The sequence below is a fragment of the Heterocephalus glaber genome, unplaced genomic scaffold, assembly GCF_053883595.1.
Source record: "Heterocephalus glaber isolate CG9 unplaced genomic scaffold, H.glaber_assembly_v1.0 deba00001606, whole genome shotgun sequence".
Taxonomy (NCBI): Eukaryota; Metazoa; Chordata; class Mammalia; order Rodentia; family Bathyergidae; genus Heterocephalus; species Heterocephalus glaber.
In genome coordinates, this window is record NW_028258377.1 from 14,027,019 (window position 1) to 14,099,107 (window position 72,089).

At 39.0% G+C, this 72,089-nt stretch overlaps 1 protein-coding gene across 5 annotated transcripts; it reads right to left on the reverse strand.

Annotated features, from left to right (window-relative positions):
- Nucleotides 1–8,370: 8,370 nt before the first annotated feature.
- Sfxn1 (sideroflexin 1) lies at nucleotides 8,371–55,876 on the reverse strand. Of its 5 annotated transcripts, none has more exons than XM_004836358.4 (11): nucleotides 55,293–55,383; nucleotides 37,716–37,888; nucleotides 30,788–30,958; nucleotides 29,688–29,786; nucleotides 28,219–28,294; nucleotides 27,598–27,683; nucleotides 26,551–26,678; nucleotides 23,502–23,551; nucleotides 16,330–16,379; nucleotides 15,584–15,631; nucleotides 8,371–8,706 (listed from the first exon to the last, which is right to left on the reverse strand). In XM_004836358.4, exons 2-11 carry the CDS (start codon nucleotides 37,877–37,879, stop codon nucleotides 8,649–8,651), a joined length of 930 nt encoding a protein of 309 aa, XP_004836415.1. In that variant the 5' UTR covers nucleotides 37,880–37,888; nucleotides 55,293–55,383; the 3' UTR covers nucleotides 8,371–8,648. The 5 variants fall into 5 exon arrangements, with proteins under 5 accessions (XP_004836415.1, XP_004836413.1, XP_004836412.1 ...); XM_004836356.4 differs by lacking the exons at nucleotides 8,371–8,706; nucleotides 55,293–55,383 and adding exons at nucleotides 9,685–11,803; nucleotides 55,635–55,876; XM_004836355.4 differs by lacking the exon at nucleotides 8,371–8,706 and adding an exon at nucleotides 9,685–11,803 and having other exon boundaries at nucleotides 55,293–55,401.
- Between the last annotated feature and the right edge of the window lie 16,213 nt (nucleotides 55,877–72,089).

The window sequence follows — 72,089 nt, forward strand, 5'->3', positions numbered from 1 at the left end:
GGCACAAGGAAGTTTCACACACTAGGTGAGCTACAAAACACCCTGCAACTGCAGCAAATTTACTACCAAACAGGATACAGGGGTTTTGGGTGCTTTGTCCAATCACAAGCACTTTGTCCAAGCACAGGCACAAAATGGCGGTGAGGCTCAAGATGGAGTCAGATTGGCTATCATACACTTTGGTTGGCCACAGCCCATCTTTGTTTAGCTTAGCATGTAAACCCCCTCCTCTTGCCCTGGAGTACAGGAACCCACCACTTGTCTTGCTGCCATCCAAGACATGCTTCTGTCCACAAGTTCCCAGTAAACTGCACTCTGTGCTCTTTGGGATCTGTCTGCCCTTTTCTTCTGTCTCATGGCACTTTTTAGCTTTTGCGGCCAGTTCTCAGACATTACAATGGATTTTTTTCTGAAATATCATCCTCATTTCTGTGTGTGTGTGGGTGGGGACAGGCAGGAATTGCTTTTGGATACACAAGGAACTTATACTTTAGCAGTCAGCCAAAGTGTATGTGTGTTTTGTTGTTAACTGATCAATCAATTAATTCTCCATTTATTGAGGAACAGTGATGCACCAGACATGTTAGAAATTTTATCATAGGAAAAGGCTGCTTACCTGGACATGAATATGAACCAAAATGGAAGCCTAGATTTTTACAAAGTCATTTAGAATTATCTAGGTCAGGACTCTGAAGCACTAATTCATGAAGCACAAATTAAGTCATTTCAACTGAAAGATTCTTAAATATTAAAGTTATTTTATTTTTTCCTAATTATAAAGTAATTGTTACTTAGTGTAAAATATTTAGAAAACACAAAAAGGTGTAAAAGAGAAATAAACATTGCTTGGCAATTTCACTGTAGCTATTAACATTTTGATGTTCTCCTTCTTGACTTCACTCTAGTTCCAGAAGGAGCCATTCTTAACAGGGCTTTGAAGGATCAATAGGAGTTTTTCAGGCAAATGAAAGCTAGAAAGGCTTTCCAGATAGAAGGAGATGCCACGAGACAGGCCTAGAGATGTGAAAGTGTATCAACACGGCTGTAAATGTTTATGGGAAAGGGACAAATGGTGCAGGAAAAGGAGGCTGATTTAGACGGAGGGACAGGATGTGGTAAGCAAAGGCCTCAACTGTTAGCCTAGGAAGCCAGGAGTTTTGCTCTGGAGGTGATGAGCAGAAATCAAAGGGTCCCGGTGAGAGTGTGACTGCTCAGGCCCTGTGGAAGAGGGACTGAACAGGGAAAGCCCAGGGAAGGGGCCAGAGGAAGCTTGGTCTAAGTAGGAGATACGTTGGTCTGATGAAGTATGGAGGCAGTTGAGGCTCTGATGCTCAACCTCAGGGGTGGAGATAGCACACAGAGACCCTGAGGTTTTCAGATCTTACAGTGCAAATCACATCCTGTGTGGGATGAGTGAGGAAATGGATCCGTTGCTAGACTGAACATTAGTACTACTTTTTCAGAGTGACTTGGGGCAGGGGATCTGACCTCTCCGGGTCTCAATTTTAACACTCAGAAATGATGATATGAATAGAATGTCTCAGTGTTGAGAAGGTTAAATAAAATAATGAATACTGTATTCTCACAATACCCGGCACATCAAAGTAAGTGCTAAGTACACCTAGCTAGCATCATATCACCATCATCAGTTTGATTTTTTATTTTTTTGGTACCGGGAATTGAACTTGGGTCCTAGCACTTGCGCAGCAGGCGGCGAAACAACTGAGCTAAATTCCTGGCTCGCATCATCAGTTTTATTTGTTTGTCTGTTTTTTGGTACCGGGGATTGAACTTGGGTCCTTGTGCTTGCGAGGCAGGCGGCGGAACCACTGAGCTAAACCCCCAGCACCATCATTAGTTTTAAACGCTCAGATTCTATGACCTGGCAAGTCTCACTTCTAAGAATCTTTTTACAGAAATAGTGTCAAGAATGTAAAGCTATGCACATGATATCATTGTTTTTTGTAGCAGCAAAAATGGGGAAAAAACAAAATGCCTGTCTAATTAGAATGATAAATGGCAGGAATTAATATTTGGGAATTCTATTAAGCTCTTAACAAGAATGAAAAAGATCTATATCTACCTACTACCTATTTATATAAATATGTTACCTTGAAAAAATTCATGATATATTTTGAGTGAAAATAAGACTGTATGATGATATGCATAACAGGATTTCATTTTTATAGGAAAATCAGAACCAAAATCAAGATGAGCATATGTTTGCATAAGTAGGTGCAGGATCTGAATGACACATAGCAAATGCATAGGGTTGGAGGTTGGGATTAGAGAAGGGGAAGAGGGAAGCAGTCATTTTACACACTTCTGTGTCATCCTAATTTATTATTATGAGCATGCATAATTTTTGTAGTAAAAATAAAGAGCTTTTTAGGTCAGAGAGGCTGAAGCATGAAGGAAGGCTGAGAGAAGAGGAGGAGTTGTGAGATGACAAAGAGATGGGAATGAATGAAAGGAACAGGTGCATGCCCAGAATAGAGCATCCCGTCAGACGCCCTGCGATGCTTCATCTTTCAAGTTTCGAACTCCATTCATACTGGAATCTTTTCAGAGCCACATTCTGCAATAGCAGGTGAGTTGGGTCTTGGAGACATTTATTGCTTGCCTTCAGTGACAGTTCAGGTCCATCTCCCAGGCCAGTATGAACAGAGTACTGATTGTGTTAACTTGGAGACCGAGACTGGCTCTGTGAATGCTTCCAAAAGAAGGTCGGTAGAGGAGAGGGCCTGGAAAGGATATGATGGTGACATGAGTGGGTACACTGACCAGCAGGCAAAGGGGCCAGATGCCTGGGCCCAGGTCTGCCTCTGCCATGCACTAGCTGGCTGGTCTTGGGTGAATTACTTAAATGCTCTGGGCCCCAATTTCAATAGTGAAGCAGCACTAATTAGAGTAGTTATTTCACAAGACTGTCATGAGATTGAATGAAGAGCTATCTAGGGCAAAATAACTGCTCAGCGAATATTAGCCATCATATCTGTGAATTGTGGCTCCCTGAAGGCTGAGTAGATATGAGATAATATACATCAATACTTTTAGCTCAGTGAACATTCATATTACTGTGGTGCCAGTGATATAAGGGAAATGATTGAACTACCAATCTGCTAGATGTCGGGTACACCGAATTCATGTTCCTCAACATTGAAGAATGAATTCTAAGGAAGAATGGAGGTTAAGAGTGTCAGGTAAAAGGCTGAAGACCAAGACCAGACCAGGCCACAACAAGCCTTTATTAGGGGAATAGATCTGCCAGGCTGTCTCTGAACAAAGGAGAGACAAAAGCAATATGGCCGAGGCAGGGAGAGTCTTTTATAGAGACTGGGGTGGGGTTTGTAGGGGCTGAGGTGGGGTTGAGTGAGGTAGTGACTAGGGAATGGAGGAGCCGGTGATGTCACTAGGTGGTAGGAGGTGAGCGAGTATTAGGTTACTCTTTAGGCGGGAACAGGGGCATTCTGGGAAGAAGGGTTTGTTCTTTGGTGGGAGCAACCATCTTGGCATGACGTCACACAGGGGAGGGGGCAAGACACAATAGGAAGAGGGCAGCTACTATACATAATAGCTGCTGAGGTAGAGGGAGACCTATCAAACAGTAGGGAAAATTTATTGAGAGAGAGCTCCTGAAAGACAGGGTGAACCGGAAAGTGGTTTGCCATGGACCCCACTTCACAGAGGAAGTTCTATGGAACAAAATCACTAGGTGGGTACAATATAGGTCAAAACTATGATCAACCAATAAGATTACAAGTGTAGCCTTTAGGTAATATTGATCCAGTGGGGAAGCAGGTCATGTAGCAAGTGTACATGGAAAGAACAAAGACCTTCTTAGGAAGGGATGGATCAGGAGGTCTGGTCACCCACCTGGGTGACTGGTGTCTATCTAGACTTTATTGGACCAGGTGACCCAATTATTATGTAATCTTCAATTTATTGCTTATCCCTCGGGGGAGGCATGTAGGCCTAATCATTCTGTCTTTATCTTGAGGCCTGGCCTTCGACAGATGCACCTCTAGCCGCAGTTGTGATGTGTTCTCATCTTCTGCACTAACTCCCTTGAGGACCTAATCCTAACTGACTGCCTAGAATATTTCTACCTCACTTAGCTGTCTGTAATACCAGCACTCCCACAGTGATTACAAAACTTTTCTAGCACTAGAACAGACATTCTCAACCCTGCACCTCCAAACAGGCCTGGGGGGCTCCATACACTGATTCCTGGGCTATCCCCAGGGATTGTGAAGTAATTGGTTTTGGCGGGGCCTGAGCAGGAAGCTGTTTGAATGCTTTTCGGGTGATCCTGGTGTGAAGCTAGAAGTAAAACCCTAGTGGTACACCACAGTGGGGATGTCTTCTTAACGCTGGGCCTCCTTTCCACACCCTCTCCCTCCACAACCATTTCTTTCCCTCTCTCTACTTGCAGTTGATGGTCCAGGCAGGGGTTCCCTTACTCCCCCTCTCCCTCTGCTTTAGATTGTGTGGCTCTGCTTAGCATATTAGCATTCCTTGGTTTGTTCTCCATTGTCTAGATTTTTCGTCCCAAAGGAGCACTGAAGCTGAGGCCCCTGAGGGTTACATTCCTTTTCTCCTAGCCATTGATCATCATTGCTGGGCTCAATGTGACTTGTCCCAGTTGGAGTAGGACCTAGGGTTTAAAGTCTTCATGTTATTGTTCTACCCTGGAAGCAGATTCCTGGAATCCTCTCCTCCCATTCTGAGTAAAAATTAAGAATTCGATTCACAAATTTGGGTCATTTCCTATTTCAATAGAATTGGTGTTTTCTTCTCTATTTTTAGTTCTCTCATATTACTATTTTTTCCCTGGAGATGTTATTTTTGCAATCGGAATAAAATACATTTTTATTATTGGAATAAGACACATACTTATTACCAGAATACAGTTTTTACTGTAAATGGGAATAAGATGGTAGAACTTGTTCTTAACAGTTGGACCCTTGAGATATGACCAGCCAGATATACGAACAACTTGGGTTATGGCACAAAATTTTGTTGTTGTTGTTCTTTTTGTGGAACCAGGGATCAAACTCAGGACCTTGCACTTGCCAGGCAGGTGCGGTGTCACTGAGCTAAATCCCCAGCATGACCAAAATTTTAGTTTTAACTTATGACCAAAGTCTTGAGTTATGACCCAAATGCTGGCCACTTGAGCTTCCAGATGGTCTCAGATACAGATTTAACCCTGAAAGAGTTCTGGAAGGAACATTCCAACATCCTTTCCTATGTGCTGTTAATTGAGAAATCCTGGGCCAATGTCTCTCCAAGGGCACTGAGATCTGCCTGGAAGAAAGGTAGCCTAAAATTATACATGAGAGAGACTTTGAAGCAATTGACCAACATGAGTTAAAACCAGCCCTCTGGAATGAATTGATTTCATAAGTCCACTGTAGGATCAAACACAATGAATTCCTTGTCCCTGAAAACCCAGCCAGGATAATCCTGGAGATTTCTAGTCTTTCTCTTCCATTTGGATTTATCGAAGAGAAATAAAGGAACAAGAGAAGGAAAGGCACAGAATTGAACATTGACTTAGAGTTCTTTGCTTATTGTCAATTAGATGTTTTTGTCTCTGTTTAATAGACGATGAAGCTGAGGCTCAGCGAGGGAAATCGGCTTGCCCCATATCTGAGACACATTAAGTGTCTAGCTAGGACTTGGCTTCTGTTCCTCCCCTGCACAATGGGCCCAGTTTTGAGCATGAGACCCAAGCTGCTCCTGTGGGTACTGAGGACCTCAGGATTTGCCAACCTGGTGGTGTCTTCCTGGATTCCACACCACGGTGCCCTTTCCCTGGTTTCCAGTGGTTTGAATGCACTTCACCCAGAAGCCCTGGTTTTCTTTCTGTTTTCTGCGCCCAGTGAGAAAGACCTACTCACCCCTGTGGTGTCAGCCAAGGAGCCATATCTCAAAGTCCTGCCCAGTCCCCACTCCCTTCCCAGCAGGGTTCAAGGCTCCTTTTCTTTACTCCTGAGCACCTGGTATCATCCCAGCAGGGTCCAAGGCTCCTTTTCTGTACTCCTGAGCACCTGGTGTTATCAACCTGTGCAGATGCCACTGAGGCCAAAGATTAGGTCTGGTTTTCTTTTGTACTCTGTTCTGCCCACCTCCTCCTAATCAAGGTACCCTGTACAATGAACCCCAAAGAAATGCATACGGAAAGGCGGATTCCACTCCCAGCTGTGCATGCCAAGCTAGGGCATCTTTCCCGCTTGTTATAGCTGGAGAGATCACGTCTTTTCTTTTTTTTGGTACAGGGGATCGAACTAGAGTCCTTGCGCTTGCGCAGCAGGCGGCAAAACCACTGAGCTAAATCCCCGGTCCCAATCATGTCTTTTTGCTAGCCTCCTTCCCTGACTTTTCCTGCTGAAATCCGGAGATCCCCATTCGCTGGTGGCAGTCCGCTGCCTGGGGCCACCTGCCGGGAGCTGCGGGAAGGGCCTGGCCCCAGCCGCGCGATCTCGCAGGCAATGCTGCGCCCTGGCGTCACGTCTGTGTGCTGCGAGTCCGGAAACCATAGAGCTTGACAAGCTGTCCTTTCCAGTGTGTTGTGCAGTCAAAAGGAGAGGCCACGATTGGTTCAGTATCTCCAGGGCTTCTGAATGGGGAAGTTGAGGGTAGGGCCCGGGAATGTCCACGTCCTAGCTGGCTCGGAGATCACTGCCCACACCTCTGGGAGGATGGGGACATGGAGCAGCCTCAAGCTATGATGTCAGCCAATGGCTTGAACTTGATAGTTTTCTGACTATAAGATGAATGGAGGTGCATCCCAGAAAATCTGAGAACCAACAAACTGTGAAGAAAATAAAGATTACCTATAAGCACAGAGACACCCGCTGCTAATCATGTTGATGCATATCCTTCTAAAACCTGTCTTTTATGTGTGTCCATGCATTTTACTATAAAATTGGGATTATTATGTACACAGTTTTTTTTTGAAAGTAGCAATTAATATGCTCTGAGTTCAGAAAAAAGAAAATCTGGAAAATTAGAAAAGAATAAAGGAGTTAGTAGGGTTAATCTATGCAGACCACATTTAGGAGATTATAAAATGCTGTACCAAAGTGAGCTGTAATCGTTCTTACTGATGGGGAAGTGCAGGGTGCAGTGGAAACTCTGTGGAGTTGGGCAGATGTGAACTCAGTGTGTGGCTTAGCCGCTGTGTGATGTTAGACATTCAATCCACTTCTCTGAGAATCAACTTCTCTTTAGAAATGGGGCATTATGGGTTCTTTGAGGATCAAACAAGGTCCTGTGAGTGTAACTTCTGTTCTCTTCTGCTCCAGAAGCTTGGAGGCAGTGGTGCCCTCCATGTTGAAAGGGATGGATCTGGAACAATGGCTGCACCTTGGCTGCCCACAGCCTTCTCTTCTAGATTCCCAGGGACACTGTTTGCTTCCCTTTCCATATCCTGGTGACTTCTCTGTGACACAGAATGGATTCTCTGGCACATTTGGAGAGAACTTGAAGAGACTCTGCAGATTCCTGGGAAGAGCCCAGGCTGAGCTCAATGACTTGGCTGGTACATTACTCTTGGTAACAAGATGCTGGATAAATGGCAAGAGACAAAACAGAAATCCTTACCCTTGTAAGCTTGGTCATCTGTCCCCAAGTATGTCAACATTGACTTCTGATGCTTTCTTGGAATCTGGTAAATACTTAGATTCATATAAAATCATAAGTTGATCTAAATTAATCCAAAGAAGCTGTCTGACCTCTAGGAATGCCAGAAATGTGGCTTTTGCCAGAACTTCAATGCTATGATGTGTATAGGGATCACCTAGGGTTCTTATTACCTGATGCTTCTGACTAAAGCAGACAGGGGCCTGGCTTAAGAATTTGCATTCCTACCAATCTTGGATGGTGTTGGTTTATAGATCACGCGTTAGGCCTTAATCATCGCTAGCCATAACCTTTCTTTCTTTGGCTTTCAGTAGAATCCTGAATACACAGAAAAACTAAGTGCATTAACAATGTGCATTTTTAGGCAAGGCCAGTGGTTGGGTGACACATCTGGGTCCCCAGCATAGTTTTCAAGTGACCAGTGTATCCTTGAACATGTATATCCTTAGTAGAAGCTTCAGCTTCCTTATCTGTGTGTGGAGAAGGTTCCTACCTCTATCTAAATTAGACAAAGTCTTCAGTGCTAGAAATTCTTAAGGGATGAAATCAATCATTTGCTTTTGACCATTTTAGCCTTCTATTTTTAAGTTGCGAGTTATTCCTCAGAAAGTTGCCAGAGTTCTGGAATTTTACATTAAAAATGATATACTGGCATTTTGAATGCATATCCAGTGCCCCTACAACATCTGGCAGGAAATCAGTCACCAAATGTTTACTAGGTTGAGAAAATGCTAACTGTTGTTCAGGATTACCATTAATTTTTACAAACACTCTAGGAAGTAGATTCAATTACTTTCTGCAAACAATCAAACTCACATACAAAGAAAAAACCCCTGAAATTCACAGTGCTATAGTTCAATCTGTAGTTTATATCTTGGTCTCCCCAAGATAAAAAGAGTTAAGGTTTAGTCCCTAGGGGCATGTCTTTGAGGGACTGTTTTCTTCTTGGCCTCCAGGTAAATGGTTTTGTTCTGCCATGTGCTCCCTTTCATGGACACTCAGGATTCCACCAGAGGCCTGAAAGCTGTGAGGCTACTTGACCATGGACTGGAACCTCTGAAACCATAAACAAAACACACAACACTCTTTTGATTATCTCAGATATTTGAAATAGTGATGGAAAGCTAACTCACAGAGCATGTCATCATCATCCCCAAAACATGTTGCAACAATGATTGGACCCAGGTCTGTCTGACTCTTAGACCTATGCTCTTGAATATATTTAAATAATTTAACTGAGACAGTTATGACTGCAAAACAGATGCAGAAACATGACCAAGGAGGTTTAAAATGCTCAGCCCTTTATTAAGTCTGTTAATAAAGCAGTCCCCAGTCTTAATTTAGATTTTCTTTGTTAGCTAAAGCAAATGTTAGTTCTATGTTAGAATCTGACAAACAAGCTAATTTATCTCACCAACCAGTGCAAAGGTGTTAGTCATCAGGTTCTGAAGTAGAAACTCATTTCTCACCATCTGCACAATTAATGTGCCTGGCACTATGCCTTCAAGAGGCTGAGGGATGTGTGTTCCCTAGTCCCTTATCTGTGGTTTTATTTTTTCAGTTTCAGTTATCTGTGGTCCACCACAGTCCAAAATATATTACCAGAAATAAACAGATAGTAAGTTTTAAATCACTTTTACTACACTGCAGTGTTAAAATTGTTCTATTTTATTAGTTATTCTTGTTAACATCTTACCAATCCCAATTTATAAACTATATCATAGATGTGTAAGTATAAAAAAAAGTCTATAGAGGGTTTAGTACTGTCTGAGGGTTCAGGTGTCCACTGGGAATCATGGACTGTATCCCTCTGGGTGGGGGTGCAGAGTGGGGAGAGGGTATTGTATATGAGGTTCAAGAAGGTGGAAGACTGGTAGTCCCCAAATAGAAATCTATTTCTTGCTAAAAGGATGATACAAAAATATATTTTCATTAGTAGTTACGGATGGTACAGCAAATTAATTTTGGATGGAAGGTACCATCGAATGTAACATATAAACTGCTTTATCTTTTATATACAAATAAAAGAGAGAATTTATTTTCATTTTAAGTTTATTTAACATTTCATCCAGTTGAACTGAAATAATACATTGACTCCAACACTGGCAAGACATCATGTTAATACTGAAATAAAACTGCCAGTCTGTAAATATTTACATTGTAGTTTTTTATATCATATCAATAGAAATATTAATAACTATTTACCTTTACAAGCTTATTGCACTTAATGTGGATTTTTTTTTTCTCCAGAAAAGATATTCCTAAGAGATCAGCGAAGATTGCTAATCTTGGTTCATTTGTTCTTTTTTTTATAAAATATGATTATACAGTTAATATTTCCATAGAAAAGCATTAAGAGTCTGAAGCTTCAATACACAAGTTTCAAAAGACACAGTTCTATAATCATTATGCCTTTGATAACTATGCTTTGTTTAAATCTTCCCGGTGTGTGTAAAATTTTGGTGAGTTTGCCAATCTTCCTACCAGTCATTAAAGTTTTACTTTATGGTTAACATTCTGCAGGGGAGCTACAAATTAGCTAGGGGTTAGGACTGAGAGTAGCTGGGTGGGTCCAGGAGGCCTCAAAAATGTTAGCTTTTAACTGAGTGCATGTTAAGCACCTTACAGAGATCAGCCTTGGATTTCAGACTTTTAAGCACTTTTTAAAGAGAAGCAAAATACATCCAAGGCCAGAATGTCATGGGGAAGCCATTTCGCTTCCAATGATTTGACAGCAAATCTAAATGAGAAGATTCTAGTGGCATCAGGGGAGGCTCAGAGCTTCAGATCCATTAATCCTTTCAGAGAAAAGAGAAACACAAGACACAAGGCACACCAGTTTTTCTTTATGAGGAAATTCAGTCTGGACACATTGTTAGGGAGGGAAAAATGATTCATCAAAACTAAATAGTTTCTAAATATTTTTCACTTACAAATCTCTGAATTACAATGATCTACACTCAGTGAACCAACTGCCTTGCATATGACATTGAAGATCTATAGGCTTGAAACAATGTTACATTAAATATATCACATGTCAAATTATTACAGTGATGTAAACAGTGGTACATGGTTTCATTATTTTCAAACAGGGTGGAATGTAATAAACGACATTCAAGTAAAATTCACTGTTGCTGATTCATAGATGTATTATTTTTGTAACTTTCTGAAAGCCAAGGAGATATATAAGGGTGGGAAGAAAAAGATATGTAGGGAACTGGAACTGTAGCCACACTTCTAAAATTCTAACTAACCAGGTTTACTCAAGTCACACAGCAGTATTATTGAATATACTTCTAAAATTTGACATTTGTAAATTTAGGTAAGTTGATTATTTGATGGAAATAGCTATATAAATTCAGTAACTGCAAGGATGTAAAACAAAATTTAAAAGCTAACCAGGAAAATCCAACAAGTATGGATAGCAGGGAAGGTGCACTGCATTGGTTTATGACTGTGACTTCCAGGAGGACATGAAGGAGCTTTTACTCTACCAAACCAAATCCTCCAGCATCTACTTTGGGCTTGCTCACAGCACAAACTTGAAGCAAATTCCCTTGGTATTTAAATTTTTACATTTGGTCCCAGAGCTTTTGCATTTTCCTAATTCCCTGCTGAGAGCTCCTTGATCTGAAATAGATGTGGGAATGAGATTTATTACTTTGAGCAGATTACCTTTTCCTGACTGATGATCAATAGGTATTTACTGAGGAGCATATGCTGAGCACCTACTCTATACCTAGAAGTGCTTTTTAAATCCCTGGCATAGGGATAGGATATTGTCTTTGAAAAACAGTTACCATAAAAGCTGCAGGAAGGATATTTCTGAAAATCACAACATGATTCAAATGTAAGGGAACCGACAGGTACCAGGCACCCGGCCCACACCAGATGTTGTGTTATAAGTAGTAGCAGCTTTATTCTAAAAGGCTAATGTGAATCTCCAAAAGGTTTTTTAAACTGGGAGAACCCATATTGAACAGGATCTTCCTAATGGACATGGCTTTGCCAGGTTTGCAGGTGGCAGGATTAGCCATTCAGGTGTCTTCCTCTACTTTACAATCCCTTGTTGAAGTACACGCGTCGTAATTCAGGATGACTCTCTTGGATTTTGGCTTGCAACTCAGCCTCCAAGCTTGTCACAGACATGGAGCTGGGGTAAGGGAGAAACGACAGGGTTATTTCATGGGTAGAAGTGAGAACCAGAACCAGAAACTGCAGAGAGAGGTCACTATGGCTGGTGTGATAAAACAGTCCCGTTGGGGAAATGCTTCCTGCAGCTGCAAAATGGGTATCTAGTTTCTTCTGGAAACCCAATTGTCCGGTATAGAAATGCATCACGAGACCCCCACCACCAATTTATATCTCTCCTGCTAAAAGTTCAGACATCTAAAGGTTCAGATATCCCTCACTGTGGGTTAGAATGTATGGTGAAGACACTCAGACATTGCTGAGGTCAAGAAAGCAACCTGTGGCCTGTCCACTTCCAAGGAAAACAATATAAACATTCACTGTTGATGAAGAAAAGTATATGTACTAAGTAAAATATATAACACTAATAACTGGCATGTTCTGTCCACCACGCAATACATGCTTACTGTAAAACTTTTAGAAAAAGCTAAAATGTACCAAAAGAAAAAAAAAAAAGAAAGAAAGAAAGAAAGAAACCACTCATAGTCCCAACCCCGGGAGATAATCAGTTTGGCTTATAAATTTAAAGAATGTATTTGAATGTTTTACAGGGGCAAATATATTAAAGCTTTTTATTATAAATACATGTTTATTAAATACAAGTATAAAGAAAAATTGTTCAGCATGCTTGCTACCAGGAAAATCACTAATATTTGGTTATATAATTATTGTCTTAGAAATATAGTATTTGCCAGGGATTTAGCTCAGTGGTTCTGGCACCTGCCTCCCAAGCGCAAGGACCTGAGTTCGATACCTGGTACCAAAAAACAAACAAAAAATATGGTATTTTATATTTGGTATTTTACATAGTTAAAATGTTAGACAAAGATCCAGGATATAAATTTATATAAAACATGCAATACAAGTAAAAGAAAAATTATGAATATGAAAAAGTATCTTAGGGAAAAAAAACCCACAGTGGCTTTCTAGATCCTGGGACACTGGGTAACTGTGAACTCATGCTGCTGCTGCTGATAATAATGGCTATCACTTACTGATCATTCGTTGGGCCAGTTATGCATTTTAATCCTTATAAGAACTCAGAAAGTCAGGTATTTGGATTATTTTACAGAAAAGGAAACCTGAGAGGCAACTGAGAGGTGAAGCCAGATCTTTCTTGCTCCAAAAAACCATGCTCCTCACTAGTGGTTTAGTATCTACAATTACTATTAACATATTTTAAAGGACTAGTTGATTTTGGAACTGAAGTTATTTAAACCTTATTGACTGAAGAGGAATATTCTCTTTTTTAATCTTCTGGGAGAGTCTGTTTAAAATTGCACCAGTTTGGTTCTTGACAGCTGGGCAAAATTCACCTGCAAAACTATCTGGTTCTTGCATTAAAAGTAGTTTTTTTTTTTTGTACCAGGGATCGAACTCAGGACCTTGTGCTTGCGAGGCAGGAGGCGGAACCACTGAGCTAAATCCCCTGCCTGCATTAAGATGTAGTTTAAATGATGCTTCAACTTCTTTAATGGCTATAAGCCGACTCAGACTTCCTAATTTTTTTTTTTTTTGGTGCCGAGGGTTGAACTCAGGACCTTCCGCTTGCAAAGCAGGCAGCAGAACCACTGAGCTAAATCCCCGGCCAGACTTCTTAATTTTTCAGTTCTGCTTATATCTTTCTAGGAATTTATCTACTTTGAAATTTATATATATATATATGTTGGTGATGTTCTCAACTTTTTAATCTCCGCTGAATCTATATTTATGTGTCTTTTTCATTTATAATACTACTTGTTTCTTGTCTATTTGTTTTAACTTCATCAGAGATTTATTTCATTACTATTTTCAAAGAACTGATCTTGACTGTCAATCCATTACTCTTTGTTAGTCCTGTTTCTTTGCTGTCTGTTTTATGTATTTCTCATCTTATTTCCTTCTTCTTCATCTGGAGTTTATTCTTTTGTTCCTTTTTGTAAACTTAAATTGCACATTTAGTGTATTGATTTTTTAGCCACTCTTCCCTTTCTACCATTTAGACATCTAAAACTATACATTTCTCTCAAAGCAACACATTTATGGCTTCCCACAGATTTTAATAAGGAATGTATTCATTATCACTCATTCATGCGAGAGAATGGATAGTTCTGTATTTATACAGTGAACTATTACACAGCAGTAACAATGAATGAACTATGGCTTCATGCAATAATGTAAATGAAGGGTTTTTCTGTTTTTGTTTCTTGTTTGTTTGTTTGTTTTTTGGTACCGGATTGAACTCAGGTCCTTGCACTTGCGAGGCAGGTGTGGCACCAATCCCCAACCCTAAATGAAGCTTTTGATGTGAATAAAAAGAACAAGTGCTGGAAAAGTGTATCTAGCATGACATCTTTGTCTAAAAGGTCCCAAAAGAAGAAAACTTGTATATGCATAATATTCAGCATTGTAATCAAATCTGCAGGGAAGGTAGGAAGGCAGGTGGCAAGAAGCCTATAAATATATAACTTACTTGTAATATTTTATTCATTGGGTAGTAGATTCAAGGATATTCATTGCATCATTAAGATAAATAAAATACAAATAGATAAATTAGGGTCATACTGGGATCAGTGTGCATAATATGTTATGAACCAAAAAACATTATCAAGCTTAGTTATGCAACTGAGGAACAAGAGTTAAAAAGAAAAAAAACAAAAAAACCAAACAGACATAAGCCAGACCAATAAGTGTTATTTTTAAATAGAGTAAGACGAAAGAGTATTGGTTTCCCAAAAGTAAAGCCATGTACTCTTAGAGAGCTATGACCCTATAATACTAGCAGTTATAGAAAATTTTCATTTCTATACCTAGAGTTTAAGTAAATCATAAAAATAATTGTTAGAAGGAATATATTGTTTCTTTCTCACAGTGCTCAAAAAAAAAATCAAGGGCCAGGTAAGATGCTTCTTTTTGGGTTTTTGTAATCTAAAAATCCTTTTAATCTCAAAATAATAGGTAAAACATTTCTGAAAAACTACTTGGTCTCACATACCATCTTCAGTATTTACATATCCTGTGTCTAGTCCCTGAGTTTCTGCAACAGAACACTTTACCCAAAACCTCTTTTGAAACGCTGGGGCATGAAAGACCACATTTGGGACATGCTGGCCTATGAAAGAAAGAGTAATCCAAAGGCAGGGGACACAGTACCACTAAAACAAAACCAAAAACAACAAACTGCTTCTTGTTTGTTCCTTCATGTAACATTAGGAGAAGCTGGAGACCTAGATTTAGACAAGGTTGACTTAACCCTAGTCAGTCCAGTTTTACATCAAAGCAGAATTAAAGGCAGCTTGTAATAGAACACACATGTACAATAAAGATTTTAAGGAAAAAAACTAAGTAGGAAGAAGAAAAGCAAATATATCAATTACCTAAGCTAGGTACATATAATTGCCATCTGGGGGGCGTGGGGTGGAACTAAATTCTAAAATATCTGTATTATAGTTATACTTGTCAATGGGTTGGCTGACAACACATCATATTTAAATTTTTAGAAGCAAATTTGCAGCAGAGTTAACCTTACTCTTACAAAAGAATACATTTAACAGTAGGTGGTAGAAAAGAGCTGGATAAAGAGAGTTCGAAATTCGACACATGTGAGTCTGATTTCTCCTTTGTTTCTTCCTTTTAGAGACTTTGGCTTCATCACCTTTGAGTCTTAATTTCCCTACCAGTGAAATGGAATAATTACATCTATGTCTTCAGATGGCTTTTAGAATCAAGTCATGAATCACTGTGAAAAGTAAGGAATGCATACCTTTTCTGAGGAAACAGAGCACAACACAGGGGAGTGGCAAACACCAAACTTAAAAAAAGACAAAAAAGACAAGTCAGCATTTTGCATTCCCAAATTTTCAGGTTCTTAGTCTATTTTCCTTTTATAACAATATTTTTTCTGTGTTTAAAGTATTGTATTTCCTTATAAAAATGTGTTGTTTGTGTAAATTTTATTACCTAGGATTCCCAAAATACTGAAAACCACCCCCAATAAAACAACAACAAAATCCTAAGAAATAAAAGAAGTTTAAAAAAGAACCACAGAAATAGCCTTAAATATTTTAAATTTCTCCAAAGATAGTTCACTTTTCTCTAATTACTGAGACCATAAGTTCCAGATGTTCTGGCTTGGTCTCATTTTCAAAACTTCTGTCCCATATTATCCATCCTTTCTCTTACATTTCATAGGCTATATATTTGTTTTAAAAAATTAATTATTTTAATATAAATCTAAGTATAATTTTTCTGTTAATTACCCTGGATTGATCATTACACATAATAGACATATTCTGAATTATCACACATAAATATAGGTACAATTAAAATGATTATACATATACTTTTTTAAAAAGGTAATTTCTTGCTGGCTATGGTAGCCAATGCATATATCCCCAGCTATTTGGGAGGATTGTGAGTTCAAGCCCAGCCTGGGCCTGGGCAACATAGCAAGACTCTTGCCCCCACCAAAAATCATTGAAAAAAAATTAAAAGGTAATTTCTGCTCACCAGAAGCCGACCAATCCGACTTGTATAGGTGCACTCATCCACGGGAACCTCTGTGTTGAGAAACATAGGATTATGAATACCTTCATGAGGGCTCTTAGGGACCTGAACAGAAGAAACCTCTTCATTTTACAAAACCTGAATGCAATGTGGTTAGCGAAACTTGGGGGTAACTTACAATGCGAGTTAATTCTAATTTCCTGCACCCCTTTTTGATCTATAAATGAACACACATGCAAAGATCAAGTGGCTTCCATTTTCTTTGTCCTTGCACATGAAGTGTGATTAAAAATTACAGTGAATAGTTAAAGTTAACACATTACAGTAAAAGACATATTGATATTAATCTCTCTGAAAATACTCCCCCTTATCTTGAACACACTTATTCCAACATTCTTGTCATTTTCTGAAGCAGTTCTGGGAGTCCTCTTTTATAAGTCTTTAGTTGAATTGTTGAGGCTACCCTGATGTCCTGATGTGATTCAAAAGGTTTACCTTTCATGGTCATTTTGGCTTTAGGGAAGAGTCAGAAGTTTCCTAGTGCCAGATAAGGTGGATGAGGATACACTGTAATATTTTCTTTTGACAGAAATTGCCATAAATGTAAACTGTAAAGTGCTTCAGAAAGTGGCAAGAACAATGGGACAAGTATGTTCAAAGCAAGGGGTGGGTATTTTAGGGGAATTAATGACAATGTGTTTTTTACTGTAATAAATTTTAAAAATATACACATTCTCTGTATTTTTTTGATCACACCTTATAATCTGAGTGCTGCTTATATATACAGAAGGGTAGAGAAGTAGCTATCACCTAATTATAATTTATCTCCTGGCTAGGGAGGCAGAATAGCCTGCTGCCAAAGTTTAAAGGCAAATGAACCTACATCCAAATTCTATTCTAGCAGTTACTTCCTGATTGTGGGGAAAAAGTAGGGAGAGTCTAACACCTCAAAGCCTTAGTTTCTTTGTTATGCTACAAAATGAGTGCCCTAACAACTTCTTCAAAGTGTGTGAGAACATTCACAGAACACTTAGAACAAAGCAGAAACTCAAGAAGCATTTACCATCTCTCACCCCCTTTGCACTCCTCTGCACTTGATCTTTCCTGGTTTTAGTTGCTGTCAGTATGGTTAAAATTATTTCTGGCACAAGTTTTTCATGCTAGTCATTTTTTAAATTTTTTATTGGTACCGGGGATAGAACCTGGGACCTTGTGCTTGCGAGGCAGGCAGTGGAACCACTGAGCTAAATCCCTGGCCCTGTCATTTTTTTTTTTTAATTGAAAGGAATGAGTTTGTTGGTCTTTTGGAAAATAAATATGCTTAGATTTTTAGGTTTTAAAAAGAGGTGGGAGCAAAATAAATAATACAAAGAACAAAGAGATCATAGGGTTATTTAATAAGACCACAAAAATAGTTGCAACCAAATTATGAACTGGTTGTAATGGATTCAGCCAACTTAGTAAACAGTCAGCGCAAGCAGTAACAAGATAACGTGTAGGAGAGGCATACCCTAGTCCCCCAGGAGACTCCTCTGGACAAAACGAACATCAGGAGTGTCAACGTAAAAGGAGAAAGGTAAGGACTGAAGAGGAAAGAAGAAATATCATCAAGAAGACATCAGTCCACATAGGTTATGCAGGGAACCCAACCCCTAAGAGATAAAAAGAGGAAAATACAGCCATGTGTCACTTAACAACAGGAAGCACTGAGAAATGCATCATTAGGTGACTATGTCTTTGTGTAAGCACACATCAGAGTATGCTTATGCACACCAGAATGGCTATGACACTACTGATAATCTTATGGGACTATCATCATCGGCTGAAATGTCATTATGCAACACACGACTGTGCTATATCTTGGACAACTGACTATCTGATGAAAGGTTTTCTAAGAAGCTGGTAAATTCTTGCCTAAGATCTTCCTGGACAGGTGAGAAATGGGCTGGTACGCAGCCTTGGCGATGGGCAGGCAAGCTAAGTACTGAATGAGACCCTGTGGGTAGATGAACGTGAGCCAGTGAGACCAGCCTCCTCATTTCAAGTGGACTCTCATTGCAGGAAACTAGGCTATCCTGTTATCCAAAAGGGAGCATCTGTGTGTCACCCCAGGGATGGACATGTACAAACTAAATACTGACTGTGGCTCATGCAATGGATTTTAGAGGGAGGACTCCTTGTAAAGTCAGGGATCCTGGAGAAATCCAAGTTATCCTGTAAAACCCAAACTGATCCCTTTTCCTGACTCCTCCAGCACCTCATCCTGTCTAATTCACCCTTATTTCTCAAACAGAACTTACTCTTACACCAAATGAGTGAGCTGTAGATGTTTGGTCTTTCTCTAAGAATTCACAGCTAAAGGTAAGGCCATGTCCTACTTAACAGAACTATACAAATACATAGAGGATACTTTAAATAACAAGTTCAAATGAATTAAAGATAGTAATCCTAAGTTAAAATCATATATACATATTATATTCAATAAAGTGTTAAAGTTAATATGACTCTAAATTCTTTTCCCCAATGATCTTGTCCCAATAGCTCACTGACAGTCAACTGCACATATTTCATGAGTACAATGTAAATTCTAACATATGTATACAGCTATGAAACCATTACCACAATCCAAATAATAAACATGACCATCACTTCAGATATTTTCCCTATTTATTGCACCCTTTCACAATTTGCCCCTCTTCTCTAAACCCTACACTCTCTTCCCTGGTTGCCTCTGATCTACTTTATGTCACTATATATGAGCTATGTCATTATATATGAGCTTACATTTCTAGGGTTTTGTAGACAGCATCTACTCTTTTACATAATTACTTTGGAAATTCATTCATATCAGTAATTCATCAGTCTTTATTGTTGGCTTAAGCATTCAATTATATAGATATATTACAATGTGTTTACTGAAGAACATTTGGATTGTTTCCAGTTTTTAAGGCAGCTATGAACCTTTTTTGGGGTCACACTGGGGACTGAACTCAGGACCTTTGAATTGAGCTACATCCCCAGACCTTTTTTATATTTTTAATTTTGAGACAGGCTCTTGCTAAATTACCAAGTTGTCCAGGGTGGGTGCAAACTTATGATCCTCCTGCCCTAACCGTGCCGAGTGTTGGGGTAACAGGTGTGTACTGCCATACATCTTTTATGGATATGTGCTTCCACTTCTCCTAGGTAAACACCTACGTGGAAAATAGCTGGCATATGTAGCATATGTCTAATTTTGTAAGAAACTGCCAAACTTTTTCTTCTTTATTAGTCCATGTTTGGAGTACACAATGAATACATTCATTGTGGAGCTGGTACACGTACATGACACAGCTTTTTCTTAATGCTCCCCCAACATCTCTTGGTCTTCTTCCTATTTGTAAAAGAGCTATCTCCCTGTTTCCTATTGTCTATTTTTATTTTCTTCTTTATTTATACTTTGGGTTTCTCATATAAGAGAAACCATACAATATTTAAGCCGTGTGTCCGATTTATTTGACTTAACATAATGTATTCAAGGTATCTCCATGACCCAAATACTTTATTACATAAGCAAGGATAAAAATCACATGAGTATGAATAGATCCAGAAAAAACTTTTGACAAAATCCAATATCCATTCATGACAAAACTTTTTTTTTTTTTTTTTGGTACCAGGGATCAAACTCGGGACCTTGCACTTGCAAAGTAGGCGCCGGAACCACTGAGCTAAATCCCCGGCCCTATGACAGAACTTTTAAGACAGTAGGTACCTCCCCCAGTGCTTGGGAGGCTAAGGCAGGAGGATTGCCACAAGTTCAAGGCCAGCTTGAACTACACAGCAAGACCCTGCCTCAAAAAGAAAGAAAGAAAGAAAGAAAAGAAAAGAAAAGAAAAGAAAAGAAAAGAAAAGAAAAGAAAAAACTATTCTTCAAGAAAACTGTTCACAGAAACACCAATGACGTTAGGCAGTGAACTTTTTGGTTAGCTGCAAAAATTTCCATGAGTCATCTGCCCAAAGCTGGTGCCTTTCTCCAGTGTTCTACTTGGGAAAAGATAAGGCAGGAGTGGGGGTAAGGATGATTCATACCAAATGCTCCCTGTGCATCACCATTTCAAAGAGCTCAGAATGTTCAATTAGTCTCAAGTTTACAGAGGAGCTGCGTCATCTGCAAGGTGAAAGCCCAGAGAGGCCCATCCTTGTGGAGGAGGCAGCTCTGGCCATGAGGGGTGGTGAGTCCTGTGCAGGCAATGCCCACATGGGCAGCATCTGCTGCTGAGGAAATCATTTCTGGAGCCTTTGTGAAGGATGCATAGCTCAGCCCACTTTTTCTAGCAATATGTGAAAATGCCCTGAACATTGGAAAGTATTTATGGATACCGATATAAACAGTCTTCATGTATGTTTTAATAATGGTTATACTATCTCTATGTGGGAAAAATGTAATATTAAATGGAACAGCAACCCTGAACTTGGGAGTGGCAGGTCTGTGTGGCCACAACACTCAGGCATTAATTTGTCAAAGTCATATCTTGCATTGAAACCTGGAGGACAGTTACAACCAGATCCCCTACAGCTAGGCACCTGGACCAATCCTTGAGCTGCTCTCACCACCTCTTTTGACCTTGCTAAAAGAGATCTAAAACCAGTGCCTTAGAGGTGGGGATGGGGCAGGTAGATGTCCTTTGTGGGAAGAGGAAATGAGGAGCAAGCTTCCAAATTATTATGGAAGGGTGTGATAACAAGCCAAACTAAAAACCACAAATCAAGATAAGGGTGGGGTGGAAGAAGATATTTACTCATCTTTTTAATTATGTAAAAACCTAGGGCAATGTGGACATGCAGGCTAAGATGCTTGTATCTTTTGACAGCTCCTTCCTTATGAGAAAGTACCAGAGTATATGCCAGAAGGGCAATAATTTGATGTCTGTAAAGTCAGATTCATCAGATGGGTCACTTAGCACTCTACTGTTATAATGAATCATGTTGATAATACTCTTTCTAATGTTCACTTCATAGATTTTCTCCCTCAAAGACTGAATCAGTTCTTCTAAGTCAAGGATGGACAAAGGAAGGTGTGTGAGTCCTCCCTCCCCCTGATTATCTGTAGCAGAGATGTCAAAGTTGATAGATTTCAGATGATTCCATCATTTGGTAGTTTTTAGATATAATCACTGTGTCAGTACATAATCTATCCCTCATAGTTTTACTTTTATTTAGTTTTTGGTGTTATTGAGACAGGGTCTCACTATGTCGCTCAGGCTAGGCTTGAACTATGTAGCCCAGGCTGGCCTCAAACTTGCAGTGATTCTCCTGCCTCAGCATCCTGAGTGCTGGGACTACAGGTTGTGTAACCACACCCAGGCCCTTAGTAGTTTTAAATAATTAATCTTTCCAAAACTTTAAACCAGAAAGAGACCTCAGTAAAAACTTTCATGAATCCTGAAAATAGAAATTTCTTAAAGTAAAATGTCAATATGATTATAGCAGGGGATTTCAATACCTCACTCTTACAAATAGGTCACCAGACTAAAATTCAGCAAAGAAATATCAGAGCTGAATCAAACCATCAAACAAAGGGACTTAATTGACATGTAATTTTATCCAACAAGAGCAGAATACGTATTCCTCTTAGCAGCACACAGAATTTTCTCTAAACAGACCATACCTTAGGCCATAAAGCATGCTTAAATAAAAAAAATCGAAACAATCTCTTGCAACCTATTAGATCATAATGGAATGAAACTAGAAATCAACAGCAAAAAAATTCACAGAAATTATATAAACACTTGCAGATTAATTACTATACTCTCGAACAATCAAGAGGTCAAAGAAGAAATCAGGGAAGAAATTCAATGACAATCTCAGCAAATATATTTATGGGACACAATGAAGACAGTTCTAAGAGGGAAAGTTTATAGCTATGAATGCACGCATTAGAAAAATAGAGCAATTCTAAATAAATAACTTAATGATGCATCTCAAGGTCCTAGAAAAAAAAGAGCAATCCATATCCAAAACTTGTAGAAGGAAAGAAATTATAAAGATCAGAGTGAAAATCAATGAAATTGAGACAAACAAAACAAAACAAAAAACCTCCAAGGGATTAATGAAGCAAAGACTTGGTTTTTTGAAAGGACAGATTACAGTCGTTTATGACAAACCCACAGCCAACATCACACTAACCAGGGAAAAACTGAAAACGTTCTAAAATCAGGTACAAGACAAGGTGTCCATTCTTACCACTGCTGTTACATATAGTACTCAACTTTAGCCAGAGCAATCAAGTAAGAGAAATAAAAGGGCTATGAATAGGAAAGGAATCAAATTATCCTTATTTGCAAATGATATGATCCTTTACATAGAAGACCCAAAATACTCCACCAGTATAAACATGGGTGCACATATATCACTGTGGCATGATGCTTTTAATTCTTTTGGAAGATAACCAGAAGGGGAATAGCTGGGTCAAAGGGGACCTCTAGTCCTAGTTTTTTGAGGAATCTCCACACTAATTTCCACAGTGGTTGCATCACTCTACACTCCCACCAACAGTGGAATTGGGTTCCTTTACCCCACAGGCCCTCCAGGATTTGTTATTGGTTGATTTCTTGATAGCAGCCATTCTTTCTGGGGTGAGGTGGAATCTCAGCATTGCTTTAATTTGCATCTCTCAAATGACCACTGATGTTGAACATTTTTCACGTATTTATTTGCTGTTTCTATTTTTTCATCTGACAAGTGTGTATTCATCTCAGATGCCCATTTTTAAATTTTTTTAATCATTAGATGTGATAACCAAAGAAAATATACATCAGAGCCCTAAATTCAGTAGTTCACAAAACTACTATTCCAAATTATTTTTTTTATTCCTGATGTATTGGATGGTGACATATAAACATATTCTAAATTTACACTATCTTTTAATTGTTACCTAACTAGGCATACAATGACTGAGTGTATTACTGAGTTGTAACCTCACAATACCAGCACTCTTCATTTACAAAAGCTTTTACAAATCTCTGGGATGAGAAATAAAATGTTTCCAGAAACTCCTTTTTGCTTACATAAGTACATAAGAGAAACTGACCTTCAAATTCTTTACTTGCTATTTATATAGAACATACTCTGTATCATTTGAAGTCTGAAAAGGGAATTAAAGTGACTGAGAAAATGACAGTAGAAGTGGGGCTTACCTTTAAAAAAGCTTTCTTTTCCAAAGTGTTCATGATAAATGGAGGGATGGCTAGAAGTAAAGATAGATCCACTTAAATCTTTGTTTAATTTCATTTTCAGCTCATTTTTTTTTCAATAGTTTGATAGAAAGCTTACATCACTTTAAGGTGATTTTTACACTGGCAGAGTAAAAACAGTTTGTAGTAATTCTTTAAATTATTAAATTTATTGATCATCACACTGTGTACATGTATCAAAATATCATAGTGTACCTCATACATTTGTCTAATTAAACTGATAATAAATTAAATATATATCAATAAATTTAAATTTATTAAATTAAAAACTAGTTGCATCTTCCAGATTTCTGCCTAAGCAATGTAAAAGCCACAGAGTTTTATAATCTTCAACAGAATTCTACACATAACTTTGAACAGGCAACAGTGCAAGCATCAGAAACTTTCTCCCTCATATTAAACCAAAGGTGACTTTCCCTGGGTGTCTATCATGCATGGAGAACACGTAAAAAGTCTTGCTTTAGTACATGCTAGACCACCTACTAGCTGGATAATGCTGGAAAAGTTAGGAAACTTCTCTAAATCTCAATTTTCTGTTTTTTCCAGCTATAAAATGGGGAACATTATATTAAATTGGCTATGATGTTTGGACAAGACAATGCATGTGAAATGCCTGGTATGTGGTAGGCAGCTTTAGTTCATTAATTTACGGAAAGATTGAGTTTCTTCTCTGGGGACTAAATAGTGCTTAAAATAGCAACATTACTGGAAATGGAGTTGTTGGGCTGGTGGGACTCCAAGAGTGACATTTCAAAAATGGGAAAGACTCAAATCAAAAACAAATGTAGAGAGGAGTTGCAATATTGTTTGCAGTAAATTTGGAAATCAGGGCTCTGTAGTGACACCAGGGTGAGCTCCAGAGCCTCCTTTTAGGTAGACAAGCATCTTGTTCTGAGATCTGGGCACAATTTGCCTACATTGCAGGACTGTGGCTTGCTAGACACCCCCACAGAACACACAGGGACACCGAGGGGTTCCATTGTTAAATCGGATAACACTGATCTCCCCTCAATTATCTGGGATGCAAATACAGCCATCCCTTGTTCCTCAGTGTCCAAGGAGCATTGGTTTCAGGAACCCTCGTGGATATTATAATCTGTGCATGTTCACATCCCTTATATAAATGCTGCAGCATTTGCATCTACAGTAACCTACACACATTCTCCCATATACTTCAAATCATTTCTACATTACACAGTATATAATAAATAATGCCTAATACAGTGTAAATGCTATGTAATAGTTGTGCTAAAAGGCTGTATATGTTTGGCATAGATGTGATTTTTAAAAAAATCTCTGTGGGTAGTTGAAGCCATGGATGCTGAACTGTGGAGACTGTAGGAGGGAGGGCTGTAGGAAATGCAGTTTTCCTTCGTGCATGTTTCTTCAACTTTTGTTGCCTACTCTTACTCGTCTACTAGTGAGCATTCACAATGTCAAAAGGAATTTAAAAACAGCCACAACTTCATTTGAGAACTTCCTTTTAATAGCCAAGTGCTGTTAGCATGTAGCTTAGGTGACCAAGTTAAGCATATTAATTTTTAAATTTATTTTTCCCCTGAAAATAGCATTATAACTCCTAGTTATAATATGTGTCTCAGAACCATCTCTAGGCTACTGGTCTGAAGATAGCTTTAAGCAACCTTGTGGGTCGCTAAGAGATTGTCAGAGAAATTATAAATAAAAGGCAGCTTTTCCATCTCTGGTCATGCTGGCTTCAAGCCCCATGGAGAAAACTGAGAAGTCCCCTGGCACACATTTAGCTCTTCTACGGATTTCTATTTGCTCTGTGTTCCAAGGGTTTCTGATTGCTACAAATAAATCTTCAGTAGAAATTATTTCTCTCTATGGACTTTTGGAAGTTTGTTTCAAGATTTGTAAAGATCAAGATCCTCCTTTGCAAATTCTCATTACCTCTACTGCATCCTCTAGTCTGGTCCCACTAGCCGTGATCTCTTGCCTGGAGTGCTGAGTACTGAGTACTGAGTCAGCCTCTTGAATGGTTTCCATGCAACATCCTGCACCCCTCCAGTCTGTTCTTACATAGCAGTCAGAGGCATGCATGCAGGTAAAACCCAAGTTGGATTATGCCACTCCTGAGCTCAAAACTCTGCATGGTTTCCTACCCCTCAGACTAAAAGCCATAGCTTGAAATGCCTAAGCAACCACCCAACTGCTCTCCAGGCTCTCGGCCTCCTTTCTGTGGCTCCCTATCTCCCCTCTACCCCAGCTACACCTTCCTCCCTGCCAAGTCCCTAACACAAGATATGAGCTCCTGCAGCCCCGTGGCTACTGTCTCTGCCCAGAATATTGCTTCTATTTGTCTCACGCCTTCATCTCCACCCAGTCTTCTTCTAGGCCGCCCTTCCAACTTCTCAACATTTCTTTTCCCCTCAGTCTTTATTGCCATTCCACATATAGGTTAAGCATCCCTAATTAGAAAATCTGAAATCCAAAGTGCTCTGAAATCAGAAACTTTCTGAGCACTAAAGATGCCACAGTGAAAATTTTACACTTGACTCATGTGACAAGTCAGTAAAAATGCAGACATGTAATATACAATTTATTCAACATCATCAAGGGGAACAAAGTCCCCCACATCCTCCTTCAGCTGCAATAAACAAACTTTGTTTCATGTACATGATTATTAAAAAAATGCATAAAATTATCTTCAGGTTATATATACATGGTATATATGAAACAAATAAATTTCATGTTTAAACTTAGGTCTCATTCCCAAGATAGCTCATGATGTATATGCAAATATAAAACCAAAACAAACCTAAATTGAAAACACTTCTGGTCCAAAGCATTCTGGATAAGGGATATTAAACTTCAACTATACTTTTATTTTCTTATTTATCTTCACCTCCCTCACTGTAAGGTAATTTTCATAAAGGGGAATGACTTTTTGTTGTTGTTTACTGATCCACAAAAGCTTGTTCAGCTTAGACTTATGGACTAAATGAATGGATGAGCAAATTGCACTAACCCATGCCTGGGGCTGCCATGAGAATCCTGGAGATGACGACTTGTGTGATGGCTTGTTTCGCAGCATTTGCTGATTCACCCAAACGGTTCCCATTTTCATCGGTGATGGGAATGCCAACTTTGAGTTCCCTGCAGAGCAAAACACATGTGAAAGAGTTCACAGATACCTTCATCCAATGTCTTGAAATAGCACTGTGTTGGGAAAGAGCCAGTCCCTACTTCATCCTGCACCCCCTCAAATGTCATTTTTGGCACTGACAAGTCTATTTTTAAAAACCATGAATAAGTTCAATCCTCCTGTGATAGACACACAAGTAAAATCACACTAGTATGCTTTTTTAAAAAAGGGTGTACCTTTTCAATAACAATAGGATCTGAAGGGTAGATATGCTAATTTAAGGATAAGGCTAACTTCTATGTTCATGTACAAATTTGAGGAACTTTCTAAGTCAGAAATAGATATAACACATGATGCTATCATCATGTCAACTAATTGTACTGACATAGAAATAGTCTTAAACATGGCCCTACTGAGTATTTATTAACTGTAGTTACTAACCCAGTAAGGATAATTCTTACTGTTACCCCAGTTTTTCATGATCAATTCCAAAATGCTTTCTCTTCTTTCTTTTGCTTCAATTTTTTTTTTGCCAGTTTTAACAAAATACTTTCAAAGATACAGATTAATAAAAAAGCCCCAAAAGAAAAGTCCACAGGGGAAAAAGGAACCTATTTTAGAGAATAAACTTTTCAGAGAACTTCCTTGCTGAATTCAAGCACAAATCAGTATAAGCTAGACAGATTTTTGAAACTTTTTATTATACTGAAGTAGATAGATGATTCTAAACCACCACACTCAGTAGCCTGCTTCAGTAATGAGCACTGCATCACCAAGCTTCTTGTATCAATGGGGCCACCCTCACCTTCAACCCTGGGTTACTCTGATGAAAATATGATTCTATAAATTTCCTCTGTACATATTAATACAAGAGTTTCAACGAAGCCAATTATTATAATAGATTCTCTGCTGAGCACAAGTTTCTCTTACCTTTGCCTCATTAATGGAATATTAATGCAATTAGCAGCAGCTACAGCAGCAAAGGGGACAAAACGTCCTATCAGTGGTGAGACATGCTGCAGAAAAGACAATTCCAAAAATATTACGTCACTTTTCCTAGACAAATGAATGGAAATACTTTATCTTTTCTTAAAATGCAGAATCTTAGTTGTATAGAAACTCAGCCCAAGAGGACTTTCAAAACTTGTTTCCTAGTGGTGTTTTTATATTTCCAGCATGGGCAGACTGGGACAAAGCATACTCCTATGATATTTTGACAGCTTAGTGTGGTTGAAGATAGATGGGTTTTCGAGTCCCAAAGTCTTGAGTTCATATGCTGGGTCTTCTGCCTCTTCAAAGACACTGGCTGCCACATGGTCTTGGGGTCGGGGGAGGAGGGCACTTGGTACTAAATACACAGGGCCAGACCACATTCTTGGGTGATGTCATGGATGACAATCCTCCCCATACTCTTTGGAAGATATAATTAAAACATGTAGCTAAAGATAATGAATACAATAAGAAAGCTATGTGACTGAAATTCTTTGGAGAAATAATAGAGGCACTTAGATCCAGACAGGTGAGAAGAAGCTGGAAGTCAGAGTTGAGTACCTTGGTTAATGCATTAAGTCCCAAGGCTGTTGCCACAGCACCAGTTGTTGCAGAGACATAAGCTGTTCCCAACTCTCTGAAAGGAAAAAGTTGAGTGTGTAAATGACAAATGCCATGTCAGGGAACTCTGGTCCATTATTTAAAAAAGTATGAGAGAAATACAAGAGTATGCGTAAAAGTAGAGACTCCACATAACAACATAGAGTATCAGGCTGCAAGCAGAAGAACATAGAGAAAAAGCAAGTAGAACTCCTAAAAACAGGCTTCTTTGCATAAGTATACTACAACCCTCAACAAGTGTACAAATAGGCTGAATACTCATGGTGGGGAGGAAGGAGGGGTGGTGTAGAGGGAGCTACAAATGCAGAGAGCTGCATCTTGGGCTCAATGTTTGGAGCACATTTCTTTAAATCAAAAATACTTCTCAAAATATTAATATATATGGATAGCAAAATGCAATGCTGCCATTATTAAAATGTTGTCTTACTGTACAAAAATACTAAAAGGCTCATCTTCAAAGTACAATTAAGTACAAGCAATTCTTGTGATTCTAATAACAACTATGGGTTGCAGATTTCAATATTTTTGGTTCCATTTGATGATAATAAAATTGCCAGAGGCAATTTTCCTTGGTGAAAAAAGAAAAACACCTTTCTTTCAAGTGTTATACAAGTTACACCACATTTGTGCTTAACTAGTCTCTTTGGCTTGTCTAAAAAAAAATTTTTTTTAATAGGAGGAAAATACATAAACACATTACTTTTTAAGGGGCTCCAGAGATGAACTATTTTAAAAACAAAGCAAGTATGAAGGTCACACCGTCATGATCTCCCTCTGATTTCTGCAGAGAACACTCTGCTGACCCCTCTGCTTTGATTCTGATGGCTTTGACTCAGAATCAAAGAATTGAAGGCCCAATGGGAGTACAGGTTGTCATTTCCCAGAGACCAGGCCTGATTCACTTGTCATGTATTGTACAGGGGCATGGGTTCTGGGGTGTGAGTGATAACATTCTACCAGTGCTATTAACAGCATGAATACTGTGAGAAGTAGGATAGAAGGCAGCTATTTTGAAACAGAGGGAGGAAGAAACACTTTACTTAAAAAAGATGATACATAGTATTCTGTCCAACATAAACAGTTTGCACAAATACAGTTTCTCTTATATGAGAAACCTAAGGTATAAACAGACTAAAGAGCAAAATAAAAGATAGGTAATAGGAAAAGGGAAGAGGATCGAGAGATGGAGGAAGTGAGGTGGGAAGGGAAGGGGTTGAAAAAAGAATTGAGATGTGTCATGTCCATGTACCAATTTCCCATGATGAGTGTAATTATTATGTACTTCAAACATCCATTAATAAAAAATTAAAAAACAAAAATAGATATGTGCTTAAAAAAAAAGAGAGTACCACCACTTAATCAAATGAGCACTGGAGAAGGGCAACAGAGATTAAACCTTAGAGCCTTACTTTACGGTGAGTGGGGCATCTCCACTTCTGTTGGTGTAATTAACCACTGCATTGAAGGACTGGTTAATCCACTGCCAGAACAGCACTGCAGGGGTGGTCCTAAAACAGAGCAATCCATCACACATCCAGCACCACCTGCAACCCCTCCACTGTACACAACAGAAAGTATAAACACCAGCAGAGAGGAGGGTATCAGAGGGGGCGAAATACTGGGCCAGATGCATGTCGCCCACAGGCTTGGGACCTGTGTGGCTTCCTCTCTGAGGATAGTTTCCTCATCCCCAAGCTCAGAGGGTTCCTGTGATGATGACATAAAAAACTGTAGAGTGTCTGGCACAGAGTAGATACTAAATAAATGGCAGCTCCCTTTATTTGGACAAAAAGAAGCCATTTGTGGGCTAAGCAGTCTCAGTCTCTCCTAACTACAACTGTATATGTTAATGTATATTAATGTCTGTCTATCCTATACCCATCCTTATACCTATAGCTTATATAAGTGGATTAGAATTTGCCATTAGACTATTTCCTTTATGTTATTTGCTTTTGGGTATAAGATGCAGGGAAAACCAACTTTCTCTTGAACAAGATGCTATTCAACAGAGGGAAAAGATAAAATGGATCTTTGAATAAAATATCTATTTAAAGGCATCATCAAGACCTGTTGCTTAACAGAGTAGCAACATTTACACAAAGTGGGACTAAAACTGAGATGACATTTATCATATTTCTTTACTTTTCCCAAAGGAACACTACCTATTTATTTATATATTTATTTGTGAGGCAGGGTCTCACTATGCTGCACAGGCTGGTCCTGAACTCCTGACTCAAGTGATCCTCCCACCTCAGTCTCGGGAGTAGCTTTGACTACAGGTATGCACCATTTTATTTTTAATTCTTTAAAATATAATTTTATTGACCATATTTATTGGGTACAATATGATGTCTTCATATTACGGAATGGTTGAATAAAGCTCATTAACTATCATCCATACACTTAGGAAATGACATTAATTTCAATAAAGTTATTTACAAATTTAACATATACTCTGGGCTTCTGCACTGTCAAATGAATGAAGTGTTACTACACATCCATAACTTACCTATAAAATGTCATCATGCAGCCTGTGATGGTCATGTTCATTGGAACCTGAGCTGACATCCTTCCTATCAAAATCATCTTTTCACCAGTGTCAGGATGAAAAGCAGAATCGTAGATGTACTTTGCTTGCCATAATTCATTTTCTGTAAGACCTGGAGGAACAACTCCTTGTCTAGGAAAATGACAACAAATGACATGGCAACTGTTCATTTCAAATATTTCACCAGTGCCCTAGGGATAAGGGGCTATAAGACTTTTAAAATTGTGCCTAGAGGGGAAGGGGAAAGGAAAGAAGGGAAAGGAAAAATTACGAGAAAAGAAAAAAAATGGAAACGAAATCTATGTAAATAGGGAAGGGTGGAGGGGGTGAAGGACGCACAGGTAATGGGGAAAAAATAAGAACCAAGATACATCGTGTACAGGTACAAGCACCCAATGATAAATGTAAACGTATTGTATACCTAAAATGTACCAATAAAAGAATTTAAGCAAAAAAAAAAAAATTGTGCCTAGATGAAATGACAAATCTGCTATATATAGTTAATGTTTTTTTTGTTTTTGTATCGGGGATCGAACTCGGGACCTTGTGCTTGCAAGGCAGGAGCCGGAACCACTGAGCTAAATCCCCAGCCCTGTTAATAAGTATTTTTAATTCTTATTTTGTGTTTATTTATTTAGTTTGGCTGCTGGGGATTGAAACCATGGCTTTGCATGTGCTCTCTGAATGAGCCACATTCCCCAGACCATTGCAGTAAAAAAGAGTTAAAGCATAAAGGACAATAAGCACTTAAAATATTTCAAATCTAGCCTTCTCAAATTATCTGTAACTTGGAAAATAGAAAAATCTTGTATTCTACAGTAGTACTTAGCTTTGAAATATTCTGTTTTATATGACATACTAAAAAATGTAATCTGAACTTTGCAGACCCTAAAATATTCTTATCCAATTTGACAAAAGCTATGCAATAAAAAATACTAATTCAGGGCTGGGGATTTAGCTCAGTGGTTCCGCTGCCTGCCTCCTAAGTGCAAGATCCTGAGTTCAATCCCTGGTACCAAAAAACAAACAAACAAACAGAAATACGAATTCATTTTTAAACTAAGTTTGGAAACCTAGATTAGGAAGACATTAGTGAAAAAAGCATTCAGTATTCATTCTTTTTTTTTCAAAGAAACATGCTCAGTGTGAGAAATTTAGAAAATGCAGAAATTCATTAGAGCAATTAAAATAATCACTCCAGCCTTTGCCTGTTGGCCACCACCTGTAATGTTTTGGTGAATACATGTTCACCCTCACTTCTAGGATCTCTATGCTCTGTGTTTATTTAAAGGCCTCAATACCAGATCTACTGCTTAACCACTTTTAAAAAATTCAATAATATTTTGCAAACATTTTGGTATGTTTTGAGATATTTTTCTAAATCATCTATACTGGATTGAATTGTGTTGCATCCAAATTTACATCCACCTATAGCAACAGAATGTGACCTTATTTAGAAATTGGGTCTTTGTCGACACAGTTAGTTAGGATGAAGCCATACTGGATTAGAGTGGTTGTTAAATCCAGTGAAGAGTATCCTGATGAGATGGCCATGTGCAATACACAAAGACCACAGGTGAGGACAGGGGCAGCGAGATGGGAGTGATGTACCAGTAAAGCCAAGGGACACCCAAGAATTTCTAGAGCTACTAGGACCTAGGAAGAGGTACAAGGGATTCTGCTATAGCGCCTTCAGCAGGGAATGGCCCAGCTGACACCTGGATGTCAGACTTTTTACCTCCAGAACTAGAAGAGAATAAATTTTTGTTGTTTTAAGTCACCCAGTTGGTGATACTTTGTCATAGCAGTTATGGAAAATAAATACATCATCCTTTTAAAAACTGCACAGTATTTTACTGTATTATTTTAAAATAACATAAAATTGTTTAAAATATTATACTAGTCTCCTAGGTTTGGGGCATTCCAATTGCTTTTAATTTTCTAATTGTAAAATATAAGTAAGTAAATAAACCTTCAATATAAATATTTCCCCATATTGAGATTATTTAGAAAGAAATGAACAATTTCCTGAGACAAAAAGCTATGTAAAGTATTAAAACTTTAGATGTCTTTTATTATTTAGATACAACTTTGTTTTAATATATCAACAAAAGCAGAATCACTGTTATTTATGTAACTTATATGTATACTTTATATACTGTGGATAATTAACCCGAATTTTCATTTGGTTAGTTATCTGTTGTCCTAAAAATTTTGTATTTCTTATGTAATCAAGTACAAACCACTTTGAAGTTGTGTAAATATTCACCTAAATGTACCACATTTTAATAATAGTAGTTTTCTTTTTGTCCTACAAAATTCTAATTTATTTGGAATTTACCTTAAGATTGAAAATGTGGAACTTGCCTATTTCCCTGTTGGCTGGTCTCTATCAATTGAGATTTTTGTGGATACAGTAGTGTACAGTATTAGGCTTAATTCCCAAGACCTTCTAAGACCAATTTATTTGCATATCTTCACATCAAAACCCACCATTATAATCTGATGGTCCATTTAAATTCTTGGTGGAGCAACTGTTGCTCATTCTGTTAATATTTTTCAAAAGTGTCTTAGTTACACTCATCAATTTATACTTCCAGAAAAACCTTATAATTACTTTGTAAATTTTGCAGGTGATCAAAATTTATTTTGATTGAAACTGGATTGTCTAGAGAGCAGTGACAATTCCATCCAATCCTATGAAATATCTCTCTAGGGCTGGGGATTCAGCTCAGTGGTTTTGCCACCTGCTGTGCAAGCGCAAGGACCCGAGTTCGATCCTCCCAAAAAAAAGTCTCTCTAGTTATTCAAATTCTTCTTTTAATGATTCTCAGTAGTCTTATAATTGCCACATATTTCTGAGCTTGTTTCTGATGCTTTACATTTTTTTATTGTTCTTTTGAAAACAAATAAAAATATTTTTAACAGATTATTGCTGGGACACAGGAAATCACCAATTTTTTGTGTATATTATAAGCAGTCCCTTCCATAATACAACTTCATTTGTTCCATTGGTTTTCCATTTATTGTTAAGAATATAATCATTTACCAAAAAAGAAAAAAACTAAAAAGACCTCCCATTTTTTCAATATCTGTATGTTTTATTTCTAGAATGAAGTTTTATATAATAGTGAATATACAGGTGTCCAGAACTTGCTCCTTAACTTTTATGAGAATGTCTCAGAGCAATCTTTCCAGTGGCCTGTTCTCTTGGATATTAATAGATGTTATGGGAAAAGAGAAAAGACCCATATTTAAGTTTGGAAAAATAGATTATACAGCTTTCTTTACTCTTAGACTTCTTGGAAACTTTAAAAAGTTAATGAGATGTGACATCCTCAAGAGTAGCATGTGAACTCTCCCAAATTTAACCATAGAAACCACTTTCATTTTTGTTTTCCTCTTCTATTCCATTTTTACAATCTTTCAGGAAGTTCTGCTCTAGTGGTTCATTATTTAGTGTAGTGCTAGCTGTTGATGAGGAATATAAATTCCTTATCATTTTAAAGAAGGACTACACATTATTCTTCGCTAATTAATTATTGTTAAGAATTAGATGCATAATTTTTTCTTTTGGGGGCTCAAGATGTAGCTTTTTGCTTTGATATACTGATGTGAAAAATTACATTAATAAATGTTCTAAAATTAAATCACCTTTTCATTCTTGGGATAAATCCTTCAAGTTGTTAATTGTTTCTAGAGAGAAATAAAATTGATTTTGAACATTGATCTTGCACCTTTTGGCCTTGCTAAACTCACTTACTTGACTTCATTTTTTTTTTTGAGATTCTTCCTAAATAGATGATCGTGTTTTCTGTGATTGAAGATAGTTTTACTTCTTTTTTTTCTTTATATATTTTATTACTTAAGTTTTCCTTTATGGTACTAGCTAGCACCTTTAGCCCACTGAATAAGAGTAGTGAGAGCACAAATCCTTAGCTTGTTGCCAATCTTATGGGAAAGTGATCCTTATTTCACCATTAAATTTGACCTAGGCTTACTTTTTCTTTCTACTCCTAGTTTGCTGAAAGAGTTATCATGAATGTATGCTGGATTCTGTCAGCCTTTTCTGCATCTGTTGAGATGCACTTAACAGTTTAAAGCTAGCCATAGAGAAAAAGGGTAATACCCAAAATAAGCAGAACTCAAGTGGGGCTTGAATGTGAGATCGGCTTAACATTTGCAAATCACCACTGCAAGTTTGCTCTTTATTCTCTATTCCTCATTCCTCTGATGTAATCTTTTCTTTTTTTTTTGTATTAAATTCTTTTATTGGTACATTGTAGGTATACAACACAATTGCATTTCTCATTGGGAATTGTACCTTTACATAATGCATCTTGGTTCTTATTTTTTCCACATGTAATCTTTTCTATACCTTTATTTCTTCTACATTAGGCACTGGAAAACCATAGCCCACAGCCTGATCTAAGGTGAGCCAAGAATTATTTTTTTCACTTTTAGAGGGTTAAGAAAACAAATAAGCAAGGATATTCAATATGTATGTATATGCAAATAAGGAGCAAAATATAAGACAGATAAATAGGAAGTAGGGAGAGATCCAGATGCTTCTCCAAATTACCTATTCCATTGTTTAAAAAATATTTTAATATATATGCTAATTTATTTCATAAATACAACTAGTTTCTTAGTTCATTTAAAAGTTTTGTATATTATATGTTTGTTCCTTCTTTAAGAGAGAATCCTTTTTGTTGATGTCTTGTACTCTGAATAACTACATTGAAGATAATGATACACAGTATACACTTGATCTTAACCCAAAGGCCGAGAAGTGATGATACACAGTATGTTAATTATCATTATTCTCTTATTATTTTGCTGTGAAATTCTGTTTGTTTCATAAAAAATACGTAATAGAGACAACTGCAATGCCTAAAACTATTTGCCTTCTGGCCCTTCACAGAAAAAATTTGTGGACCTCTGATTATGTTCCCTGGAGAGCTTCTCTAGTTTCTCTTCTACATTTCTAGTTCTACTTTTTTCATGTTGCCATTTCTGTTGTTAGTTCTCTACCACTGCCACCAGTGAAGATTTTAATTCGTCTGTTATATTTTTAGTTTTTTGATAAGCTTTCTTATGTCTTTTCAATTTATATAGTGGTCACTGCATCTCAACCTCTCCTATTTTATGGCTTTTGTTTCAGATTTACAAAGAATATGTATTTTCTTGAATTCCCTCAATGTGCTCCTGTGAACTCTTCATTTTCCCTCACTGCTCAGTAGTTTTGCATAAGATGCCATGTTGTCCTGCTGCTTGTATATTCCCTCCTGATGCATGTTTGCACACTGTGAATCTGGCCAGACTCAGATTGGCATAGGTTCCCTTTCTAACTACTTAGCCATAGCCAAATCCATCTCAGATATGTTACTTGTGTGCACATTTAGGTGCCACCCTTCTGACAATTCACTCTTTAACTTCTGGCAAGACTTTTCTCTATAGCAGGGGCCAGCGAACTATTACACATGGTCCAAATGCCCTGCTGGTTAGAGTGATTTTTACCTTTTTAAAGAAGACTATAAAAAAATAATAAAACAATTAAGAATAATATGCCACAATGTGTTAATTTTCTGTCACTATGACAAAATACTTGAAATAATAAACTATAAAGAGGAAAGGTTGGCTCATGATTTCAGAGGTGTCAGTCCATGGTTCCTTGGCCTGTTACTTTGAGCCTATGGTGGCACAGTACATCACTGCAAGAGTGCACGGAGGAGGAAGAGGTCTATTTACCTTATGATGGCTGGGATACAAAGAGAGAGGAGAGGGCCATGGTCCCATTATCTCCTTCATAGGACTTAACTTCCTTCTACTAGGTCCTACCACTCAACTAACAGTTCTAGTAGTACCACGAGTTGACAAACAAGTCTTCAAACACATAGGTCTTTTGGGGGATATTCTAGATTCAAACTATAGCAGACAGATACTTTTTGTGGTGCACAAAGCCTGAAATATTTCTTATTCAGACTTTTATAGGAAAAATCGACAACTGCTGTATAGGAATATATAATCCCTGCGTATCCATGGGGAATTGGTTCCAACGCTTCCCACAGATATAAAAATCTATGAGTGCTCATGTCCCTTGTATAGAAAGGTGTAGCATTTACAAATATCCTACATATATCCTGTATACTTTAAATCATCTCTAGATTACTTATAATACCTAACATAATATAAATGTTATGTAAATAGTTGTTACACTACAGTGCTTAGGAAATAATGAGAAAAAAACCACGTCAGTACAGATGCAGATTTGGGGAATACTTTTAAAAAGTAGTTTTGATTTGCAGTTAGTTGAATCCACGGCTATGGAGTCAGTGGATCTGCAGGGCCACTCTCTCTCTACATAGACCACATCCTCTCTTACCTCAGGCCTGGCTCTCAGCTGGTGCAGTGCACCCTGAATCTGCAATCCCCAAGTTCCCATAAGCATCCTGCCAATCTGAGCCCCTACCCAACAAGTTTTATTTACTGGGGCTATATTTCAGAAGCAGCCACCCTCCCCTTAATTTTTGACAACTTATTTTTTGTATGCTGCTGTTTCTTTCCAGAGACATAAAAATGAATGGGATAGTTGTGGATTCAGGGGAGAGCTGTATTACAGGAAAGAAGCCAGGATGCTGAGGACCTCACAGATTGATTCCTATGAGGAAGGTGGTTGCCTCATTTTAAGGTTACAACAAACCCTGGATAACTGTGTGAAGGGTCAGCAATGGGAGATACAAGTCTCCCTACTTTTTTTCTTGATAAAAAGAAAAATTGCATTGCAAAAAAAAGTTGAAAAATCACCAAGTGAAGGTTTAAAAATAATAGATAAACATGATGATCTGTTCATAGATGAAGTAAAAAAACCCATAATTATTAACGTTACCTGTAATCATGTATTATTTTTCTGGCATTCTCTAGTTGTTCGTTTGATAATAAAATATTTCTGGGGTCAGTCACAGTGAAGAAATGATTGGCTCGTCCCACGAAAGTGCTTTGATCCCATCGAGGCTCCTTGATGTTAATGTTCAGTGGCAATTCCCCAGACATCTTCCTGAACTGCAGGGAGGCACAGACAGCTCCGTAAGACTGCACTGTCACCCCTCTAAGCCAAGAGTTGTATGCTCTTTCTACTTATAAAAATAATTTTGCCCTCAATGGCAGAAAGACCATCAAAATCAAAGCTATCAATCTCAATGCACCTTAACAAAGTTTCAACAGTTTTCCACATATTTCTCCTTATAAGTATATGGTATTTCATCATTCCTTACTTACTGGAATCCTAAAAACACTGTAGGGAAAAACAGAAATATAAAAAGGTTTAAAATAACATCAACAGAAATAGGGTTGAGTCATTCATAGAAAACTGCATGCACCTCGAGACCATAATGCTAAGTGAACAAATCAGACAGAGAAGGCTAAATATTATGTTTTCTCTTAATGAGAAACCCAAAGTATAAATGATTTAGAGAGTTAAATAAAGGATGCATGATAGGAAACAGGGAGACAGACCTTGGAGAGATGGGAAGGGGTCTGGAGATAGGGTTAGACAGGAAGGAGGGGTGGGAGAGGGAAGTAAAAAGAATCAAGGGACAATACTGTATGTATCAACTCCCTATTATGAATGTATTTATTATATATCACAACATATACTAATAAAAGGGAAAACAAACAAAAAATTTTGAAAAACAAAACAAGGGTCTGTAAGTTTGAACACATTTTTCGGAGTGAAACAACCAATGTTAAACTACTGCTGCTTTTTGATCTACTAAATTTTTCACTCCTACTAGAAAAAAATGATGATGCAAAAAAGGCATAAATAATAAAAATTATACAATTCAAGGAAAGATTCAGACGCATATCCATTCAGTCTTTTTCAGCATATAAACCACTAATCAAAATTATAAATAATATCCTTTCATTTACTAGGAACATTGTGGGAAAAACATTCTGACAGCCTGATAAATAGGAACAACACTATAGCATATCATTTTCCTCATAAAATAGCTACTTTCTGGCTCATAACCATTACTTTTTCTCATAGTAATTAATTTCTTTCTCTAAGTAATACATGCTTATTTTAGAACTACTTATTTTAGTGTTGTAATACATGCTTATTGCAGTATTATGAAAAAATACAAGATTAGCAAAATCTCCTATAATCCAGCCACTCTGAAGTAACCATTGTTAATGTTCTCATACATTTTCTATACATACTATCATATAATTTAAAAATAATTGGATGTCATATTCTATTTGAGTATCTTCTCTGCATCTATTTTATGAATATCTCATGTCTTAAATGTTCATTTTCGATATATAATGCTACCTTTAAATGTTATTTCATTTTCTCATCAGTATATATAATGCTGTATCATTGGTTTTCTTTGTTTTTTTTGGTACCAGGGATCGAACTCGGGTCCTTGCGCTTGCGCAGCAGGCAGCAAAACCACTGAGCTAAATCCCCAGCCCTGTATCATTGTTTGTAAACCTTTTTCCCTCATATCTGATGATTTTCTTGGACTAGATCTCTATGCAGGATGTTAGCATGTCATAGGATCTAATCACTATGAAGGCTTCAAACTATTGCTTTCTTGGACCTGTTTCCCTTGGGTCCATTTCTAATACCAGTTCTAGTCATTGCTTTCTTTTCCAGGTAAATTTTCATTAAATTATTCCTTTAGTGGTTTATAAGTTCTTAGTGTGTTAAGATGTCAGATACAAATATGAGACACACTTGTAATGTATAGTTTATCAACATCTCTGATTAATACACATCGTGGACCACTGGATCGAAGTTGAGCATGTTGGTTAGGCCCAGAGATATGAGAACTCCAGTGTATGTGAAATAGCTAGACAGGGAAAGAGACAAAGTAAAAATCAGCTCTGCAACTGATAAAGCAGGCTGGGATGACAAATGAAACCGGCTGCAAAGTTTAGGGGGAAAACACATTTTTCTCAAGGTCAAGATGCAGCTTTCCAGTGTCATGACAGTTCCCTTTTGAGTGCTACTGCTTTCTCATCTCACTGAGAAACCTTGTTCTCTATGATCACAGATGGTCACAAACTTCGCTGTTTGAAATAACAGGAAGAATTCCACTCCTGACATCCCACTCCCAACACTGAAGGGGACATTGGGTTTTCTAGGCCAGGTGGTTTCAGATTAAGGAATTTTGGGCACAACATTCCAAGTCTATCTTAAGTTCAAGTTTCCAAGCAAAGGGGAATGTGAGTCCACTTCACAGTCCAAACTTCTAAGCCCAGCCCAGCTTTGAGCTTGTGAAAACAATGCATCACTAAACTGCCCCTGAGGTCCACCACTGTCTATAGTGCTATCACAGACCTAGCTCCTCCTTCAGTTCCTCTGCTGTGTGAATGCCCTTTGTTGGACAACAGGTTTGTCCCTGATCATCCCTAGCTGACTGGGTTATGATGGGACACACGGAAACTTCAAATTAGAACAAATCAAATTTTGCATGTTAAGTCCAGGGATACAAGAAATATAGTGTAGCAGTCTCCCCTTTTTCTGAAGAGGATGCATTCAAGGCCTCCAGTAGATACCTGAAACTACAGACAGTACTGAACTCTAGCTGCATTATATTTTTTCCTATACATGCACACATATGACAAAACTTAATTCATACATTAGGCCACAGTAAGAGATGAAAAATAATTAATAAAGAGAGCAATTATATACTGTAATAAAATGTGGTCACTTTCAAAACATTTTCTTTTTTGCCTCTGTAATTTTCCACTTAATATTTTGGGCTAAAATTAACTATGGTTAACAGAAACCAAGAAGACCACAGCTAAGGGTGGAGAGCTGTACATCAAAGGGCTGTGCGGAAAAATGCCTAAATTTTGAATTAGAATACATCACTTGTATTATTTATACAACAGACAAAAAGAAAAACAGACTTTAATTTATGCACAGGAGAGCGGTGGTCTTCAGACTTGCCCAGAGGCCATCTCAGCGACCGAGAGGCAGCACCGGGGCGCTGTGCAATGGGCCCTGAGCCCTAAGCTTATCTCAGCTCCAGCAGATCTGCTCTGACTTGCCCTCCATGTCTGTGTTTCAGGATGATGGTTTTTTTGAAAATAGTGCTTGGAAAACAAAGAAAAAAGTTGATAACCTCTATAAGAGAAGACAAGGAATGAATATTTTTCAACATCTTAAATAAACTGTGATGTCCATTTGATTAGTGCTTCTTAGACTGTGTGATGGATGTCTTGCTTGGTTTTTTCTTTCTTTTTTATTTTGAGATAAGGTCTCACTAAATTGTCCAAGCTAACCTTAAGCCTGTGATCCTCCTGTCTCAGCCTCCTTGGGGTGCTGGGATTATAGCATGGATCACCACACTCAGCTTCTGCTTGGTTTTTCTAATTTTTGAAGCCTATCTTAAGCTGGACATGGTGGTACATGTCTGTAAACCCCAGCACTCTGGCAGGCTGAGACAGGAGATTCTTAAATTCAAGGCCGACCTTGGCAACTCAGTGACTTAGCAAGAACCTGTCTCAAAACATCAAAGGGCTGGGGATACAACTCCATGCAAAGGACATGGGTTCAATCCCTAGTGCCACAAAAACCAAAACCCATCATGGGTCAGTATTTTTGTAAAAATATAATAAAAATTTTTTCAAAGAAATGAAATGAAAAAAATTAAGTATAGAATTAAAGTCTCAAGTTTTTATTATTCAATTCAGCAGATATTAAATGATTCTGCCAAACTGTTATAACAATTTTTAGTGCTTATTTTTAATAATTTAAACACAATGTGGACTTATAACAAGCAGTTCATAAACTGGCCCAAGTGGGTCACACATTGAAGTTACAACTATGTATATAGTTCAAATTTTCCTTCCTCCCTTAAGTGTCATGAAACGAACACTAAATAGAATTAGTCTCATACATCTTACTTCCATTTGTGAAGATGTCAAAGATATAATTCCTTTTTGTTAGTAGACCATAGTTTAAATACAAAACATAAATTCTTTGCAGGAAAACTCTTAGCTTTTTTCCCCCCTTCTTAAGGTCTAAAAATACTTCCATGTTTAGTAATTATTCACTGGCACCTACCTGACCAAATCATCAGTGATGTCAGTGAGCACGGAAGATAAAAATTTCTACCCTAGCAAGCTGACATTGGGCTGGTAGGTAAAAGAGGAAACAAGAAATAAACAAATTTTAGTATATGTGCTGCCGAAGTGAGCACAACAAGAAATAAACAAAATCGTAAGAGATAAGTAAATTAGTCATTATGTTGGAAGGCAGTAAATGGCTAGAGGAAAAATAAAAAGCAATGTGATACAAAGGCTCATGAATACTACAGATTGCATTTTAAAATAGGGTAGTTGGAGTAGGCTTCATTGGGAAAATGACATTGGAGCAAGACTAGAAAACATGAGAAGCTGAATCACATGGGTGTGGGGGAAGAGCAATGCAGAAAGAGGAAATGGAGACTGCAAGGACCCTGTGGTAGGAATGTGCCTGGTGTCTTCAAAGTCCAGCAACAAGGCACAAACTGAAAGTGGTATGAGGAAGAGAGAGACAGAAGATGACAGAGTAAGAGAGGAACTGGAGAAACAGAAAGTCTTAGGGGGAAATAGGCAATTTAAACTTTGACATACTAAACTAGAGAAGCCTGAGCGGAGCCCAAGAGGTGACGTCCAGGAGGCAGTGAAATATGCGAATCTGAAGTTCAGGGGGAAAGGTCTAGTCTGGAGACCGTCAGCTCAGAGAGCAGGAGAAGCCAGGAAGATGGGGTGAAATCACCAGGGAAGTACATTGTAAATATTAGAGAGATTCAAGGACTAGAATGTGGAAAGGTCAAAAAAGATGAAAAGGAGGTGGAGAAGAAGTAGCCAGTGGCAGAAAATCTGGGGCTGTGGTGCTTTAGAAAACAGGAGATAAGGATTTGTAGCCTGCTTGTCCAAAAGAAACCTCGGTCACTGATTAATCTTATTTTGGGGTAGTAAAGAGGTGGGGACTTAACTCTCCAGGGGCCAGAGTGGGAGAGGAGGACACAGTAAAGACAGTTGTTTCTGCAAGCTCTAAAAGTGCTAAGCAATGGCGATAACAAGTAAGGAGACTGCGCAGTGCATCGAATGCCCCCTCCTTGGGGAACTATTTATTCCTGCAAAGCCACTGGCATAGACCAGGAGTTCTGAACCAAGAGAACACATCAAAATCCACCCAGGAGCTCTTTAAAGAGAAAAATACTACCTCTTCTTCAAGAGTCTGATCCATTGGGTCTAGCTTAAGCAGGGCACGAAATTGCACAGGTGCTCTGGGCATGGACCAGTGCGTGATGGGCCACTGGCTAGGGCTGCACACAGAGCTGTGAGCCATTTCCTTTCTATGTCTGTCTTGGATCCTGCTCCCTAGACCAGATCTGATACCTATTTTTTTCAGAAAATTGAGCATCAAGCAGTCTTTCTACCCTTTCAATTCTCCTATCACTATTTTTTCTTTGTGTTTAACATAAATAATCAAAATAAAAATTTAAATGTAGCTTTTATTGCTCTCCCGTTCTTAGCAACAAAACAATCTCCCATTTGTTAAGTGAAATCCAACATTTGGGGTATGTTGTCATCACTATGATCTCATTTTAGTAGATGGTTACCTTGTGAAATAAAAGTGGTATAGTTGCATAAGAACTGGATAGGATCTTACAAATGAACCATCCAATGTGCTCATGATACAGATGTGGAAAATGAGGCCGGGGGAGGGAAGTAACTTTTGTAGGTGGCATGTGCAGTGCTGGTGCTGGTGGCAGAACGGAGTTTGGGAGAAGCCAATCGACTCCAGATCATTGGCTGGCAAGGGCACTCTTTTTTTTTTGGTACTGGGGATCGAACTCCGGTCTTTGCGCTTGCGCAGTAGGCGATGAAACCACTGAGCTAAATCCCTGGCCCGAGGTCACTCTTTTTACTCCCTGTCTCTCTTAGCTATTTTTTTCTGGAGGATGCAATCAATTATTGTCTGCAGAGAATGAATAATTTTGAGGGTTTTTTTTCTTCCCTTTAAATAAAGACATCTACAACACTATGAAGTTCTGCCCATAGTAATCTTATGGCGACTCTATGGTACAAGTGAGCTGGAAGAATGCTACAGAGGCCTCACAAGAGTGTCTTAAGAGACAAAAGAAAAGAAGAAAGATGGGCTAGGAATCTCAAACTTTGGGAATTTCTATTACATTCAAGGAACTGGGCTAGATGCTTGCCTAAGAGGGCAAGCTCTTTGTGTGTTCCAGTGCCAAAATACTGTCTTGGTGTTCATGGCAAATGTGTGTTTTACACATACTATTTACATTTTTTAGAAGAGAAAAGAAAGACTGTGAGATTTTATTCATGACCCCCCCCCCTTATCTACACAGCAAGGGAGGAAGCAGAGGAGCTTGACCCCAACTGCTGAGCATTACACCCCAGGTTAAGCCCACTCCAAACAGCAATGAAAAGTCCTATTGATGGTCTTGTACTTGCAGTGGGCAGAATAACAGCTCCCAAACATGTGCTAGAAACTGAGAAAAGGCTGCTTTACATGGTAACAGGATTTTGCTGATTAAGTTAAGGATTTTGAAATGGGAAGCCTATCCTGATTCAGAGGGGCCCAATATAACCACAAGGACCAGATGGACAGACAAGAGGACAAGTGGGGGTTGGAGTGATGCCAGGTCAAGAGCGAGCCATGCAGGAAGCCTGCTGCTGGAGAAGGGAAGGGAGGGGATGTTCCCCTGCAGCACGGAAGGAATCCCGCCTGTCACACTTCTGACCTTCAAAGAGAATAAATTCGTGTTATTTTCAGCTACTCAATTTGTGGTAATTTGTTGTACTAGCATGGGAAATTAATGCAACACCATTTCCCTTACTTAAAAAGGATTCCAACATTGTACTATGCCAGCATGAGAAATACAAACTAGACTTGATAACCTATGTTCCCCAGGTCCCACAATTAAAAAAAAAAGGCCAACAAAGTAGGAATGCCATATTAGCATACAAGAGCTGATCTCAAACTGGATAAAATTTTATTTATTTTTTATTTTTATTTTTGGTACCGGGGATTGAACTCGGGTCCTTGCACTTGTGCAGTAGGCAGCGAAACCACTGAGCTAAATCCCTGGCCCTGGATAAAATTTTAATTAACTATGTTCCTGTGTATCAATTAGACTTCCACCTGCAAGCACATGAACAGCTTTTACTTTTTCCACTCCAAATGAATTGTTGAGCTTTTATAATGAGGGCTCCTGAGTTTTTAAAAAAACTTATTTTCTATTTCACATTAAAATCAACAGGACCTGGCCAGTGCACAAAGGGCCAGGAGCTACTCTTGTGCAATGCACAGCAGGCAGAGGAGAAGCCCCTGAAGCAAGGCTGGGAATTGCTCTAGGCAAGGGCTAGGGGCAGCTCCACTTTGAATCAGGAATCATAAATGACTAAGGCAGAGAGCCAGGACCTCCTTGACTGTACAGGGGAGGAAGGGAGTGTGTGTGTGTCTGTGTGTGTGTGTGTGTATGTGTGTTGTATACCCCATTCCACATGTCTATATGTACAGATCACAGCATCTGAGCATCCCCTCTCTTGTACCAGTGGCTGCTTCTTTGGGAGTTGTCCTTGGCAGAGTTACTGCCCCTCCTTTTAGCATTCTAAATTATATAGAAAAGCCACATCTAAATGAAAATGGTAACTGCTAAATAATCTTTCTTTAGATTTGCAGAACCCAGAACCTCTGGAGACCTTCAGGTAACATCACAATGTGAAATGCCCCTTCATATTCTTTAACTTTGTGTATCAACATAAAGCATGTACACTGCTACAATATTTAACTTGCAGAAAAGTATGTTTATAATTATCTCCAGTAGGTTGAGGTTGATTGTGATATTCCTGCTAGAGAAGAAAAGAAGATATATGCTCAGGATGATGAAAATCCTGCTCAGTAGGAAGTCTTCCTTCTCACTGCCCCCTGTTCCTGCTTCTCATTTCCTTCCCTACAAACACTCTTTTCTCATTTCCTTCCCTTCGAAAGCTCTTGATTGCCCCTAAACAGGGGCTTTCAGGCAGTCACCCTTCACTTGGCCCTTGACTAAAACTTATTTCTCTCCCACCAAGTCTTGAGTCCTGAGCATTGGCTTTCAAGCAGCAAGAAGCCAGACCTGGGTCTGGTAATAGGTGGGTAGGTGGTGAGGTACTTAGGAAGCCTGAGGCTAGGAGAGGCAGAGAAATGTGCTGGGGAGACATCCAACTTGCATGGCTGGTACTGACAGTTGGTCTGGCTGGGAATGCCATGGGCACTTTCCTGGAGAGGAAGTAAGGTTTTGGTGGTAGGGTGTGGGGTAAAGGAAACAGACTTAATTTCCCTGAAGTCTCGTTAAATGCATAAGGAAGAGTCATCTCATGACTTGTGGTCTCTGGACTTGCCCTGAAGACTGAAACTAGGCAATGATCAAGTATCTTACGAGAGAAGTGTTTTTAAGCACTCACTACTGGTCAGGAGGTTCTGACAGTATTTGTGATGATGGATAGTGACCATTCTACAACAGATGTGTCTTAACTATGAATTTCTGCAGCTTACACTGGAGGAAGTCAGTATGTTTCAGAACCTCACACAGATACTGTGGACACAATGAACCCACCAAATAGTTCAAAAGAAGGACTTAGATATATTCTGCCCAACTGCAGATACAGCAAAAATAATGAAAAATGCCATAACTTCAAAGGGACACAAGGCCAAATGCACAGATCAAATAGCATACCATGTCAAAGAATGTTGAAGGATGTGTAACTTCACCAGCTTCCTAATACTTCAAGCAAGTGAAAGATGCCGTGGAGATATAGGAGACACTCAGTGGGGGAGGATATTCTCTTTGCTATGTCTACTTGAGGCTTTGACATTTAAGGAAAAATACTGAAATGATATCACCAGATATTCAGAGAGGCTGTGAGAGATAGGAATGTATCACCATCCATCACAGATGGACTAGGTGAAGAGCGACCAGAGTGGGTATTTACTAAGAACTGTGGATGATCAACACAAGATGATACGGTTTATACATCATGCTGGCAGATTGCTGATGTTCCACAAATTCATTTTTTACCATCTGAAGGACCAGGGAGATGGGGAGTATCGGGAAGTGATAAAAGCTATCCAATTCTGTGACAGAAACCCGTGTATTTAAGCAGCTGAACTGTAACTTCCTGAGGCTTGACCAAATGGGCTGTTAATTTGGACTTACAAGTCTTCACTGAGGCTTGATCATCTGAAGTGTGAATCTGACTTCAGAATCTTTTTCAGGAGTTATTTTAAAAAAAATTTAGACTTTGAAGCTATTAACTTTTGTGGAAGAGAAAAGAAGTGGAATTTTAAAAGTTTCTATGGTTGGCTGATACCACTTTCATTAAGAAGCAGTGTGATATGAAGTTTTTTTGCCTATGAATAACCACAAACCTTTACTGATGGTTTACTCTAAGACATTCTCACAATGAACTGAGAATGTCAGCTATTTGGAACCAGTAAATAGCACAGGATCATCCTGCCTTTAGTGAGCCCACAGATTATCTTACATGTTATATATGTTGAAACAACTCTACAAGGACAAAAACAATCCATTAGAAAAAAAATGTTAAAGTTTAATCTCTTAGCTAAGATTCTGGGAAAACAGTCTCATGGAGCCTCATCAAAATGTAATTCTTGGATCAGGGATTTAGCTCAGTGACACTGCACCTGCCTCGCAAGCTCAAAGTCCTAAGTTTGATCCCTGGTACCAAAAAAAAAAAAAAAAAAAAAGCAATTTTCAGTATCTTTCTACCCACTTATTCAAAAACAAAATTAATTAATTCCATATCTGCTAGAGGTCTATCACTGGCCTGGTCCTGTGTTTGGAAAAATACTAATACACAGTAAATAGCAACATTCTAATGACATATAACCTAAATTAATTTCCCCAAACATATCTGTATATACTCTTCACGTTAAAACTTATCATGTATGGACATCATCCAACTCTGCTGACAAAATCTTAAAATGAGTTAGTAGATTACTACTCTGGGTAAATAATCATATTGAAGACAGGGATGTGAATGACTCTGGTATTCAAATCTGTAGACATCTTTCAAAAAATATGCATTATATCAATGGACTAAACTTGCTTTGAAATTTACAATAACTCTGTATCATGAAAGTTGAAAATGAGTGGCATGACAAATATTCTATAGTTCTAATACATTATATACCATAGGCCTACTGGAAATGTTAGCTATGTTCATCTTATTTCAAAGCATTAGGTAAATTATGTCACTATCTTCTGAACATTTCTATGAGGGCATCATTACCTCCCTTCTGGGATATCACCTTACCTGGTACCATATGAATAGCTTACAGTCATGCAAAGATGTAAACCATCCCTAACACCAAAGCCCCAGGACACCTCTCAACACACATATGTCAGCTTGGCTGATGAAATCTGCTGTAATTAGTCATCAGCCAAGTAGGCTGAACGAAGTGGTGGGTTAGCTTAACCTGAGTTCTGGCTCCAAGCCACACCTCCCCAGCCCTGGTCACCTGTTGTGTAACTTAGAATTCCTGGGAAGATGGAGGAAGGGAGAGAGTTTAGGAGAGCTATTGCTGGGTGGTGACTATTAACTTGTGCTTGTGGAGGCAACAGATCTAAGTTCAAACTCCAGCTCATCCAACTACTCAGAGATCATATAGATATACACATTACATAACTGCTCCACATTTCTTTATCAATATAGTTAGGACATTGCCCACTAACCATTAACATTTATTCATGGTTTATTCTAAGAGTTTTCCTTGTGTTATCTTATCCAGGCCACCCCTATCTGTCACAGAAGGGCCATTCTTAAGTTGTTCAAGTAAGATGTAGTACCAAAAAGTAAACCTAGGTCATGTGGCTCCTACTCCCTTAAGAAGTGCCTGTGACCAGGGAAAGCATCTGCTTTGAGAATCTTATTCAGTAGAGCTAAGAGGAATCAGATTTTTAAGTACACAAGGAATACCCTATGACCAAGTGTTTTAGCTTTTCGGTTGCTGAGATATAATATCCAACCACCCACAACTTAAAGTAGGAAAGGTTTAATTTAGCTCACAGTTTCAGGGGATGCCTTAAATGATCAGCAGGCTCTAAGGCAGAAACGTAACTGTGGAAGGGTGTGATGGAGAATGCTGCTTAGTTCATGGTGGCCAGGAAGTAGAACAAGGAAATAATGCCAGAGAGGAAGGGGTGAGGAAGCATATATAGTACCCAAGGTCTAGCCTCCATGACCCATGAAGACACACTCAGGAGTGTGCTTTACTAATCTGTTAGGCATTTCTTAATCCAATGAAGTTGACATATCATGATTAATAATCAGTAATGTAGCAAGATACAAAAATCAATAGTGTTCCTGTACACTAATAATGAAACCACTGAAAAAGAAATTAGAAAAAAATACCTTTCAGAAGAGCACCAAGAAAAATTAAATACTTAGTAATTAACCTAAGGAAGTGAAAGGCCTTTACAATGAAAACTATAGTACCCTGAAGTAAAAATCAAAGAGGACATTAGCAAATGGAAAGATATCCCTTGTTCCTGATAGGCAGAACCAATATAGTCAAAAGGGCCATACTTCCAAAATGAATATACAGATTTAATGCAATTCCAATCAAAATTCCCACAGAATTCTTCACAGAACTGGAGAAGTAATTCTAAATTCCTACAGAAACAGAAGAGATTCAGAACAGCAAGAGCACTCCTGGGGAAGAGGAGCAAAGCAGACAGTATCACAATCTTCAATACAATGAAGTTATATTACAAAGTTGCTGTGATCAAAACAGCATGGTATCAGCACAAAAACAGACATGAGGATCAGTGTAACAGAATAGAGGATGCAGATACAACTTCAGGCACATTCAGCTACCTTATCTTTGACAAAGGAGCCAAAAACATATACTAGAGGAAAAATAGTTTCTATAATAAATGGTGTTGGGAAAACTGGCTATCTACATGCAAAAGATTGAATCTAGTCCCATATCTCTTCCAGTGCACTAAACTAAAATCAAAATGGATCAAAGAACTAAATGTTAGAACAAAAACAGCCTGCTGGAAGACAAAAGAGGTAAAACTCTTTAAGTCAAGATCAAAGATCTTGAAGGCAAGAAAGAACTTTCTGAAAAGTACCCCAGTTGCACAGGAAATAATACTTTGAATCAACAAATGTATCATATCAAATTAAAAAGCTTGTGCACAGCAAAGGAAACTACCAAAAGAGTGAAAAGAAAACCTACAAAATGGCAAAACTTTTTGACAGCTATTTCTCAGAGAGAACTACTATCTAGAATATATAAAGAACTCAAAAACATTAGACCCCCCCAATAAAAGACTCAATCAAAAAATGGGCAACTGAAATGAATAAACACTTCTCAGAAGTACAGATGGCCAAGAATACATGAAGAAATAGTCAACATCCCTGGTCATTAGAGAAATGCAAATTAGAACTACACTGAGATTCCATCTTACCCCAGAAAGAATGGCTATCATCAAGAAATCAAATAATAACAAATACAGGTAAGCCTGTGGGGTAAAAGGAACCCTACCTTGTTGGTGGGAATGTACACTAGTACAAGCCCCATGGAAATCAGTAGAGATTCATCAAAAACCTAAAACTAAAAATTGAATTTGGCCCAGCCCTTTCACTTCTAGGTATCTTCCTGAAAGAGTTGGAGACATCATACTTCAGGGATACTTGTATAAAAATATTTATGGCACCACAATTCACAATAGCTAAATCATAGAAGAAGCCTATATGTTCATCAACTTATGAATGAAGAAAGAAAATGTGGTATTTACACACAATGGCGTACTACTCTGCCATAAAGAAAGATAAACAAGTCATGTATAAGAAAGTGAATGTAGGGCCGGGGATTTAGCTCAGTGGTTTCATGGCGTGCTGCACAAGCGCAAGGACCCAAGTTCGATCCCCGGTACCAAAAAAAAAAAAAAAAAAAAAAAAAGAAAGAAAGTGAATGTACCTTGACTTCATAATGTTAAGTGACATAAACCAGACATATAAGCTTAAATATCACAAAGTTTCTCCCACATGAGAAACCCAAAGTATAAATGAAGAGTAAAATAAAAGCTAAATAATAGGAAGTAGGGAGATACATCGTTCTCAAAGGGGAATGTTATTAAGAAATGGTGGGAAGGGAAAGAGGACTGAAAAAACGAATTTAAATGTGCTAAGTAAATGTACCAACTCTACACAAGGAATGTAAACATTACTAGTGCAAACATCCCTCCTTCCCCCCAAAAAGGAAGGGGATCAAGAGTTGGCTGCAGGGAGGAGAAAGGGAAGGGAAAGGGTATACAAAAAGGAATTAAGATGTATTATGCACATGTACCAACTCCTGACAGAGACTGTAAACATTATATACTATAAACATGTATTAACAAAGAAAATGATCTGGAAAATGAACAATTAATGGTCATACCAGGTAAGTCTGAGAGATGGTATATTGAAAGAATATAAAAATATAAGTAAAAATCAAATTACCTGCCAGTTAAAGGAAGATTCTTGCAATCTTGCTGAGGCATCATAGATACTTCAGTGACCTCAGGGCAATTCCACATAGGTTACTGGGCCTGTTTGCCCTGGCTGGTTCCTACCCTGTGACCTATTGTGAGAATTTACCCTGACAACCTCTGCAATGGATAATGGACTTAAATGAATATTATCTAGATTTGAGTCTTGAATCAGTCAATCCCTGTGTGGGCATGTCACTGGGGAAGTTATAACCCTCATAAGCCAGTTTTCTCATCAATAAAATGGAGATGAAGATTGGACCACAGAGTTGGTACTGTTTACCAAGCTGAAGTACACAGAAAGTCTTTAAAATCTTTATTAAATGTTCAGTATAGGCCCTGGGTTTCATCCCAAGTTCCAAATAAAGACAGGGATCATTAGGAACCACCCAGTCGCAGTCTTGTCCTCATTAGCTGTGGTCATGCCCATGAATGTAGCCACTGCACTGGTGGTGGCAGAGATGGGAAAGATGGAATGTGGCTGCCCCAGCTTCCCAAAGAACATGATCAGAGATGTCTAAGAAAAACAATTTTTTGTATTTCAAACTTTTAGCTACGTACAAAGAAAACATTTGTCTACTGGGAAAAGAATTTTCTGAAATTTCATAGAAAACAAATTAGCAGGAAATGTGGTTTCTCAGGGAATTAGTAATGAAGGCTTTCAACCCCAGCTTGATTAAAAATGATGACTCATTAAGCTGGAAATTTGTTGTTGGTTAAGGAGTTAAGGTAAGGTGTCCTTCTTCAGCCTGATCAGTTGGGGCCAGGCAGGTGCGGAGCAGCCCACTCCAGGCCCTGCTGTCTGCTGGCTGTGGAATGACTGGGTGCTCACCAAGTTCCAGACTCTGGGCTCCCACAGATCATTAGTTCGCTAAATCCTCATTATAACCGTCCAGGATATTTCCCCCTATTTTATAGAGTTACTCAGAGACATGAAGTTCCAGGCTCAATGACACAGCCTTGAAGCGGCAGTTCTGTCTGACTTTGTTTTAGTTTTAGTTTTTTTTTTTTTTTTTGTACTGGGATCTAACTCGGGACCTTGCACTTTCGAGGCAGGCTCTGGAACCACTGAGCTAAATCCCCGGCAGTTCTGTCTGACTGTGTAGCACACTTTTGATCCTCTAGCAGTTGGGGCAAGGTCAATGTACAGTCACACTAACTCAAAGAGCCCAAGAAGCAGTTTATTAATTTCCTTTGGCTTTTGGCCAGTCACCTGACACCAGCATGCCTTCCTTATGGGTGTGGCCACATAGGACAGTAAATTATAGATAAAAAAAGTGAATCTTGTGTGAAGAATTAGATTGCTTTCAAAGAACATTTCCACTTAGCCACAGGTTTGCATTGCATACTCTTCCCCTGTCTAGAATTAGGATGATAGCAAGAATGACCTCCATGGTGACTGTACTCCCCACTCTCATGTAAACGCCACCCTTTTACTAACTCTGAACACCTTTGTGGCAATACAGGCAATCGTAATTGTTGTTTGTTGTTCGCATTCCAGTCCTCAAGATCAGCTTTGAGTTTGGGTTGCTTAAGTAATATCTTAGAACAGGTGAAGTCCTTGGCCAGTCCACTGCAATCACAATTCTTGAATTGGTGGCATCAGCCTATAAAAATGATAAAATACTACAAACTACAATATTTAGGACACATTCAGTAGAATGTTTTACCACTCACTTAGCAGAATCAACTCACATAGTATATATACCCAAGTCCATAAAATTATTTTATAAATTAACAGTAGTTAACTAAACATTCAACTCTGAACTTAAGCAAACCCATTTGCTTAATTATACATATATATATGATACACAGACTTAATTTAATGTATATGTGTAATATCTTAAAATGATGCTTTACTTCCTAAATAGCCTAAAAAAAAAAACCAACTTACTGCTACTGATTTCTTACCTTGTATCACAAGCCAAAAGTTGATCCCACCTATGATTATACTACAACTAAATGCACCTCATCATTACTGCACAGCAGAATGTGGGGAGATGCCTTATTTTATTCTAAGGAATCAGAGAACAATGAAGCTGGACAGTGGACCTGCCTTAAGGGGGACTGCTGCCTTGTTTGTCCTCTCAGCTTTCTTTGGAGGAAGTAAGAAGAGGGAAAGGGAGCTTGTCTCTCACTTGGTGCCTTTCTATTTTCATCCCCGTGGGATTTCATAAAACCTACAGAAAATTAAGAGCACCATCAACATTTTACAAATCCTGAACCATATCCACCCACTGCTATGCAGGTTTCTCTCTAACAATTGCAACCATAGATCTTGTTTCTTTCCGAACAACCACGTGAGCTAAAAGTCTACAAGATACAGACTATCTATTGCTGTAATGGGCTGAATGGGAATGGAGACATTCTGCTCTCCAAACACCATCAGTTTTGCAAGCAAGGCATCTGCAGTCCAAGAACTGCTGGAGGTTCCAGAACTTCTTGGTAGGGACTTCATTCATTTTTCTGAACAGTTCTCTCTCATGCCTCAAATCCTCATCCTGCACTTTAAGAGCTACAGACCCCTCTCAATTTAGCCCTGCTCCCCTCTAGCACCTACAGTATTACAATGCTTGAAACATGGAAGCAGCTCAGTAAAATAAGGATGGGCAGAAAGAAAAAGAGAAAACCCAGAGGGATTCAGGTCAAAATCTAGAAGGTAAGCAGAAGAGGGATTAGAACTAGAGAACCTTGGAGGATCAGAAGGCAGCTGTCATGGACTGGTTAAATGCCCAAACTCTGAAGTTAAGCAGAGCTGGCTTTTTCAACAGGCACTCAACAAATCTTCCTTGGGGACCTACTTCGTGGAGTGGAAGCAGTTGTTTGCTGGGGGTGGGGAGTAGTTTAAGCAAGATAAGCACAGGCCCTATTCACAAGGAGCGAATAAAACAAGTGAATATAGTTTATTTCAACTAATGACAAATGCTATTAATGAAAAAAAATAAACACAAGTGTAATGTAACAAGGGCGTGTGTGTGTGTGTGTGTGTGTGTGTGTGTGTGTGTGTATTTAGACAGCATACTATGGGAAAGCATCTTTGAGGCTGTAGCATTTAAGCTGTTACTCTGATGGCCTTGGTTTAGGGATGGCCAGCTGTGTGACCTTGGGTAGGTTATTCAACCTCTCTGCGCCTCCCTTGACCTCCCCGTTTTCCCATCTGGATTATGGAGACAACGGCAAGCACTTCACAGAAGAATGTAAAAGTAAAGGGACCTAAACCATCTGGCACACGGTACATACTGTGGTTATTGCCATTCTAGGACGGTTAGAGCCCTATGCCACGTGGGGGATCAGAAGAAAAGCCAGAAATGCAAGGTGTGCGCGGGACAACTAGCACATCTGCTCCCTAGCAGACTGCGAGTTCTCGGGTGGAGGCTAGGTGGTCTCCTCTTTGACCTCCAGGCTTCGCTTTTTGCCGGAGAGACGCCAAAAGCTAGGATGATGAGAGGCGCGGGGGTCTGAGCCACCCGGTCACCTGGCAGTGGCTCGCGACCATCCGCGGGGTGGATTGTCCCCAAGGCAGCCATCTTGGGTGCTCTCGCGGCAAGTTTCGTCACGCAGCGCTGGGGACAGCACTGCAGGGTGCTCGTGGGCGTGGACAGATAAGCCCCCCCCACTGGGGGGCGAGACCCACCCTACCACGAGGACTCGAGGGGCGCCAGGGCCTCGGGATGCTAGAGGTGGGGAGCTGACAGGGAGCGTCATGAAGGGGTCCCCAACGTGTAGGGACCCCAGGCCCGCGGCATCCCAACCCGGAGAATGGGCTTCTGCCCTCCGAGGGTCTCCCTGCAGCGCGCCGCGTGACCTCAGACTGCGCCCCAGCCTGCGCGCCTCCGCCGGGTTCCCGCGCATTTTGCACCCGGAGGCTCGGTTCGCCACCCGCGACTCACCGCTTCCCCCGGCCGCCGCCCGCGCCGCTCGCCGGTCCCACTCAGCGCCGCCTCCGCCTCTACCGGAAGCGCCACGGCGGCCCCGCGCGGTGCCGCCTTGGAGCGCGTCCTCGCGAGCGCGGCACTGGGAGCGCGCGCCCCGGCGCGGAGGCCTGGAGGCTGGCAGGCCCCTCGAGCCTGCGTCTCAGCCTCCCTGGCTCCAGGCGGGACCCCTCGTACCACCTTTTGCTTCTGGCTGCTTGCCTGGCTCTGGCTCCATAATGAACCTCCAGTTTATCCTCCGGAGGGTGGAGGGCTCTGCTTTTCATTTTGGCCTCCCTTATGGGACTACTCCTTACTTACTCATTTCTTCTTCCCAGAGCCTTCCATAGACTTGGCATCCACTCACGCCTTAATTCATTTAGACTCTTTCCCAAAGTGTAGTCTTTGGCACTACCGCCGCTGCAAAGGGATTTTAGGTGGTACCAACGACCTGCTTTACGTCACCGCGGCTGCTGTAAGGAGGCTCGGCCGTAGAGGAGACCAAGCACAGACAGAGGGAGTTACTTATGGAGGTCACGCTGGTTAAGCAGCACAGCGTCACTGTCTTGCACCACGTTGGTTACAGTGCAGCTGGTGAGATATACTGGATCCTGGACGTATTATTCTAGGGAGATGAAATCTAAGAAACGGTGAATTCTATCATGTTAATGGAAAGGGATTCCATTTTTAACGAAAGTTTTTTTCCCCAAATAAACTGTAAGTGTAGTGTTATTTAAAACAGAATTCGGAAATCGCTAATGTGTGTGTGTGTGTGTGTGTGTGTGTGTAACTTCAAAAGCTGACTGTAAGATGTATATGGGAAAATAAAGAGCAGTCATGCAGCTAGACAGTGGCAGGTGATGGGGCCCTATAGGTGCAGAAGAAACCTGATCCGAGTTGGCATCACAGATGGGGGGAGAAAGGTGAGATATTTTTTAAACAATACTGGGACAATTGAGTCCCCAACCTTATCCCATACACGGGACTCAACTCCAGGTGATTTAATGATCTACATGGGAAAAACAAAACTCCCCAAATTCAAACAGTATTTCATGAATATTTTGGGTGATAGTACTCATCCTCAGAATTCCTGGGAATGTTTAGTGTCTGTGCTAGGCTCAAAAAGATTAAAAAAGAAAAAAACCCTAAAGATGTTCTTCCTTTTAAAGCAATAGGCCAAGCGATGGTAATCAGCACTTAAAATAAATGGTAACAATTCAATATAAAGGTTGCAACAGTATAATGTGGGTTGGGCAACTAAGTTCTATGTAGGATAGGGAAGGGTTAGACCCAGTTGGCCATCTTCAGGTGCAGGTGTGATATAGTAGATACAAATGTATCAGTTATCTGTTGTTACATTACAGTCACAAAGCCTCAGAGTATACAACAATAAAGGTTTATTTGTTCCTGTCACAGGTTGTGTGGGCCGTTTGGTCATCTGAGCTGGACTCTGGAACAAGCTCTGCAACACTTACTCCTGTATTCATGGATGGCTGCGGGCTGTAGGCGGTTGTGCTGGTCTTGTCAGGGCCCTCTCATGTGCCTGGGGCCTTAGGTGAAACAGCTGGGCTGGCTTGGCCCTGCTCCACTTGTCTCATTCCTCTAGCAGATTGGCCTGAACATGTTCACATGGCAAAGGCAGGAAAGGGAGAAGATGTGCTTAAGGCCTCTTGAGGCCAAGGCTTGGAACTTCACTTATGCTGTAGCCTGTTGGTTAAGGCAAGTCACAAGACTAGTCCCATATTTAAGGGAGAAATAGACTTTATTTCTTGGTGAGAGAAATGGCCAAGCAATATTGTACAGGTAAAGAATTGGGGGTTATTGCTATTATTTTAAAAATTCTTTTGTGTGTCACTTTTCCCTTTACAGTCTCCCTATTTCTTCTGGGGAACACCTGTCTTCCCTCATTTCATTTGGTCTGGTCCAATTGTCAATCACAGGACTTTACTTTCTCATGCCTGGTGCAGTCATGAGTACATGACCCAAGTTGAGTCAGATAGAAGCCTGTCTTGAATTTATATGTTGACACTGGGAAAGAGCCTCACTCCTTCCTTTCCCCTCTGCCACACAAGAAACAAATATTGGGATTGCTAAACTAAGAGAACATGAATTAGTGGCTGCCAAAATTTCTCCTTTTGCCAGTCCGCAGAAGTGAAATTGAGCTGAAAGGTGTGAGATAGAGCTCAGATGACATCACCCAAACCTGTTGGCTCAGCCAACTCTAAAGCCAGATCTACTTCCCAGACTTCCAGTTATGGGGCCCCTGAAATCTGCCTTATCCATCCTCTCTTCTTTTCTTTTTCTCAGTTTGTTTCTTTGTTTCTTTTAAAATTTGAAGCTCTTTTGAATTGGATTTCTACCCCTGATTGACTGGGGGATTTGCAGAGGTGATGACATTAAAGCTGAGTGCAATTTAATTTGAAAAAATAGGAAAAGGAGTTGGATGAAGGAAGAAGAAATGAGGTGAGCATTAAAAATAGAAAGCAGGTATCTATATGATTGCACCATTATTTTAAATAAAGCTATTACAGAAACTGCTTCTATGAAGTGGAAATGCTATTTTCATTTCATGCTGAGATGGGGTGCATGGGAATTATTGCTAGGCTTGCACTGATGAAGGTCGAAAAAACCTTTGCCTTTTAAGATGGACTTTGAACTACTCAGGACACATCAGAAACAAAACAATGCTCAAGTCAGCAAAGACAAAGGCACATTTCTGAGCATAGTAGAAGTTCAGTGAGCTGAGCAAAGATCTTGCTTAATGTACCACAAGATTAAGGTTTTATCAGGGTGGAAACAATGGGAACAGTCTTTTAAAGTTAAATTTTTAGTGTAAACTTTAAATTCCAAATTATATTCACTGATTTAGTTTTGATGATAAATGAAATGCATAACTTGAAAAATGCAAAAAACCAAACCAAACCAAAACAAAACTCCATGTACTCACTCAATACTACTTCCAGAAACTATCTTGTCAGATGTTTAGTGTATTTTCTTCTATTATTTCCTTTTCTGACCTATCAAACTTCTGTTCATCCTGTGTGCTCTCTACATATGGCCCAGAGATTCCAGACACTATGCCTTAAGCATGTAGGCTCTACAGGCAGCCCTCCTTGGGTTCTGATTCCAACTCTGCCATGATTGGCATTGAGATGCTAGACAAATTAGTGCCTTACCTCTCTGTGTCTTGGCTTCTTCATCTCCAGGATGGGTTAAGGTTAGCACTTGCCTTAAGAGCTTATTGTGAAGATTACCTGAGACTCCCCCCACCAAAAAAAAAAAGATTACCTGAGACTATGTACATACAGAGATTAGCAGAATTCCTGTACCACAGTAAGCATTGATAGTTGAGAGTTGCTATTTATCAGAGTTCCAGGTTCAGGGCTCCAAAGCACTTCATAAACCTCTCATGGACACTTCATTGTATTTAACCAAGGTTTTATAAACCCTGTCTTTTTCTCTAAACCTTGAACCTTTCAAAATAAGAAATTCTGTTTTATTCAACTTTCTATTCCTTTTGTTTAGTAGGACAACTAGTGGAGTCAGCATGTGCTAGCAAAATATATGGTTAGAGTCATGGTGCATAGGTTTTTGTGTTCTGCTTTCTTTGCTTCAAGCTATGCTTCCTCAGCATTTTCTCAGGTTCCATTATGTTCTTCATTTATTCATATTTTCATTCAGTAAAGACTTACTGAACACTATTTGTAAATTTTTCATTCTTTCAGGTACTAAGGGGTCACACTGGATGGAACAAATTTAGCTCCCTGCCTTCATGCAGCTCATCGCCTAGGAGGTGAAGACAGACAATAAACACACAAAATAAATGCAATATATAGTATGTTATAAGGTAGTGCTATGTATAAGGAAATGAGGGGTGACATGGACTGTGATCAGGCAGAACTCCAATGAAGGTGACTTTTCTCACTTGAACAGCTGTAGAGCACTCTGCTGCAGTAGTATTGTCATCCACCCAGTGAGGGAGTGAGGGACTCGCTTCATTCCCCTCATGCACACTCAAGTTTGTGTATTTTTTTTTCAAGTGATGGGAAGACTTGGAGGAACTCAGCCTAGGAACTCAGCAAAGCCTTAATGGAGGAAAGGAAGTAGGGGAGTTGCAGTAGTTAAGGGCCCACTGTGAGCTGAGCAGGCTACTAGATATATTAGTCACTTCGCACAAACATCTTCTGCAGTCTTCAGTGAAACCCTGAGAGATTAACTATGTATCAGTCAGGGTTTTCTTTCTTTTTTTGGTACCGGGGATTGAACTCGGGTCCTTGTGCTTGCGCAGCAGGCAGCGAAACCACTGAGCTAAATCCCCAGCCCCTATCAGTCAGGGTTTTCTAAAGAAACAGAACTAATAGAACATTTCTGTAGCTCTCTATATACTAGATCTTTATTAATTCTATCTGGAAAGAAATTTATTTTAATGAACTGGCTCACATGATTGTAGTTCACAAGTTGAGATCTGCAGGGCAGACTGGCAGGCTCATAACTCAGGCATGAGTATATGCTATAGTTGTTAGGCTAAATTTCAATGGAAAAAATTTTTTTGTTCTTAAAGGTTTTTAACTGATGAGATGAGATCCACCTACATTATCTATTAATTTCTTTTTTTTTCATTCATTAATTTTATTGGTACATTTTCACAATATGCTGACATTCATTATTGGGAATTTGTACCTTTACATAATATATCTTGTTTATTATTTTTCCCCATTTCCCTGCCCCCTTTTCAAACCCTCCACCCTTCCCTATTTACTGCTGCAGACCAGCTGTAGTCGATGTCGATGCAGGGTAGGAAGGGGAGATGTCCTGGGCCGGTGATGAGAAAAGAACCCTCTCAAGCAATGTTCAGGTTCCCTCTGATAAGTCTCAGGGTCTGATTTATTTTTATATCTTTAAGCAACAGCTAAGAGGCATTGGGCGGAACATGTTTACATTTTAGGTTGCCTTAGCAATTTCTATTGAAGTAAAGGTTATTTTTTGCTAAACAGAGTATATTTTTTCTAAGCTGATTCATTTCATTGAACATCATGAATACACTTTAAAAAATCACAATTGTCCCCTTATTTACCCACATCTAAACAGAACAGAAAGTAACTTAATCAAAATCTTTATATCAGCAGGGGTACAAGCAAGATTTAATCAACTAAGTGTCAAACTTGTGGTCACCAGCTGGCCCTTGAGAAACTGCACAATGGTTAATATAGTTTGCTATTAGCTCTCTATTTTTCTATACCTCTATTCATCTTAACTAAATGTCATTTGGGTTCATAGTTCATGAGCAGGAGATATTTACAGCACTTTGAGAAATATTGAGTAACTTGCCTCCTTAATGCATTTACCTGTCTTAACGTTCTTTCTATTTCCCATTTTCCACTATTTCTTACATCTAAAGTCTGTCCTTTCAATCTCTTCATAAGACCCCTTTAGTAAAAAGAATGTCAGCAATTTCATAGTAGTGGGGGAAACAGAGGGGGTTTTAGGAGAGGTTGTTTTAGAAGTGAATGTGGCAATAGAACTAAGAGAAACCGGAATTTGGGACTTGTGAGCCAGATTAGATTTCAATATATCATTGCCAATTTGCCTCATGGAGAGTTTGTTGTTAGTCACAAACACAATGACTCCTGTGATCAGAGTAACAATTATAAACATTATGGCAAGAAAAAATAAAACATGAGGGTACGATGTGTTCCACCCTTTCTTTCCCCCAGCTGGAACTTTGTCAAGCAGCATTGGAGGTTGGTTGGGCTTCGCCAATTTACAAACACTTTGTTTCCATTTTTCCCTTTTCTCATATTTATTCCTTTCCCTTCTTTCCTTTCCCCTACCCCTCCCACTTCCCTTTCCCCTTTGGACCTTTCAACTATTATAGATGTTAATCACATCTACAAAACTCTTCCCAGAAACATCTAGATTAGTATTTGATTAAATAACTTCCTCCTTAGCCCAGACAATTTTGTACATAAAACTAACCATCATATTACTCTTACCCTGCTTTTACAGCTCCATTTCCACCCTGGAATCTAACTGTTCTGGCTTGTGTCTAGATGTCCCCCCAAAGCCTCATGAAGTCATAGGTAGGGCTTTTCAGAGGTGGCTGGATCTAGAGTGTGTGATTACTAAGTTACTCCACTGATTGGTTTGGCTGGGATCAAGGATGTGATGCTTGGATTGATTCATGGTGCAATGCTAGGATTAAGGGATCTAGGATTAAGGATGTGAGTGCTTCCTGCCTTAATCCCAGGTGGGTAGCCTGGATAATATATAAGGAATAGAAAGTGTCCCTTGTCACTGGTTACTTGGTTGCTTTTGTTGCTTTCTGCCTGTCGTGAACTGTTTCTCCTCTGCGATGCCTCTCTGCTATGTTACCCTGCCTTGGAAACGGCTGATGATGGACTGAAACCTCTACAAACTGTGAGCTAAATAAATCTTTATTCCTTTGGGTGTCAGGTATTTTGTCTCAGCAACGAGAAAAGTAATTAAGATATTAACTATCCAGTCCCCAGTCTTTTGGAAATGTGAATCAAAGCATTAACCATCTGCTTTAACATTGCCCATAGCTTCCAGTTATAATTAGAATGAAGTTTGTGCTCTTCTTCATGGCATATAGACCATTATGATCTGTCCATCCTCCTTTTCCAGTTTCACCACCTGCCACTCTCCCTCTTGGTCATGTTAATATCTCCTGAAGGGGCCAACTTACTGTGACTTCTGTGCCTTCGCAGATGCTGTTTCTTCTGTCCGGAATGCTGTCAAGTCAAATGTCACCACCCCAGAGAAGCCTTCCCTGACCGCCTGTCTGGAGCAGCCCTCCCACTCACTCTGGGTCCAGCAGTCTTTTTTAACTGCATCGCCACTATGCACAACTATCTCTTTAGATATCTGTATTTTTAAAAAAAATTTTTAATTAAGTTTACTGGTACATTTCAGGTATACAATATAATGACATTCATTATTGGTAATTTGTACCTTTACATGATGTGTCTTGGTTCTTGTTCTTTCCCCATTTCCCTGCCCTACCTTCAACCCCTCCACACTTCCCTATTTACAAAGACTTTGTTATCATTTTTTCCTTTTCTTATATTTTTTCTTTTCCCTTCTTTCCTTTCCCCTACTCCTCCCTCTTCCTGTTTCACATTATCTATTATACATTTTTACTTTTATTTACACTTTCAGTTTCTCACACCAGAGTAACTATTTGGTATTTACACATGTGTGTCCTATTTATTTCACTTAAGAGTATGGCCTCAATGTGCATCCATTTAGCTATAAATGTCTCTAATTTCTCATTCTTTATGGCTGAGTAGTATTCTATTTTATTAAAAAAACACATTTTCTTTATCCAGTCTCCAGATGATGGGCATTTGCGCTGTTTCCAAGTTTTAGCTAATACAAACTCTACCACTATAAACATGGTTGTACATATATTGCTGTGGTATGATTCTTTTAATTCTTTTGGGAAGATTCCCAGCAGGGGAATAGCTGAGTCAAATGGGACTCCTAATCCAAGTTTTATAAGGTATCTCTATATTGATTGTCACAGTAGTTGTACCAGTCTGCACTCCCACCAACAATGGAGAAGGGTTCCTAATTCTCCACAGCCCCACCAGCATTTGTTATTGGTTGATTTCTTGATAGCAGCTATTCTTTCTGAAGTGAGGTGGAATCTCAGTGTTGTTTTCATCTGCATCTCTTGAATGACTAGTGATGTTGAAGATTTTTTCATGTTTATTTGCTGCTTTTACTTCTTTGTCTGAGAAATGTCTGTTCATTTCAGATGCCCATTTTCAGACTGGGTCTTTAAATTTGGGGGGTCTGAGTTTTTTAAAGTTCTTTATGTATTCTAGATAGTAGTCCTTTGTCTGAGGAATAGCTGGTAAAAAATTTTTCCCACATTGGGGGTTGTCTCTTCACACTGTTGGTGGTTTCTCTTGCTGTGCAGAAGCTTTTTAATAAGAAGAGATCCCACTTGTTGATTCTCTGTGCTAGTTCCCGTGCTACTGAGGTTTTGTTCATAAAATCTTTTCCTATGCCAATGTCTTTGAGTTCTACCTAACCTATCTTCTAGCAAGTTTAGTATTTCTGTTTTAATATTTAGATCTTTGATCCACTTCAATTTTAGTTTACTGCATGGTGAAAGACATGGGTTTGGTTTTAATCTGTGGCAGGTTGAAATCCAGTTTTTCCATCACTGTTTATTAAAGAGGCTATCTTTCCTCCATTGAGGGTTTTTGGCTCCTTTGTCAAAGATGAGGTGGCTTAGTATGTTTGGAGTTGTGTCTGGATCTTCTAATCTATTCCACTGATCCTCTGTTTCTTTGCCAGTACCATGCTGTTTTTATCACAGTAGCTTTGTAGTATAGTTTCAAATTAGGGATTTTGATACCCTCTATCATGTCTTTGTTGCCTAGAATTGCTTTTGCTATCCTAGGTCTCTTCTGGTTACAAATAAATTTTGAATGTTTCCTCTAGGTCCATGAAGTATACTGTTGGGATTTCAAATGGGACTGCATTGAATCTATGTAGAAGTTTTGGAAGTATGACCGGTTTTACTATATTTGTTCTTTCTACCCAGGAGCAAGGGATGTTTTTCCATTTTCTGATGCCCTCTTCAACCTCTTTTTACAGAGTGCTGTAGTTTTCAAGGTAGAGGTCTTTTACTTCCTTCATTAGATTGATTCCTAGATATTTCATTTTTTGGATGCTATTGTGAAATGAATTGTTTCCCCAATTTCTCTCTCAGTGAGTCTGTTATTTTTGTATGAGAAGGCTACTGATTTTTGAGTGTTGACCGTGTATCCAGCTACTCTACTGAATCTGTTGCTTAAGTCTAGAAGATTTTTAGCAGAGTTTTTTGGGTCTTCTACATATAGTATCATGTGATCAGCAAATAATGATAGTTTAACTTCTTCCTTTCCTGTTTTTATTTCTTTTCTTTCTCTTGTCTAATTGCTGCAGCTAATGTTTCCAGAACTATATTGAACAGGAGTGGTGGTAGTAGACATCCTTGTCTTATTCCTGATTTTAGCATGAAAACTTTCAGTTTTTGACCATTTAGTATGATGTTGGTGATTGATTTTTCATAGATAGCCTTTTTCAGATTGAAATAAAGACCATCTATTCCAATTTTCTGTAGGGTTTTTTTTTTTCTTTTAGCATGAATGGGTGTTGGATTTTGTCAGATGCTTTTTCTGTATCTATTGAGATTATCATATTTTTTTGTCCTTGCCTCTATTAATATAGTGTATTACATTTATTGATTTATGTATGTTGAACCATCCTTGCATCCCTGGGATGAATCCCAATTGGTCAGGGTGTATGATCTTCTTGATGATCCTCTGTATTCTGTTTGCCAGTATCTTATTGAGGATTTTTGCATCTATGTTCATTAGGGAGCTTTCCCTGAAGTTCTCTTTTTTGGTTGGGTTTCTCTCTGCTTTTGGAATCAAGATAATGCTTGCTTCCAGGAATGAATTTGGGAGTATAGCTTCCTTTTCAATTTCATTAAAGAGTTTGAGAAGTAGTGGCATTAGCTCTTCCCAAATTCTTGTAGAATTCAGTAGTGATGCCATCTGGATCTGGACTTTTCTTTGTTGGTAAATTTTTAATTACATTTTTCAATTTCATTGATTGATATTGGGGTGTTTAGAATTTGTAGGTCTTCTTCATTCAACTTTGGTAATTCATATATATTAGGAATCTGTCTATTTCTTCAGTGCCTTCCATTTTATTTGAGTATAGGTTCTGGAAGTAGATATTGATGATCCTCTGGATTTCTGCTAGATCTGCTGTGATTTCACCCTATTCATTTCTAATTGTATGAATTTGAGCTTTTTCTTTCATTTTTTTGATAAGGTTGGCTAAGGGTTTGTTGATTTTATTTGTTCTTTCAAAGAACCAACTCTTTGATTCATTGATTTTTTGAATCATTCTCTTAGTTTCCATTTCACTGATTTTTGCTCTGATCTTTATAATTTCCTCACTTCTATGAGCTTTGGGTTTGTCTTGCTCTTCTTTTTCTAGGAACTTGAGGTTCAGCATTAGATTGTTTATTTGAGTTTGCTCTGTTTCCCTAGTATGGACATTCACTGGTATGAATTTCCCTCATAAGACTGCTTTCATTGTGTCCCATAGTTCCTGTATGTTGTATTGACATTATCATTTACTTGTAGAAACTGTCTAATTTCTTTTTAAATTTCCTCTTTGACCCATTGGTTGTTTAGGAGAATGTTATTCAATTTCCATGTGTTTGTGAAGTTCTTGCTGTTTCTTATGTTATTGGTCTCCAGTTTAATTGCACTATGGTCTGATAATATACAGGGGACAACTTCAATTCCTTTGCATTTACTTAAACATGTTCTATGAGCTAGCATGTGGCCTATTTTGGAGAATTAGAATCCCGCGTGCAGCTGAAAAGAATGTTTATTCTGATTTTGTGGGGTGGAACATTCTGTAAACATCTATTAAATTCATTTGTTCAAGAGTTTGATTGAGTTCTAGTATTTTGTTTATTTTTTTGTCTAGTTGATCTGTCTATTTGTGACAGTGGGGAATTAGATTCCCCACTACAATTGTATTAATGCTTATTTGATTTTTCATGTCTGTTAGTATTTGTTTTATATAGATGGGTGCACTAGTGTTTGTTGCATATATGTTTATGATTGTAATCTCTTCCTCTTGGATTGTTCCCTTTACAAGGATGTAGTGACTTTCTTTGTCTCTCTTAATTAGTTTTGGTTTGAAATCTACCTTGTCTGCAAATAAAATAGCTACCCCTGCTTTTTTCCAGGTTCCTGTGTCATGGAGAATTGTTTTCTATCCTTTTACTTTCAGTCTATGAATTTCTTTTTTAATTAAGAGTTTCTTGTTTACAGTGTATTGCTGGATTTTGCTTCTTAATCCATTCTGCCGGTCTATTTTTTTGGATTGGTCAAGTGAGGACATTAGCCTTGATGGTAATAATTGATATGTATTGACTTATCCATGTCATGATATTTTCCTGTTGTTGGCTCTTTTATTTTTTATTTTTCTCCCTTTCTCTTTGTTTTTTGCCTTGCCTCATGGCTTCACTCTGTTGGGCCTCATGGAGTTGTGACCCTCATTGTCTTTTTCTAGGATATTGTTTAGAATTGGTTGGAGTGTTGGTTTGGTATTCATGAAGTTTCTCAGGTGTTGTTTGTTGTGGAAGCATCTAATTTCCCTATTGATTTTAAAAGATAATTTTGCAGGACCCAGCAATCTAGGTTGGAGGTTATTTTCTTTTAGGACTTGAAATACTTGACTCCAGACTCTCCTTGAGTAGAGGGTTTATGTTGAAAAGTCTGCTGTGAGTCTGATGGGCTTTCCTTTGTATGTGATTTGTTTCTTTTCTCTAACTGCTTGTAGGATTTTGTTCTTCTGTTGGGTTTCTGGGATCTTGACTATTATGTTTAGGTGTATATTTTTTTTATCATGGCTAGTTGGAGTCCTATATGCCTCATTTATTTGTATGTCAAATTCTTTTCCACTGCTTGGGAAGTTTTCTGCCATTACTTCTGTGAAGAGTTTTTTTTTTTTTTATGTCATTTGCACTTTCTTCTGCTTGTTCATGGACTCCTATCAGTCTTATATTATTCATCTTTGCATCATCTAGCAGCTGCTGGATTGATTTCTCATGGTCCCTTACTATTTTTAAGAGATCTGTCTTTTTATGGTCAGTAACCACAATCCTGTCTTTTGTATCTGATATTCTATCTTCACATTGGCTCATTCTGTTGCAAATACTTTTTAATCTCCTGGATATCTGTTCAACTTGTGTCATGGATTTCATTTCTTTTCTATGCTGGGCATTCATGGCTTCCATCATGGTCCTGAGCTCATCTTTTTTTTTTTTTTTAATCTGTTTCTGTTCTAGAGTCTCTAATCATGTCTTCATTCTGCTTACCATCTTTGTAGTTATCTGTGAAATTATTTCTGTTTTAAATTTTTCTAGAGTCTTGTTCATCTGTTTTTTAACTTCCCATGCTATCAGTTCAGGGTGTCCAGGTGGTTGATTATCAGATTTGTCCACTTTGTTGCCCCCAGAATTTGCCTGTGGTGATCTGGAATCTGGGTTTGTCCCTTGTTTGTGTCACTTCTATTCTTCTCATTTCTATTTTTGTTGTTGGTGCTGTTTTTAGTTTAATTACTGGGCTGATACTTCAAAATTGCTTATTGTGAGTATCTTTATTGCTTATATTTAAACCCTTATAGAATGATTGCTTATCAGAGGAGTCTTCCACATATGGTTGGTCTTTAGGCTTTGAGCCTCTAATGACTCTTAGGTGATCTCATTTTCAGTATACCAGGGAGGATAACTGATTAGATCAATCACAACACTTTAGCCCAAGTGATACAATCAGCATCAACAATAGCATCAAATGCAACTTAGAAAATGACAATTTGTGGTAACTATTAATCTGTCACCTTTAATCTCATGAGCTACATCAAAAATCGATGACTAGCCCAAAATATGTTTGTAATAAATAAACCCTTCATTATAGCAAATTTACCCTTTGGGATGAGGACTTAGAAGGAGTTGGGGAGGGAGGGATAGAGAGATAGAAGGAGAAGAAAAGGTTAGAAGTGAGGCTAGAGGACACAGGAAGGTCACACAAATTTTGGGAAATTGTTGAAGACAAGAGGAAAAGACAGAATGAAGGAACAAAGACAAGAACAGAACAAACTGACAGCAACAGGGAAGCTAGAAACTGTGTTCACCTTCCTATAAGAATAATGACAATCAAGAGAAGGAAAGAGAGAGAAAAACAATCCAAAATAGGACAGGACCAGGAACAAAGAAATATATATATATATATATATATATATATATATATATATATATATATATATAAAAATATAAATTTAGAAAGAGAGAAAAAGAAAAGAAAAAAGGGCCCCCTTTAGGGTATGTCTCTGCTGTCACAGTATACAATGTGGGCAGCAGTGTGCAGATCTAAGCAAGGTGGCTGTAGTCCACTGAGATTCAGGCAGATTTCTGGCTGCAAGACCCAAATTGAGGTCCCTGACATCCTGCAGGATTGAACTCCGCAAGGTTCTACTGCAGGTTCCAGCTGGCCTTCCCCCGAAGTGAGTCCAGGTTCCTATGGGAGGTGCCGATCCCACCAACTTACCAACCACGGTGGTCCAGAGTGCCTTCATTTCAGAGATTTTCTTCACTTTCCCAGTGGACTTCAGTTTTCATTGAGGAGCCTCAGAGAGGCCCTCTCTCTGTTGTTCATTTTTGCTCTATCTTCTGGAGCTCATAACCATGGCTTTTATGGCCCCCTGGTGCCTCCGCAGTGTAGATTCAGATACCGCAGTGTGGGCTGGGGGTGGTGCTGGCCTCTGTGCTAGATATCTGTTTATTTGTCTCTTCTCTGACTCTTCATCTAGAATGTTTTGCCATAAAAGCAGGGGTCCTACGGTTTTATTCCCCAGAGAACTCTCAGCTCCTTGAATAGGATCTGCCACATGTTGCCTCACCTCCCACTTCATGCCCCAGAACCACTGTTGGGAAATCCTGTGGCCTCCATTGCTGAACAGTGGACAGGAGTCACCACTGTTCCAGGAACTTGTTGCTGTATTCACCATCAGAATTGGGTCTCCAGGGTTTAGGCAGATGTATCTGATTGGCTCAGCTAAAATCACATGCCAGGATGACATCAAGGCTTCTGTGTAGAGGCAATGATTTCTGTCTCCCACTCAGACACACAAAGCAAATTCCATCATACCCTTTCTCAGGCTATACACTCACATCACAGATGTCACATTACCCTAATTTACATCTTCCCTCCTCTTTCCCTCCCTCCCTGCCTCACTCCCTCTCTCCCTCCCTCCCTGCCTACCTGTCTTTGTGTGTCTGTCTCTGTCAGTTCCTCTCTCTCTCTCTCTCTCTCTCTCTCTCTCTCTCTCTCTCGGGCCTTGCTAAATCAGTAAGTTTCTCAGTCTGGACTCAAACTTGCTATCCTTCTTCAGTTTCTTAGAATTCTGGGATTGTGTGGTGTATGCCACCATGCCTGGCTTTTATCAGCTGCTTTCTATGATTATTTATCACTAATTTCTCTTTAGTTTTGCCTGTTTCCCAACTTCATAATAGAATAATACAGTATGTATTTTGTGTGTGTGTGTGTGTGTGTGTGTGTGTGTGTGTGTGTATGCTGACCTCTTACAATCGGCATATTTTTGAGATTTGTTTATGTTGGGTTTAGTTGTTTGTTTTTTCTCATTGTTGTATAGAATTCTGCTGTATGAATATACCACAATTTTTTGTATTCACTTTCTAGTTGGTGGGTACTTATATTTCCAGTTTTGAGAAACTATGAACAAAGCTGCTAAGAACACTCATGTACACACTTTTTATGAATATGGGTTGTTATTATTGTTTCATCTAATTCACGATTCTCTTATAAATAAATTCTGTCTCCGGAGTCATCTTTTTAATATGTGCAATGAATATTTCTTCCTGTCTGAAAGTCTGCTCTTGGCCTCCAAGTAGAGATCAATTTCCCTAGTATGATATTCAAGGCTTTCTGATACTGACCTTCAACCACACTCTATTTTAAATCCTGCCTTATACCTTGACATAGATACACTTACCTGTTCACTGTTTGTGGAATGCTCTGGGCTATCTCTTTCTCTTTTGCTTTGCACACACTGTGTGTGCCTGGAACCCCTTTCCTCAGAGAGTCTTGGCTCCTGGAAAAAGTGATCCACATCCTTCAAGGTCCAGCTCAAAAGACATCTCCTCCAGTAATTCATCTTTTATCTGTCTGACACTTTATTATACCCGCCACTGGGTTCATACTCTGATATTAACATTTGGTATGAATTATGCTTCTATAGCAATACTGTTAAAGTTCTCATTTAATTAACAGATATTTCTATGATCATGATCTGTCTTCTTTTTTGTTCAAAAGCTATTGGAAGGCAGAGAAGTCCCAGGAAGTATAAAGTGGTTTTCCAATATCATACAGCTGCTGTGACTCCAAGTCTGCCTGACTGGGGTTAAATTTTGTTAGCACTACAGCACTGGATGGAGTATACATTTATTAGCAGGCACAAGATTAATCAAAACCAGTGGCTGTTGGAGGTCAAAGGCCCAGAGAGTCAGCTAGGCCATGGTAATGAGAGCTGCAGAGAACCTGGAGCTAGGCCCAGCAGAGAGAGTACTCCCACCAAAGGGCAGAGTCTGCTCATTTCAGTACCTTGTTACCTTGGGAATAAAAGCTCAGTGTAGCTACATCTTGTGATTTGTTCCAAAAGAATTTGCTTCAATTTTATGTGAAATTACCTAACACTCGAATGTTGGTAACTAAGTTGTTGTTTCAGATACAAGCTAAGGCAGTCAAAAGTTGTCTCTGGGTTGGATCTAGGCCACTGTTCACTAATTTGCTCCTTACACATAAAGCTTTGTTGTGCAAAGTTTGCGTTGTGATTCTCCTTTCATTGTCAGAGTAAGAATTAAAATAATAAAAAATATGACTGTTTGTATTCCAAACCATGTCCCCTGCCCAGTGTCCCACTTGTCTGTTTACTCATTCATGACATTCTCTGAGGCTTGCTCTGAGAGAGGCTGAGTGCAGGGTGTTGGGTGTATTGAGGTGTCCAAAATAAATATTCTGCTCCTGGCCCCCAACTCATGTCTATGTCATTATGCAAAATACATTTAGTCCATCTCTAAGAATTAACCAAAGTTTGAACAATTCCAGCATTACTTAAAAGTGTAAGTCCAAAGTCTCCTCTGACACTCAAGAAAAAACTCTTAGCTGTGAGCCCCTGTAAAAATAAAAAATAAAATCAAATATTGTTGCTATATACAATGGCACAGGGTAAACATTCTCATTCCAAAATGGAGAGACAGGGACATGAAAAGGAATGGGACCAAAGTGAGACCAAAACCCTGGAAGGCAAACCTTAAATCCTGTAGTTCCATGTCCAGCACCCAGTGTGAGTTTTGAGGAGATAAGAGCTCCAAAGGCCTTGGGTGGCTCCAGCCCTACAGCATTGCTGGGTGCAGCCCTCATGACCTGTCTTGTGGAGTGGCTCTGTTCAGTTCCTGCAGGTTTCCTCAGCAGCTGTTCCACATTCCTGGTATCTCAACTTCCTGGTGTGTCCATTGCACTTTCAGCTTTTACTGCAGCACACACTGGCTTCTCGGGGGCACATCTCCTGGCCTCCAAGGTCCTTTTCTGAAATCTTGGTAGAAGCCTTCTTGACCTCATAACTCTTGCATTCTGCATTCTTGTGAAAATGGCACCATATGTATAACATTAAAGCAGTGGTGGTGAACCTATGACTTGCATATTGCAATGGGAACGCAGAGGTCTCTGTGTTGGCACACAAGCCAAGTCACACCAGCAGCCAAACATCAGGTAATGGTTGATTTTTCTAAACTAAAATCTCAGTAATCATGTTTAATTGCAGTTTTGGTGCTTTGTGATAAATTAGTGGGTTTTGGGTTGCAATTTGGGCATTCAGTCTCTAAAAGGCTCGCCATCACTGCACAAAGGTGTGTCTTGAGCAATAGCCAGGACTTCTTGGGTCATGACTGCAGAAGCCTCTGAGTGCCGGGATGGTTGAGCAATGTGAAGTGAAATCCTAGGGAACCAATTCCCTAGGAAGCCCTTCTTGAATGGGAGTGGGGATCAGACTTTTCTTAAATGAAAGCTCTATAACTTTGCACCTTGGGCCTGTGAAGGGTGGAGGTTCTGCTAATTCCTGAGATGCCTTCAGGCCATCTTTTATAATGTCTTA

Coding starts and splice junctions, on each gene's coding strand:
- Sfxn1 (XM_004836356.4), bottom strand. CDS start 37,879: ATGTCTGGGGAATTGCCACTGAACATTAACATCAAGGAGCCTCGATGG. Junction 30,959..37,715: donor AAAATAATACATGATTACAG/GTAACGTTAATA, acceptor TCATTTTCCTAG/ACAAGGAGTTGTTCCTCCAG. Junction 28,295..29,687: donor GATGCCCCACTCACCGTAAA/GTAAGGCTCTAA, acceptor TTTTCCTTTCAG/AGAGTTGGGAACAGCTTATG.